The sequence below is a fragment of the Triturus cristatus genome, chromosome 5_1 (assembly GCF_964204655.1).
Source record: "Triturus cristatus chromosome 5_1, aTriCri1.1, whole genome shotgun sequence".
Classification (NCBI taxonomy): Eukaryota; Metazoa; Chordata; class Amphibia; order Caudata; family Salamandridae; genus Triturus; species Triturus cristatus.
The window spans coordinates 244,619,317-244,691,405 of record NC_140587.1 but is presented as its reverse complement, the minus strand read 5'-3'; the positions used below and the strand labels follow the sequence as shown (position 1 = coordinate 244,691,405).

At 46.3% G+C, this 72,089-nt stretch overlaps 1 pseudogene; it reads left to right on the top strand.

The window, feature by feature from the left end:
* The first annotated feature begins 22,489 nt into the window (after positions 1–22,489).
* On the top strand, positions 22,490–24,401 carry LOC146830687 (18S ribosomal RNA; annotated as a pseudogene).
* Positions 24,402–72,089: the final 47,688 nt, after the last annotated feature.

Sequence of the window (72,089 nt, the reverse complement as noted above, 5' to 3'; positions counted from 1 at the left end):
ACTCTGGATACCCCAACATGCCGTGGTTGCTGACGCCCCTCAGGAACCCTGTGACACCAGCCGAGCTGCGCTACAAAGAGGCACATGGCCGGAGCAGGAGGGTGATTGAGCGGACATTCGGCCTCCTGAAAAGCCGCTTTCGCTGCCTGGACAAGACCGGAGGGGTCCTCCCATATGAGCCTGCAAAGGTGTGCAAAATTATACTGGTCTGCTGCATGCTACACAACATGGCGGTGCGGAAGGAGGTGCCTCTCATCCAGGATGACGATGACGACGACCAACGTCCGGCACCTGTGGAGGATCCCGGCCTGGGCCAAGATGCCAGTGATGATGAAGATGATGGTGACGTCCGCTCACAGCTCAACAACTTCTTCACCTGAATGTGAGTTTCCAGGGTTGTTATGTGAATGTATGGGGGTAGCCTGGAGTATGATGTGCCAGCTCTGTTGCTGTCTGAGTGTGTCTGTGTGCCACTTGACTGGATGCGTGCTGTGATGTGTCCATTCAGGTGGTGTGTACTCCACAATAGGGTCGTACTGCTAACTAGTGTCTGTGTAGGTGTTTTGCAACATGTTTAGTGCATGTGTATGGCATTTCTCTCCTGTTCTTCTGTGCTTTTGACTGTATCTTGTCTGTCTTTCCCAGGGTCCTTTGCCCCCCAACACCCAGAAGCCAACACCAGTGTGGAAGTTGAGAATTCCCATTAACTGATGTACCACACATCCCTGGACTTCAATTCTCCAACACATTGGGAGCGTGTGTCCACTGTTACGTTGAATTACCGTGTAACTAGTGTGGAATAAACATTTTGCTGATGTGTAATGAACCCGTGCTACGCTTTGTTATGTGCTTTGTCTGTCTTCCCACATCTGACTGACATCTGCTTACCTGACCTGTGGACTTGTTACCACTGACTGTGCTTGGTGTTGTGTCTGTGCATGCCAATGTGTTTCAGGTCAACATCATTGTGTGTGATGAGTAACATGGCCATGGTGAGTATGTTTTGTGTTGCCATAGTGGTGTGTCTCCCTCGCATGTGTCACATCCCCATGACTCACCTTACGTTGGTCACATTGTTGCAGTATTTGGCATGCACTGTGTTGTGTGGCAGATCGACATCTCCATGAACATGACAAGTTGGAATCACAACAGAGGCAAGTATGGTGTACTGGTGAGTTTATTTACAAATATGTGTGAGGGAAGTGCACAGGATGGTGGGTGCTGTACAGTGGTTTGGGAATCCAAAGTTCACATTGGAGTTGGAAGTGCTGGTAGATGAAATGTCCAGAGTAAAGTCCACAGTCGTCTGCTACATTGGCCCAACATGAACCCTCCATGTCATGTGGGCGAGTTTTGTGCGATTAGCCAAGGTGAATGGGTTGCGCACAAAGAACATTGTCCAGAACAGGTTTGGAGGCCCTGGGGGATGTGCTGGGACATCTGCCTCTCACATGTCCTTCTTCGGACTACCCCTCTTCTTCCGGGGGGGATCCTCGTGTGCAGGCCTCTGCGGTGCAGGGGACTCTCCGCCAGAGTCCTCCTCCCTCTCTGTGGCGCTGGCAGATGGTGTTGCGACAGATGATGTGGGCACACAGGGGGGTGTGGACAGGTTGGTGTTGATCTGGCAGAGGCATTGTAGTATGTCCCGATGCACCGCAGTGATGTCATCCCACTTGGCCTCTATGCGGGCATGGTGGGCGACCTGCTCGTGTTGCATGTCCTTGAGGATCCCCACTACCTGGCCAAATCCTCCGGTGCTATCCTGGTACGCATCTAAGATGCGTGCCAGTTGGGGGTCATCATGTAGTCCAGACCCCTCTGCAAGGCGTGCCCTGTGCCTCCCACCCCACCCAGCACCCCTCTCCACACGGGCAGGAACAGCGGCGGTACGCACAGGTGACACTGGGAGCCCTTGGGTGGTGTTGCTGGTGGTGTTGGCTGTAGCTTCCGGGGGGTCCTGTGTCCCTGTGCTGTGGGTGTTGATTGTCCTTGGTCTGTCCGTGTTGGCTGGGGTGCCCTGTCGGTGTCCAGATGCTGGAGGCGTGGGTACAGGGGGGGCAGATGTTGATGCTGCTGGTGCTGTATGATGGCTCACACCGGAGGGGCCAGGTTGGTCGTCGTCATCCGAAGAGGACAGTGAGAGAGTCAGAACAGAGAGCTCAGTGTCCACCAGAGTCTGGGACTGGGTATCCTCGTCATTTGGTGCGGGGTGCCCAGCACGACCTGTGTTTGGAAGAGACACACAATGTGATTTATGTTTCTACATGCATCGTTGGTTCACAAACATGACTTTTCAAACAGATGCCTGCCTGTATACTTCTTTTTCCCAGCTTGTTACAGACAGAGTTTGATATTGTTGTTGGCCATTTCCCAGCATGGCCTTTTGCTCCCCACAACAGAGCCCAGTGTCAGACATCTTGTCAGTCCCTTCCCACTCCCTGTGAGGCGAGTATGTTTCAGTTTGATCTTGCTGGGCCATGTGGGTGGGTGTAGGTTGTCTGTGACTGTGACTCCCATCATACTCTTGGTTACACCCCCCTTCCCAGCATGCCCATGCTTCCTCCCTCTTGACTCTGCTTTCCTGTGAGGGGGTGTGATAGCAATGGCAAGATGGCTGACTGTGAAGTCCTTGTGTTTGTTGGTACCCAGTTCCCAGCATGGCCTTGTGCTCCCCACAACAGAGCCCAGTGTCAGACATCTTGTCAGTCCCTTCCCACTCCCTGTGAGGCGAGTATGTTTCAGTTTGATCTCGCTGGGCCATGTGGGTGGGTGTAGGTTGTCTGTGACTGCGACTCCCATCATACTCTTTGCTACACCCCCCTTCCCAGCATGCTCACACTTCCTCCCTCTTGACTCTGCTTCCCTGTGAGGGGGTGTGACATCAATGGCAAGATGGCTGACTGTGAAATCCTGGTGTTTGTTTGGCTACAAGTCCCAAGTGAGCCCCTGTGCTTCACACGGCAGCACCCAGTACGGGGTATCTTTTGCTGATATTTCAACGAGGGCGTGTCAAAGCATTGTACCCGCTGACTTGTGCGGAGTTTGTGTTTGGGGGTTGTCTCCCCATGCTGAGTAGTATGGTCAGGGTTGTCAGTCCTCCTTCCCATCATGAAACGTGCTTCCATTGTAGGGCGTGCAAGTTGTCTTTCAGGATGTCAGTCAGTGGTGTCCTGCTTCTGATTTGCACACAAGCCCTAGCCGGGCCTTATGCTCCCCACAGCAGGACCCAGTGTCAGCCATCTTGTCAGTCATTTTCCACTCCCTGTGATGTGGGCATGTTTCTGAGAGGTCTTGATGGGCCAATCAGGAGGGTGTGCATTATCTGTGACTACATGCCCCATCATGCTTTTGGCTACACTCACTTCACCTGCATCCCCACTATTCCTTCCCGACAGTCATCTGCACTGTGAGGTGGTGTGTTTGTTGTGGCAAACTGTCTGGCAGGGTGTATTTGGCTTAGTGCCACTGGCTTGCTCTATTTGTTTGTAGATTGGTGCATGTAATGACACAGTCCCCAGTCACTATGAGATGGCAGGTATTGAGTTTGTGTGACTGGCATACACATCTTGGGTTGATTATCTATTGGTTAGTGTAGCTTTGCTTGCGGTGCATGGTTTCACTGTCCCCTTGCCACACAATCTTGGGTATATTGTTTGTGTACTCACCAGGCTCTGGGATGTGTGTTAGGCCATGGACGCTCTCTGGTGGTAGGATGTCCCACACCTTCTCCTCCCAGGTCCTGAAGTAAACTGGTTTGGCAGGAGGGCCACCGCCGGTGCGCTGACTCAAGGCGTGATCTTTCTCGATGAGTTCCTTGACCATCCTGCGCATGTCATACCACCAGTTCTGGATATCATCCTTTGTGCGCAACATTGGTGCTTGTGCGTTCACCTTGTCCACAATCCTCACCCACATCTTGGTTTTCTGTGAGATGGGGGTCCTTTGAACCAATGTACCAAACAAATGTGGCTCTACTCTGATGATCTCGTCTGCCAGCACTTCTAACCAGTAGCGGTCTGTGGAGGGAGTTTGGTGGGGCAGAGAGGCGTTGTGGGGGAGGGGCAGAGTGGGGAAATATAAACATCGAAATTCGTTTCATTTATTTAAATGTGTACTTACCTCCGTTCATCCATATTCCGGTGTTTACATTTCCCCACCCTGCCCCTCCCCCACCCCGCCTCACTGCCCCATCGAACTCCCTCCACTGACCGCTACTGCTTCTAACTCACTATCTGTGAACTTTGGATTCTTCTTTGGAGGCATGGTGATGGGTGGTGGTGGTGGGGGATGTGTGTGTGAGGGTGCAAGTGATGTTGGGTTGGTGTTGGTTTTGCTATGTGTATGTGTGTGTGCTTTTGTATGAGGTGCTGATGGTGTTTGAGTTGGGTGAGTTGTGAGTGTGTCTGTGGTTGCTGAGTACTGGTGTTTGCTGCTGGCTGTGTCTCCTGTTTGCAAGGGATGATGGTAGTGATTGTAGTCCTTTAAATAGATGGAGTTGTGGGTGTATCTTTGTCCCATTTTTATTTGTTTGGTATTTATTGGCTTAGTCATTGCTTGTTTGGTCCTTTTTTGTCTTTTTTCCTTTGTGTTTTGTAGGCATGAAGGAGAAGTTCATGTGACGGAAACGGACGCTGCTGTTGTCTCGTGCGGGCTTCTCCGCCTCGTTCACGCTGCCTGTCTTCTGTGCTTGGTACGCGCCGTTTGCGGCGGTTTCTATTGCTTGTGTGCCGGGTTGTCTGTGCATGTCGGTCGTGCGGCTTGGTCTCCGTGCGAGTCGGTCTGGTTTTACACACATTGCATCATACTGTGCTAATCGTATATCGCGGGTACGGGTCGGTCGGGTTGATTCCGGGTTCATGTCGGTCGGTGAACATCGCTTTGGTTTTCTGCCTGGATCACTATTTTCCCTCCTGCTCGGTCGTACGGCTTGTATTCCATACGTGTCGGTTGTAATTCACTCGCATTGCATCGTACTGCACGGGTCGTACAGCGCTGGTCCATGTCGGTTGGTATTTGGTACGGGTCCATGTCGGTCGGTTCGTTTTGCGGCTGGAATCGGCCCCAGAGTGTATAAAAGATAATTGCCTGAAAGGTGCAAACGAGTCCAGGGCCAATATATTTAAAAAAGAGTGCAATTCACTTAGTTTGTATCGGATACGGTGGTCCAGCTCCCCAATTTGCAGCAGGAAGTTATAATTTGAGAAGCGTCTGTTTCTCGGACAAGAACCTTGCAACCTAGAGATCAAATGCTTCTCTGGCTGATGTTAAAGCCACATCTTTTTGAAAAAGCATGGATTTCAGTTTGCTCAGAGATTCAAAGCCTATTTTGGAAACATTTATTGAAGGTCATAGTGTTTTTTTGTGTTTTTTTTACGGAGTTTTATATAGCGCGAACTTGACCCGAAGGTATTTGGTATCAGAGCGCTTTACACAAGCACCAGTTGCATTACATGAGGACACATTCATTTTTGTTAGGCACGGGGAGATTAAGTGATTTTCCCAGAAACACAGGATGTTGCATGTCTTTCCTGTGACTCAAACCCGTTTCCCGAGATTAGAGGTCAACTGCCCTTGCCGTTAGGCCAATTCCTCTCCCCTGTTGCCTCCCTAACTGTGCGTAGAGCATTCTTACAGTCGTAACTGCTAAGAAAAACTTCTGTTTCTCCATTCCTGCATCTAAACATGAATGGTAACTCCCAATGCACATAGCCTTCCCCTACCACTTCATATCTGCCTACTTGGTGGCATTGTAGACAATATTGGAATTGGAAAGTCCTGACCGGTAAATTGATGTAACCATGGATTATCCATTCTGTGGATTGTGTGTCAGCCACGGTGAAAGGTATTTGGTCTAACTGTTTAATGTGCAACATGGTATATTTCTCCTCTCTTCGTGTCATTAATATCTGTCATCAGTCAGCTCGTATGCAGAAAACAGATTCATTTTGTTGATATAACACCACAGCACGTGGCCAGAACTTAACGTTTGCACTGTCCAGCCTAATAATACAATGGACCGTAGTTGTGATTGTCCATGTTGTAAAATAGACATATCTTGCTGTATTATGTAAATTGCAGAATATACTATTTTGGCCAGTGAATATATCCTGGGTGTTAATGTGGTCATACCGTTGTCAACCACAGGCAAAGTCTTTTCTAAATTAACCCTATCAATCTTGCGCAGTCGCAGCACATGGGACTACGACCCACACTTATACGCATATGTGGCTCCTAATATCTAATGTAATATTGGAGAACACCACTCCCACATTCCACTTGAGAAGGGACATCAGCAAACTGACAGCAGCCAGATGGCAGCACAAAATCTGACCTCCTTTGCTAATCCACTAGCAATAGTTGGTGATATCTTTCCTGCTTTCTCCTACTATTATCTATCTAGTTATTCTGCATTGTTGATGACTTCCTTTGTATCTGTTTCTCCTTCGGACTCTAAAGAAACTCAACCTCCTAAATTATTTCCTTTCTGACAGATAAAATGGTAAACAACCAAAATATAGAATCCAAAATATAGACAGGACAGAATATCGACTCTAAAATATAGATAGCACAGAATAAGGAATTACCAAAATATAGATAGGACAGAATATCGAAATTGGGGTATGAAATATCGATTTCCATAATATCGAATTTAAAAATATAGATTTCCATAATATCGAATATTTTGTTAGTGTTATGGATGGTAGTATATGTGTTAAAATTATATATTATTTTTGTAATGTATGCTTAATTTTTTTAAAGTTATGAATGTTATGTAATTTAATTTTTGCATAATTTAATTCCGTAGCGGGTTGTGGGTTTATAGGGGAATAGGGTGGGAAGTAATTTAATTATAGTAAATTAAATATTAATTTTTATTTATATGTATTGATAATTAATTGATTGATAATTAATTATTAATTGGTAATTATTTTTTATTCATTGGTGATTCATTTTTATTCATTGGTAATTAATTTTTATTAATTGATTAATTGATAATTATGTTGATTGTATTTTTTATTATTAGGAGCGGGTGGTGGGTTTATAGGGAATTGGGTGGGAAGTAAATTAATTGTAATAAAGTTAATATTAATTTTAATTTATATGTATTGATAATTAATTGATAATTAATTATTAATTGGTAATTAATTTGTATTAATTGGTAATTCATTTTTTTCAATGATAATTACTTTTTATTAATTGGTAATTATTTGTAATTAACTTTTTTATTGGTATTGATAATTAATTTAATCTTATTTTAATTTTAAATCATTACTTTCCCTACTGTTGCACTCTCAGGAGTGGGAATAGTAATTTTTACCCTCCCGCTATCCAACGCTTTCCCTACTGTTGCACTCACTAGAGTGGGAATAGTAATTTTTACCCCTAAGCCATCCAACGTTTTCCCTACTGTTGCACTCACTGGAGTGGGAATAGTAATTTTTACCCCTACGCTATCCAACGCTTTCCCTACTGTTGCACCCACTGGAGTGGGAATAGTAATTTTTACCTAACCGCTATCCAACGCTTTCCCCACTGTTGCACTCTCCGGAGTGGGAATAGTAATTTTTACCCTCCCGCTATCCAACGCTTTGCCTACTGTTGCACTCACTGGAGTGGCAATAGTAATTTTTACCCTCCCACTATCCAACGCTTTCCCTACTGTTGCACTCTTTGGAGTGGGAATAGTAATTTTTACCCCTACGCTATCCATTGTTTTCCCTACTGTTGCACTCTCTGGAGTGGGAATAGTAATTTTTACCCTCCCGCTATCCAATGCTTTCCCTACTGTTGCACTCTTTGGAGTGGAAATAGTAATTTTTACGCTCTCACTATCCAACAAAATCTCTACTTTTTTTTACATTACATTTATTATTTTTACATGTTAAGCTTTTTATATTATTTTAAGTATGTTTTATTTAATTGTTTTTAATATTTAATTACTTTTATATTATTTTTAATACATTTAAAAAATGTGATATTTTTGCTAACTATATTTTAACATTTTATATTTTGGAATCAATATTTTAGTACCTGTTTGTAGATAGGGATTCTATATTCTGTACTTCTATATTTTGGAGTCGATATTTTGGGCATTCTATATTATGTCCCTCGATATTCAGTCACTGAACCCTAATTCCGAACACAGTGTTATCAATGTGTGGTTCCGAGGTAAACATTTTTACCCTGACCTCTATGTTGGAGTTACACCCATTCTGGTCCAATGATTGGTGTGCCACAGAACTGGGGTCGAACCCTATACCAAGGTAGTCAGGAATTTATGGGCCCGATTCAGTGGGAGAACTCCCCACATTTCAATTTCAAATTTCAAATAATCTTTATTCGGATATTAAAAAATAACCATAAAAGATACATATTATACAGTAGGGCCTTTAACTAATACAAGTTATTTCATACATTAATAAATAATTCATGATAAAACAGACATATTAAAAACTAACCATCGATATCATCATTAAACGGAAAACCTAGACAGTAATACTCAGTTCATTTCTGGATTTTGGTTCTTTCGTATCTACTCCTTACTACATGGGCGGCCTGATTAATCCTCTGCCCTGGTCTTTCTCAATTTAACTGCCAAACGCAAGAAATGTACCATACTAAATAGTGTAAAAGAGTCAGAGGCGAGCTTGAGAAATAAAAGGGCCACTTTGGCCTGTCCTATATTTGCACGTTTGAGGATTGTTTTTAGAAACAATGATCGTGGATAAGCAAAGAAGGGACAAATTAAGACAAAGTGAAGAGTGTCTTGCGGAGATCTAAGTTCGCAGCCGCAACACCCTTTTAAACTCACGTCATGTACAAAGCCCGCTGGGACGGACAGGATATGGTGCAGCAAATCCAATCTAAATCTGGACATTAAAAATCTATCATGTCTGTTATACATATTGGCAAGATAGTATTCCATGCCCGGATTAACTTTAATGAGCTGGTAAGACTTTACTGTGCTTTTAAGCCCTTCTGTTGCCTCTCTAGTCCTCATCAGATGCTGCCTACATTCTTTCTTTATAATACCCTTGTCTCTACTGGCCAACGTGCTTGGTTCATTAAAGAAATTTTCATGACCCAGACTGGTCAGTACGTCCCTTACATATTTTAGTCATGGTATTCGAGGCCACTTATCCCCATTCATACAATCCTCTAAAATCGATCTACTCAAGCTTGCCTCTGGATTGGTCCACATTTTTATCCAACAGATGATTGGGTTAAGGGCGGCCTTATCAGTAAGATAATCTATACCCATCTCCTTGTGTGTAATAAACGAGGAGATGCATGTTGGCACTTGCAAAAGCCTTTTTAAGAATTTGTCTTCTTCTCGTTGGATGTTCCCTGTATCTGAAAAACCCCAGACCTCACTCCCATATAGAATCTTTGGGCAACATACCGAGTTATATAATTGGGCAATTTTGTGCGGGGACCAGCGACCCAGTCTCGTCGCATAATTCATAAGGGACCCCGCAGCGCTAGGATGTTGACTACATTTGAGTCTTACCAAGGGCTTAAAATTGAGATCTTGATCGAAAACGATCCCCAGATAATTGAAAGTTTTTACTTTTTCCAATATGTGGGTTCCTATGGTAAAACTGTAGTTCTTAACTGGCTTTTTTACCCACTTCCATGATGTATGATTTGGATAAGTTGGGGACTAGGTCTAAATCTGCCATGAACCTAACAAACCCATTAATAAGTGCCTGTAGACTCCTTCCTGTACGGGCCAAAAGAACTGCATCATCTGCATATAGGAGGACTGGTATGCTTCTCCTCCCTATGCAGGGGCAGTCTGCCTCTAGTGCTCCCAGCGCCTTATCTAGCCCATTTATATAAAGCGTGAACAGGAATGGCACTAGGATACAGCCTTGCCGCACCCCTCCCCGGCATTGAAAGTCTATCTGTGAGATCACCGTCATCGGTGAATCTCACCTGTGCCGTGGTATCAAGGTGGAGTGTCTGCAAGATTCGTATCAATCCTAACTCAATGCCCATCTCTGCCAGCATCTCCCACAGCTTTCTTCTGTTCACACAGTCGAAAGCTGCTGAGAGATCCATAAACGCTAGATACACAGTGCCTTCCCTGGCCAGAGTGTATATAGCCACTAGATGATAAAGATTGAGGCACTGGTCTGTGGTCGAGCGCCCATTTCGAAACCCATACTGGAGGTCGGTGATAATATTTTGTTCTTCGGCCCAATCCATAAGACGATTTAAAATGATTCTCCCCATAACTTTCGCCGTGACATCTATGAGGGATATTGGGCGATAGCATTGTGGGTCATTTCTATTTCCCTTTTTAAATATTGGGACAATGACAGCAGTAGACCATGATCTCGGCATGCCCACCTCTCTGGCTGCATTTAATACCCTGGTCAATATTGGGGCCCAGAGGTCCACTTGACTTTTAAACAAATCTGGTGGGATCCCATCTGGTCCAGGCGCTTTTCTTAGTGCCAGGCCGTCTATTCCTATTTTGACTTCTGCGACCGTAAAAGGGGTGCACTCACCCTCAGGTAATTCTGTGATTTGCGATTGCTGCACCTCATGGGTGCCCCGATTATATAGCTTTGTGAAATGCGCTACCCATGCCTCTGGCAAGATGTGAGATGCCACTTGTGGCTTATTCGGGGCTTGGAAACATGGGTCATTTATTATTTTCCAGAAGCTTGTCATGTCACGGCGCTCCGCTGCTTCTCTTAATGACTCCCAGGCCTGGGATTGAAGGCAATATTTCCACCTGTTGATGGCCTTTTTGTATTGTTTCCTGCAATCCATAATCTCACCTCTGTCCCTTGGGACTATTTTAAGTGCCTGCTTCAGATTTCTGAGGGCCTTGGAGCATTCTTTATCAAACCATCTCGGGCAGGGATCGGACTGCTTCTTCAGCTTAAAAGGCTGTCAATATGTTGGGCAGTACCCTCGAATGCTGTAATCAGGTCGCTCCCCTCTATAGTGCTGTCCAAGCATTTCCATGTGTGACTATCAATATCCACAAGGAGCGCTCTGTGTAATGCTAGCCCATCGATCTTGCTCCATTTGATTCTCCTGCCCTGGTCCATTGCCTTATATTGTCCCCCGTGATCCTTTTGTCTGTTTTAGTGCGCAGGTCTAAAATCCCTATTGTTAATTCTAAAGGGTTGTGGTCGCTAAATGCACTCGGGACTATCGAGAAATAACTAACCCTACCAATTAGGGCATGAGAAACAAAGATGTAGTCGATGATGGAATCACAGCCCCGTCCCTTAAACGAGGGGGTCATTATGTCTGGTGATCCATCCTCAACTAGATCCATCGTATGTGTTAAGGCCGATTTGCCCAAGATTGTGCCTAGTGCCATGCCTTCTCTGGAATGCTCTACATGCCATCCCTTTGTAGAAGGACAAGCGTCCCATATACCTCCTTCCCATTTCAGGTAGGGGCATGGGTGGGTGTTAAAATCCCCCATCAGAATTAACTAGGTGCTTGAGTCCCCCATATAGTTTAGCCCAGTTAGTCTTTCATCTAGCTCCGCCAAATTTGACATTGATTGTCTTACATTATAAAAATGTATTAAAATTACCTTGAGGCCCTTTGCAATGTATCTTATACCCTGGTGACAATCAGAGTCCCACCCCAGGTCTTGCCAACTTCCTTGCAGCGTCAATGCCGCATACATAATAAGGCCACCCTTAGCTCGACCCCTGGACGATTTACGGGCGGGAACAGAAAACAACTTATATCCCTCCAGAAACAATCCACTACAATCCGTTTCCCAGGTTTCCTGCAGGCAAATGACTTTGTACTCTTTAACAAAGGCCTGCCATTCGTGATTGGTAACTTTGATTGCGAGTCCCGCAATATTCCAAGATAACAGCCTCATCTCCGAGGTTGTTTGATCCCGACCACTAATTATTCCCCTGGTCCTCCTTTGTAAAGGATTTCTCTCCTGGGAAATTACTTTTGTACGTATATCTTCCACCACCCTTACCTGCCCTTTCGGTGTACCAGCTTTTAGATCCTGGGCGTTTTTTCCTGTTTTAATTACAGTTCCCAGAATCCCTTGAGTGTCTCGTGGTCGCTCACCCTCCGTACTCGCCAGACTCCTCAGTCAATCTTGTTCATCCAGAGCGGAAAAATTAGAGAGGGTTGCAAATCTATTTGAGGCCAAGCGCGAATTATCAGTTCTGGTTTTCTTAACTATTGTTGGCCATTGCACTATCTGCCCAGGGTCGAGGGCACTATCCCTATAAAAGTAGTATAGTGGGAGCATCCTTATACATGACCCTCTCTCACTCTCCCCGTGACGGTTGTCTAGGAGTTCTTTTACTTGCTCTGGATGTCTAAAATTTACAATAATACAGTCGCCTGCAAATTTTTTCTCTCCACCCCCGATCCAGGCTACCCCCCTGGCCATAAGAATTTGATCATGCTGGAGTCTCTTTACTGGTATATTGTTGTTAATCCAGTGCGCAGCCTTATTAATCAAGGTACTGGCCGATTCCTCACTGCCCCTATTCACTCCTGGAACTCCTACCAGCACCACAGAATAGGGACAGGAGGCCGTGGGTAGGTCTAATGTCTGGAGTCCTGGGGTGCCCTGGATACAGTCCATGCGGTCTGTCCTAAAGGACCTCCTGCGCTCCCTATGAACCAAACCTGTATCTCTGGTCTCATGTCAGATGCCTGAGTTGTGCTGGTGTTTGATAGGAAACAAGGGAACCCCAATATACGAACCTGGGGTGGTACAATGTGAAGAGAGACACAATGGTTCTAAATGGCCTAAAAGGTCCAGGATAGGAAAACCTTTAAAAGGTAAACGTTTAAATAAAGGTTTTTTAAAATAAATTTTGAAAAGAGAGAGTGATAGTTAATATAGAACAGGGACAAGAAGGTCAAGGTATAACAGATATTTATTATACAATGAAATAAATTCAGATGCTCACATATTCAGTGACAGTAAGCGTGACAAAAACGGTGAAAGTGAACTTTAAAAGAAAACATCGCATTGACAACAGGAATTGAACCACTTTCTTTTAGACTTAATATGAGGGGTTCATGTTGTGAGCGGTCTAAGTTGTGCTGGAGCTCCCTACTCGGATCCATATCACTAGGGTTGTCTGTTTTTGGGGGTGTTTTTCTACACTCACTCTGTTCTTTCTCTATATTATTTGTTGCCTTGTTTCTGTGGTCAATCTCTATGGTGCCCTCCTCTCTCTCCTGGGGTGGAACTCTTGTGGGTTGGACCCTATTTTTGGCCACAAAGCTATTTATTATCCCTTCCATATTAGAGATTTTCGCCATTACTGGCCCTAGCAATTGGTGGAGGAGTTGTTCCATTTTCTAATATAATTTCTTGAGTCCCATTCGACCCTTTTTCGTGGCAACATTTAGGACAGGCTATATTATCAGAGTTCTTACTAATGCCTTTAGCGGGCTTGACCATCCCCTTCCGACTAGGTTTACTGGTACGAGTAGGGCATTGTGAGCGGTGTCCCCCTGCAAACTAAGATCAGAAATTAGGGGTGTGTCAGAGGTGTCTGCCTGAGTGTAATGGGCCGAGGAAGGTTCAGTTGAATCTGCCCGTCTACCAGGCGTTAGGCAAGAGGCTATGTTACCCAGAGAAGATCGTTTCTTTGCTAATTGGGAGTCCAGGGAAAGTCTGTGCTCGGCCAGTTGAATCTCATGTACTAAGAGCGATTCGGCTCTTGTGATGAAGGCATCAAGAGTCCCTTTAACCCCTCCCTCCGCCCTCGACTTGGCGATCTTGTTTTTAACCATGTTTAGGTGACACGCTACCTGTTATACCTATTCAGGCCTCTCTGTTTTTAATAATTGTGATTTTAATCAAACACAGACCCAATGCACTAACTATAGAACAGTTGAGCCGTCTATACTCAGTGTCCGGCGTTTACAAATGAACTACCTGGGCAACGTTATCAAGGCCGGGTCAACGAGGCATACAACACAACATTCAATGTCCTGGGTTGTAGCGTCCAGTATGTGGCCTCTAGTTTTCCCAATAGCACCGTGCAAATTAGCGGTAAATGTCTCGATACCCAACAGATAAGCAGGTGCAAGGTCATAAATTAAAGGGACAATGCCCGGCCCGGCCTCCTTTGGCCCCGGACGGCCACAGACGGCCCGCCCTCTGCCCAGGCTCAGCCCGGCGCTGCCCGCGCGCGGACCCGCGACGCGGAGGATAGGCTGGATTATATAGCGCCTCCAGGTGCGGGTGGTGGGTGGGAACTTCCTCCCCTGAGAGCAGGTGTAGCTGGGAGATGTAGTCCCCCTCCTGACCGCGGCCGCGAGGGTGCCAAACGCGGCGGCGGGAGGGAGACACAGGCAAAGGAAAGCCGGCAGCAGGAGTCCACACAAGGCAGGGAACACACACGAACCACCAACCTCGCCACAGGTAGGTGAGAGACCCCCGCTCCACCGAGGGTAGGCTGGATTATATAGCACCTCCAGGTGCGGGTGGTGGGTGGGAACTTCCTCCCCTGAGAGCAGGTGTAGCTGGGAGATGTAGTCCCCCTCCTGACCGCGGCCACGAGGGTGCCAAACGCGGCTGCGGGAGGGAGACACAGGCAAAGGAAAGCCGGCAGCAGGAGTCCGCACAAGGCAGGGAACACACACGAACCTCCAACCTCGCCACAGGTAGGTGAGAGACCCCCGCTTCACCGAGGGTAGGCTGGATTATATAGCGCGTCCAGGTGCGGGTGGTGGGTGGGAACTTCCTCCCCTGAGAGCAGGTGTAGCTGGGAGATGTAGTCCCCCTCCTGACCGCGGCCGCGAGGGTGCCAAACACGGCGGCGGGAGGGAGACACAGGCAAAGGAAAGTCGGCAGCAGGAGTCCGCACAAGGCAGGGAACACACACGAACCTCCAACCTCGCCACAGGTAGGTGAGAGACCCCCGCTCCACCGAGGATAGGCTGGATTATATAGCGCCTCCAGGTGCGGGTGGTGGGTGGGAACTTCCTCCCCTGAGAGCAGGTATAGCTGGGAGATGTAGTCCCCCTCCTGACCGCGGCTGCGAGGGTGCCAAACGCGGCGGCGGGAGGGAGACACAGGCAAAGGAAAGCCGGCAGCAGGAGTTCGCACAAGGCAGGGAACACACCCAAACCTCCAACCTCGCCACAGGTAGGTGAGAGACCCCCCACATATAAGCATAGGCAAAACTTACACTTTATATTATTTTTTGTAGTTCTGCAAAAAGTTCTAAAGTTGCAGTTTGTGAATAAGGAGCTTGGTGGTCAGGCCCCAGTTTCTTTGTCGGTATACACACCCTTAGATGAAGGATTCAAAGACAGCAGACCCCACAGTCCAATGAATATATTAATGTGAGTTGGGATCCGCATCTGTCTCCCTAGCAGTACAGTACCTAGTACATGAAAAAGTACACGTTAATGGCCATTCTTTCATGGTGTGTCAATTTGAGTTAAACTAGAATAGAAATGTATTTTACTCACATTAGCAGAGCCCCATGAACTGCCTTGCTCCCCCTGTGGTTCTGTACTGTGCTTCTGTATTAGCTGTGTCTTCCTTTATATTGGATCACACTTTGTGAACGTCCCTCAGCCAAGGTCACTTCAAAGCTTTTGATAGTTTAGCAATTATTCTGGTTACCGAGATGCACATTGTCACCTGCCCGAATCTTGTTTCTTTTTCAAGTGGCTCTATAAAGAGAAAGGCTGCTTGTACGGGAAATGACTTTCTTCTGTTTGCTTATTCTCTTTGAAATTCACATTTGCAGCGGCCCACGGCCTGCATTTCTTTACTTTAAGTATCTCCCTTCCAGCGGTGACAGGCTAATCCCAGAGAAGGGCCTGAAAGCACACACACAGTCCACATGTTTCAGGCAGATAGGGCCTCCTGTCACTCAAGCAGCAGCCACTCTATAAGCGGTAAATAACTGATGGGATTGGGGATATTTTTAATGGCATTATCCGAGATAGGATAATGCCAAGAGTGACCCAGAAGCAAAGAGCACAGTAATCACACATAAGGGTAACATGGCCTTTCTTATTCTCAACAAGGAGAAAGGAAAATAGTGCTTTACATAAGGTGTTATTAAGAAGACAGAGCTTACTGCTTTGCAGGGAAGGATGCTAGGAGGTCAAACTATATAGTGCTATCAATATGGGCTACTGCAAACACATTTTCATAACAGGAATAAATGCATTACTTCATCCTGCAAATTTTAAGTGCTCCTGATTTTTATGTGCTTATAGCTGAATTGGGTCATCAAACCATGGAAAAACGACCCCTCTAAGGATGATCAAGCAACAACCATAGCCAGGCTGTCACCAAACCAGAGAAGGATGTGACAAAGAAAAAAAAATCAGGAAACCAGACTCCTCTGTATAGGCCCCCACGAAAAGGAACAACATCCCAGTAAACAGACATAAGAACAGTCTTGTCAGAAATTGTGTTATTAGTTGAAAAGTGATGAAAGCCCCACTCATATAACATACACAGTCCTTGTCAGGGTGAACCACCTAAAGATTCTGAATTAACCTCTGCTTAACGCTCTGGTAGCTTCACACAAAAGCAGGCTTAACTTAGAGGCAATTTGTAAATTAATTTTGCAGCACACAAACAGGACCACAAGAAAAATGCCAACCCAATGTATAACAACAGAGTACATTTTAATAAATAAAATGACACCAAAACGTTTACATTCAGTCAGTACAACTGGAGTTATGGATTGTTAACATTTTAGGGAAATCTAGTACCTAAAAGTTCAAAGCACCATCAGTATCTGTTCGCGCAAGACTGGGTCAAAGTCAGAAGTAAAAGTGTAGGTCAGATACGAATGTATGATGTTACAATGCCAACATTTACAATGCATGTCTTTACAACGCAGTTTTTACATCGCAACATCCATTACAACGCATGTTTTTACAATGCGTGCTATCACAACGCATTTTTAGAAACTACATTTACAACGCATTCCATTACAATGCATACCATTACAACGCATACCATTACATCGCATATTACTTTTAGGGTAACAGCAGGGTAAGTGTTGGATAGTGTAGGGATAACATTTACTATTCCCACTCCAGTGAGTTCAACAGTAGGGTAAGTGTTGGATAGTGTAGGGGTAACATTTACTATTCCCACTCCAGTGAGTTCAACAGTAGGGTAAGTGTTGGATAGTGTAGGGGTAAAAATGTCTATTCCCACTCCAGTGAGTGCAACAGTAGGGTGAGTGTTGGATAGTGTAGGGGTAAAAATTACTATTCCCCATTACTTACCTTATAATGCATTGCAATGGCATGTGTTGTAGTGACATGGGTCGTAATGAGATGCGTTGTAGTGACATGCGATGTAATGGCGCGTTGTAATGTCATGCGATGTCAAGGATGTTGCGTTGTAATGACTGCATTGTAAAGGTAGTGTGTAGTAATGACTGCATTGTAAAGGTTGCTTCCCGTCAGATACAAGAGGTAGATTGGGCCCGATCTTGGTTTACCTTTGGACTTAGAAAATTAATTCTTGAAAAAGATCTTGGGAAGGTAGATTCTCAGCTGGGCAAGGCCATGGAGCTGCTAGATGAGATCTTGGCGAAGTCAAGGACGAAGGCAGGAAAAGGTCTGAGGGAGGTGATCTAGAATTCTAGGCTGAGGAGGTTGTCGTCTTCAATGGGGTACTGGTCATCGTCAAGCCCAGTGAAGATTTCTACCTTTTGGTTTTTCTGGAGGTCAGATTCACCCAGTGGGACACGGCTGCAGGCTGTAGTTTAAGAGGGCTCCACAAGGCCGGAATACTGTTGCCCGCTGAAGAGGCTTTGCTGCTGTGGAAAATAATGTAGCGGGAGCTGTAGCAAAGTCAGTCCCACAGGAGATGCACCTTTGATGATTTGGCTTGCAGTTAAGTCACACTCATCGGTTATCAGAGCAGATTATGCAGAAATGTTTTGTAAGTCCCAAGTTATGGGTTTTGGTCACAGAAGGCCACTTTAACACCACACCAGGGGCCCAGAAACTGAGAGTGCACCACTTGGGGGCTAGGACCCACTCCAGTAGAGACCAGCAACAGCAAGCAGGTACATTGCAGTGTCTCTGGACCTTGCTGTCCCTGCAGCTCACAAAGGATGCCAGCCAGGTAGCCCTTGGAGTCACTCTGGTGGTCCTGGGTTCAAGGAGCAGGTCCAGTCTTTCTTCCTCAGGCAGCAGGGCAGAAGCAGGGCAGTCATTCCATCTGCAGGACAGCTGGGCATTTCTTCCAGCACCAGGACAGCAGGGCAGAGGTTCTTCTGAGACTTCTACAGGTCCAGAAGTGATCTGAAGAGTGTTTCTGGGTTGCCAATATTTGTACATGCTGCCAGCCTGTGTGTGTGGGAGGAAACCATGTACTATCCCCACATCTGATTCTGGAAAGTTCTTCCTTTGCCTTGTGAAGATCCAAGCTGTCTAAAGTGGGAAAAGGCTGGTGGCAGGTTCCTTTGTGTGTGATGGAGGCAAAGCCCTTTGTAGTGTAAGTGGAGCAGGGTATACCTCTGCCCCCAGCCGTTGTGGTAAAATGGCCCATCCTGCCCACAACTAGTCCCCTTTGTGTCACTGTCTTGTGGAATACACAAACCCCAAAAGCAGAGTAATTCGCAGTCCTGTGACCCAGGATACTAGCAGAAGGCACAAATGGCTGGGACAAGAAAATGGCAACTTTCTAAAAGTGACATTTTCAGTATTGTGACTTGAAGTCCTATTTTTCCATTAAAGAGGTGTAAGAGCTCTGCAGATAATATATAGGCAGTCGTAAAGATACTACTCGTAAAAATTGCTTTGTGATTTGCAAAAAATTGTAAACATACACTAAAGTGTAAGTTTACCTTTGTGAATCAGGGCCTAAATCTTGGCACCTTCGAAAATGCACTTTTTTAAAGGTGCCAAGATTTACTGCTTAACCTCCATGGTAAGGGGCTCTAGGTAGGTTGTGTACGACATATGCAACATGTGTGTACATCTGCTGGCTAAGTGAGAAAATCTGTTGTTTGACTTGACTCTCATCCGTGACTAACCAGTCATGTTTGTTGTTAGGACCTAAATTGCTTGAGGGCTAGAGCACAGTGATGCTAAGGCCTTTTTTTTTATCTATATGGGAATTCATCTTTCCTTTTGAATAAAGTACATATATTGTAGGGTTTTACAGTGTACACTGAGTGCCTGATTATGTATTTAGGCAGCTTTAGGTGCAAGGATAGCCACCGGCCTCAGTTAATATTTCCTGCTGGTATCCATACCTAATACCCCCTATTCCAAATTATTCTCCCCTTTATAGGAAACAACCAGCTTACCCAGAATTGCTGGGTTCTTTTCTGTGTGCGAGTTTCCATTTGGGGAACAAATCAGATCCCATTAACAATTATGCTTCTCTGAGAATCCCAATATTGAACTTTAATCTTGATCTGTCTAAGTCAGTGGACAGTCACATGTGTCTTTGTGTTTTTCTTTGCAGATGCCATTAGGTTGTAGGACTTTGGCAGGCACATGAAGACCTGAAGCATGACTGTGCACTTCTCTTCTAAGGTGGTCCTGTGAAACTCACCAGAAAGAAAAACATATGCGCAATCAGGTACTATTTTAGATATGCCATACTTTTCCCTGGTGGCCAGTTCAAGAAGGAAGCAACACAAATATGTTACTGTGCTGTACATTACTGCATGACTTTATATCTTGGGTATGTTTCTTTTTTCCTACTGTATCGTATCTGCACAGCCTATAGGGTTTACACAGTTTTGATATCACTAGTCACAGTCTCTTTCAAAGATTATGTTCTACAGAGCGATGTTCTTCTCAGTCCCAAGTACCATCTGGTTCTATTTGAAGATCAAGGGGCTCAGCAATGAAGAAGAGTTTAAAATTAGAGACTTGTTTTATGATTCTTAAAGCTCTAAGGAATATTTTATATTTTCTTCCAGTTTCCAGCATGAAAGAAGTGATCAACGCCATGATAACTCCCATCCTTGATCATGGTAACACTCTCTATTTAGGACTGTCAAAAGTTTAAATCTAGTGCCCTCAAACAGTAGAGAATATTGCTGTACAAAACTTTGGAATACCTTGGCATCAATTGGTTCAGCCTCTCCTTTGCGACTTGTGTTGGCTCCAGTTCAAAAGAGAATACCGGTTAAAGCTGTGAATTCACTTATTAATAGGGCTGTGCCAAATTAGAATTAGGGGTGGGACCTGGTGTGGAAGATCCCAGCCTAGGGCTCCGTTCCCTAGTCTGCCCTTTCACAAAGTGCCCAGGATGAGATCTGGCAGGCCCGGAAAGGTCTCCACTGCCTGCCCGGGTTAAGAAGATCTGACGGAGGCCTAAGTCAGAGATCCAGCTGGCCTAGGCGTGGAAGCAAACACAAGGAGATGATGGACAGAGTGCTAAAACATTTCAGACACTCACCCCCAGTCACAGATCTGGGTTGAATCCATCATCAGAGGGGGAAGCCCTTGGCTCTGGGCTCCATTCACTGGCCTACCATGTCCAAAGTGCCCAGCCTGGGAAGGCCTCCCCTGCCTGGGCTAAGAAGCTCTGAGTGGGTCTGTGGTAGTGTTCCTGGAGGCCCGGGGGTGTAAGGCCCTGGGCACCGCTCCTGGCCCGCCATGGCAAACACCCTGGGACATATTCCCGTCAGGCTGGGAAGGTTTCCTTGCCTGCTCGGGTGAGGAATGTCTGAAAGGCCCAAGTCAAAAGTCCTACAAGCCCGGGGGTGGATGCAGGGGCTTAGCACAGGCCCCCGCAGCCTCTGTGGTGCAGAGGGGCCCCAAGCTCCAGGGGGCCCCCTCGGCACTGCACTCTGGCCAGAGTGCTCCTGATTAAGGCTGAAGGGGGCCCCTCTTCGTACCATGCAGGGAGGCCCCCTCAATTTTCGTTACGCCAGTGGGTGGACGTCCCCACCTGTGGCCTCTGTTTCCCAACCCCCCATGTCTCAAAGCAGAGGAAGGACTCCCCTGCTTGTCTGGGTTAAATGGCTGGGCCAAGAGTCAGAGGTCTGGCAGGCCCAGGGGGTTAAAGCCCCCAGGCCCTGGGTTGCATTCTCCAGCCCACTTGTTCCCAAAGTGCCTGTGACAAGGTCCCACTAGACTGAAATGGTCCCCTCTAGCTGTCCAGGTTAAGAGGATCTGACCAGACCCTTGGTCACAGCTCTGGTAGGCCCTGGGGTGGAAGCCCCTGCCCTGTGCTCCATTCTCTGTGTTGGAAAGTTCTTGGAACAGGGTCCACTAAGCCTCAGGATGGCCTTCCCTGCTTTGCAAGTGTGAAAAGGTGCATCAGAGCTCTGGATCAGAGCTCCTTGAGGCCCTCCTTCCAGTTACTAGCTTGAGTCACAGCTCAGGCTCTGAAAACCCAGGCCTCTGAATCCTTGTCCCCTCTAAGTGTGAGCAGACTTTATTTTCATAATACGTGGTACGACCATATGACTGTACTTCAAGCCCGGCATCTGATTGCTCCGAGCCCCCGGCATCTGATCACGGCCCATGTGTTCCTATGGTGCACCTGGAGGGCCGAGCTACCCCTGGAAGTCCTCATAAAGGCTCATTTGACTATTCAAATTCAGCCAGGGCTCCAGGAGGTCTGGTGCATTTTCTCAGACAGCCTCCTCGATAACCTAGTGTGCACAGATTACAAGAAAGGGGGTAACCTGCCTCTGGATTAGTGGGACCAGAGTACTTGAAGCCCCCTCCTGCTCTGGTCATTCTAAAACATGTGCTGCCAGGGGTCTGGTTCCACTGCTGCCTTTCAGCCCTGTCTGATGGGCCTTTCCTCCTTGGCTGACTTCCTGCGGAACATACAGGGATGCACAGCTGACATCCCTATGTAGGGTGGCCTGTTCGAGGACGGTAGAGCAAGCACCGTACTTTGATTGACTGGGCATGTTTGTTCTGATTAGGAATTAACTGCTTGGGCAGCCTCAGCTATTGTTTTAAGCAAAGGGCTTCCACTTAGCCAGACACTGTCTGGCTCAAAGGCTTGCCTTTTGTGGAGGTCCTCCCCTCCCACCAGAGCAAAGTCCAAGCAGCCTGCCAGCTTGCGTCTCGCAGTGGTACAACCAAAGTGAAAGGGGTTGGCTGTGACTAGTCCCAGATTCTGCCTGGCAATCCATGCCCTGTGGGCCACACTGTTGCCTTCCTTCACTCAGTGCATTTCTGCAGCAGATCACCACAACAGTTCTGTGAGGCATCCCCACAGCCCGGGATGGCACTCCTGTATTTACTTAGGTGTCGCGGTCCGTCTTTCCCTTTTGTCATCACAGAGCATGCTTGGCCACTGGTGCCTGCGTGTTCACCCTGTATCCCCAAAGCCCTGCCGACCATGACCCAGGGGCTTCAACCACGGGCCTACCAGAGCTCTGACCCTGGGGCTGGTCCGAGCTTCCTAACCCAGACAAGCAGGGGAGTCTTTACCAGGCCGGCGGGACCCTGTCTGGGGCACTTTAGGACATGACAGGCTTCCAAGGGTTACAAAGGTTGGTCTGTGTCTCCTCCTCCAGTCCATCAGGTGCACTTACTAGCTGGTAGCAAGTGCTTATCTCAAAGATGAGGACATGCATGTGTAAATATACACGGCCAGTAGAGTAAAATGCAAATCAGTTATGGTTGCTTTGATTGCTCCATTGTCATTTGGATAACTGTAGTAATTCTAGAGATAATACATGCCTACGAGTGTTGAACTCCCAGGATGTGTGCATTTATCAGACAAACACAACTTTGGTACTTTTGTGATTCTAAATAACATCAGGCCGGTCACTCGTCCCCGTGACAGCGACAGTACATTTGCATATCTGCCCTATCAGCTTTCAGTAGTATTATCTGTGCCTACCATGATGACCATAGGTGATGGGGAATCGGCATTCAATTCTGGAGAGGGGCCCTAAGAAAAGGGTGCACCATCCAAGGAAGGCAGCAGGTGCACAAATTACCCACCCCAACTCAGGGAGGTAGTAACAAAAAATAACAATACAAGACCTTTTCGAGGTCCTGTAGCTGGAATGAGTGCAATTTATATTTTTTAACAAGGATCAATGGCTGGGCGTGTCTGGTGCCAGGAGCCATGGTAATTCCAGCTACAATAATGTATATTAAAGTTGCTGCAGTTAAAAAGCTTAAAGTGGAATCTTGGGAGGGAGCTGTTGCTCCATCATGAGATGAGCTACAGCCTCTCCCAGCCACTGTCTCTTTGCGCTGCTGTGAAGCTCTTGGCTGGATGTACGAAGCATTTACATGGAGTGGTCAAATAAGGCCAGTTGGCTGAATACTTCAGCTAGGAATAATGGGATAGAATTTTGATTCTATTTTGTTGGTTTTTAGAACTGGGCACATGATTATAAAGGACGGCCAAAGAGATTTGTATTGTGCCCGTGCCAGACAAACCAGAGAAAGCATTTGCCAAGATTGTTTTCATTAATCAAGAATGAAAGTCGAAGGTTTGAAGATGATCAGACACCATAATGCTTCATACCATAAAAGATTCTGACTAGCAGTTCAGCTGCTTTATTCCCATAACATTGTATATTTGTAAAGTACATGTTCACCCCCACAGGGGCATCTTGGCATTGAATAACAGATATTTATTGTTACCCAACTCATTTTCTCAAGCTCAGAAAGGCTGAGTGGACCTACTGGGAATTGAACCTGGAACCATGAGGTCGAACACAGACCTCTGTGGTGTTTGCATTAGTCCACTAAACCACCAGACCCGGAGCATCTGCTGGGAAGCAAAATCTTTGGGTTCCTGGAAGAGTATGGTTGCAAACCTGAAACTTAAAGGAATTGACAGAAGGGCACCACTAGAAGTGAAACCTGTTCCTTAATTTAACTCAATACAGGAAACCACATCCAGCCCGGACCTGGAAAGGATGGACAGATTGAGAATTCTTTCTCCATTTGTGTGGGTGTTGGTGCATGGCCATTCTTAATTGGTAGAGTGATCTCTCTGGCTAATTTTGATAATAAACTCAACTCCTCCATGTCAACTAGGTAGGCGACCACAAACTGTCATAGTTAAATATCTTAGATGGATAAGTTGCATTCAGCCACACAAGATCAAGCAAGAACAGGTCTGTGATACTCTTAGATGTCCGGAATTATACATGCGTTACATTGAACAGATCAGTGTGTGTCTACCCTTCGCCAACAGCTGCTGGTAACCAGTTGAACTCCATTTGTGAAAGGGATTTATATTATTTCCCATGAACAAGGAATGCCCTGTAAGTGCTCGTTATAATCTTGCTTTGATTAAGTCCCTGCTCTTTGTACAGTCCACCCATCACTACTACTGATTGGATAGTTTAGTGAGGTACTCGGATCAGCCAGAATGTTGTCAGCAATGGCCCTGGCGGAGCACATTGAAGACGATCAAACTTTACTATTTAGAGGAAGTAAAAGTCTTAACAAGGTTTCCATAGGTGTCATTAACAACAGAGCAGGCCGAGCGACTGAGAGTGCCAGCCTGAACTCTTAGCCACCTTCCAGACAGTACCCAAGGTACAGGACCCAACCCTTCCCCTGTGTGCCCTGGCCAGTGGAGCAGTTCATGGCTGCCATGAGTTTGGTTGTGGACTGTCCTTGAGGCGGGCTCCTACACCAGGGAGGACCCAACCGACAAGTGAGACACCAAGGTGGACGACCAGGCCATCTGGGAGGGACATGATGCAATTGCAGAAAGCCCTACTGAGACAAAACCCAAGCTCACCAAGCACAATCCCATGGGAAACCAAATCATAGTGCCTACCAAAGGCTGGGAAGCCCCCCCAAAGGCCCAGGTGCCTGGACCATCCTGTGCCTGATTCCGGCCTGCCTGGATTTTGAATGACCAAGGAGCAGCCCACCTCAGACAGGGGAACCGCGGCTCTCCTCAGCGAAGGGGCAATACCCCTCTCAAAGCCAGTGCAGACTCCTTTGAGAGGTCCTCGATTGCCCTTAGTGGACTACATGTTCATAGAGCAACTAGTGCTAAATTATTTGTAGATGACCTGATTCTGGGTCAGTGTTTTGTAAGTAGCTGAGCAACTACCTCTCAGCGAACCATTGAAAATCATCCTCTGAGCAAAGCTTTTGTCTCTGTCCATGGGCACCTGTGTCCACCTGGGGTTTCTCTCATGCCAAGTTGGTAGGAGGGACTGGGTGTGGGCCCCTGGGAAGCAGCCTTCACCAAGTGCAGTAAAGTGTAGTTGGACAGGGGCTCCCACTCCTGCCGGATAGGGACACGATCCCTCACAGGTCAACAGGATGACCAGATGGCCAGAGCGTGAACCAGCAGAGTCACCTGGGGTCAAGAAGCTGGTGGCTAGATCTAGGAAGGAGTCTCCTGAGAGCTAACTTTATCATTGACTGCTGCCTGGGCACTCTGGTGGCCAGGCTGAAACTAGCCATCTGGTCGCTGGGCTGGCCATCCATATGACCAGTCGATGTGTGGATGTCCAGAGGACTGGTCGGTGGCTGGCCGATCAGATGGCTGGTGTGCCGACCTGCACAGCTAACTCTGACTGTTGTCTCATGCCCTGGTTCTGTCAGCCCCCACATAGTGGGGGCTAAATATTCATGTAAAAATCGCTTCCCAGGCACCATGAGCACCCTTACCTGATGGACTGAGGTGACAATTCCTTCCCAGAGCCTGGTGGCTGCAGACTGGGAAGGACTCTTGTATAACTCCGAGCTATGGAGTTGAGATGGAACACCCATGAAGTCTAAACCACCAGGCAGATCCCTGAACAAGCTGGCATCAGACTGAGAAGGAGTCTTGGGCTCATGCAGGCTAACCAGTTCCTATTATCGCCAATGAGAGGTAGGCCAAGCCATGGCTTTCACAGAAGAGGCCTGGTCCTCACAGATCAGGGCTCATGGAACCAAGAGGACTCTGAGGCTCTTGCGGACTCATCAGCTCCTGCAATCCCTTGTAAGAAGCAGGCAAAGCCATGGCTTTTGTCTGGAAGGCGTGCTTCCTGCAGGCTGGTGATGCCAGCCAGAAGAGCCAACCTGGGGTGGGTTGGTATCCCACCTGCAAGGGTTTGCCAGGTTAAAAGAGGTCCACCCGCTTGCTTGTCGGCTTTGTGTTGGCAGGAACCTCCCCAGAGACATTTCATTCTCAAGGCCAATCCACCCAGACAAGTATGAGTGTTCCAGCTCAGTGAACCACTTAACCAGGTAATTTAAATTGTACCCAAGTTTACTTATAAAGCAGTGGCGCGAGAGGGACCCTCCGATTTACAAAAGTTAGTATAGTTGTATAGAGCCTTTGGACGCTATGCTTCTCACTATCTTCAAAATATGTCAGGTGAGAAGTAGTGGGTGTTTCACTTTTCTTGAAGCCAACTCTTGAGATTACATTTGGCTCCATCCCTTCCTATTTTTGATTCATTAAGCTGCATTAATTAAATCATGAAATTTTCTACATTATTCTTGGAAATCGGGTTACTTGTTGAGGGTGGTGAAACCGTACTCAAACAGCAGTCACCATTCCTGTCAGGGGGAAGTCACAATATAAACCCCAAATTAACCTGTTCTTTTCTTTCAGTAGCTTGGCACAAAGTAGTCAGGCTTTACTTCCAGGCAACAATATGTATGTATCCAACACTTCAAACAGTAATAATACCAATTTAGAAAAATAGAGTTACATTTAATAAATTATTTGAAACCAAAATGAGAAAAATCCATTCAATAGAAGTGGATATGTGCAATTTTAAAGATTTGAGTGAAAATAGCACCTAAATGCACAATGCCCCAACTGTGGTTATCTGGTCATGCCCGACGAGGGCAAAGTCACAAGTTCAGGCTGACCGCGATAGAGCCGAACCGGCTACAGGGACCAAGTTAGGCCCTCTGAACAAAATTGCCATTAATCCTGGTTGTGGAGTGATGCTAAGACCTGCGTTGAGGATGGGCCTTGCAGCAGAGGCAATGCAAGGTCCTGGTGTGGAGATGCGTCATGCAACAGCTGTTCCGAGGAGGCGTGGTGGCGATGTTAGGTCCATGCTCTGAGATGCACCACGCAGCAATGCAATGTCTAGCCATGAGTCATGCTGCATCGGTTCTGCTGGTGCCATTGTTGGGCTGGCTGGGTACCTTTAGGCCCACTTCCAAGAGTGCAGAACTAGGGAGGTACTCACAGCTGGCAGAGGGTAGGTGCTGAGTTCAAAGATGTTGTAGCTTGTTCTGTCCCTGAGGCTCTGATCAAGGGGCCAACCAACTGGCTGGTCCTGGGTTCAAGATGCAGGTCCAGTCCTTCACCCAGGCAGCAGGGCAGTAGGGCAACAGAGTAGCAGTCCTTCTTGCAGAGCAACACAGCAGTCCTTCTGAGTCTACCACAGGTCTAGAGCTGTACTAAATAATTGGGTCTGAGAGTCCAATATTTATACCTGGTGCCCACATTAAAGTAGGAGAAGCTTCTGAAAGTTTCCACCCCCAGAGGTGCTTGGAATTTCTTGCCTTCCTGCCTTGGCCCCAGATTGTCTGGGGCCAAAATAGACAAGTGGCTCTGTGTTAGTTAGTTAGTTAGTTAGTTAGTTAGTCTTTATTTCAGTTCTTTAGAACATAAAAGCTTATGAAAACATTGTACAAACAATTAATAGTATTGTCAAGTAAGATTTTAGTTTGATAAAATAATTAGGATCTTAAAAAAACTTTTTTTTACAAGTAGAAAAGATTAATTAAAACTGATTAAAGCGAAAGGACCCCATGTATTGTTCTTCACTGCTTTGAGCAGGTAAGTAACAGAGAAGAGAGCTAGATCTAAAAAAGATAAATATAGCAGGTAACACATTTTCTTTACAAAGTACAGTGCTGCATTTATCAAAACATATCGATCCAAGGGCCATCGTGGCAAACATGTAAGAAAAATAGTCAATAGTAAAAGGAAGTATATATCCAATTAAAACAACACACCCTGTTTTTTCCTATACAGCTACACTGTACAGAGGTATCGACTGACTCCAAATATCACTGCCTGGCTAGTGTACAATCTCAAGATACGATAAGCCACCCAATATGCCCTCACAACCCAGAGAGTACACAGTGTTTAATCCATCTCTGCCTAGGTTTGGCATATGAAGGAAACAATTCTTTAAATAGCAACATGCATTAAAATTACTTGCAATAAGAGATTCTGCTCAATATGGTTTAATCATATTAAACACACATAGAAATGTTCAAAATCCAGCAAGCATCTGGAAAGTATATGCAAAAGTGCCCCAAATAGGAAAAAAGGTGAAGGGGAAAATTGTGTGCAAAAGTGAAGGTTCTGTGGGAAAGTAAAGGTAGTGACAATATATACATCCACAATATTATATACAGAGAAGCCTGTCAAGCCTGACATATGACTAAAATACTAATATTCAGCCATTGTGTTAAGTTTGGCACAGTGAAAAAGCACTGTTGTCCACACTGGCAATAGTAAAGAAAAAGTTGATGTTTCGACCCCAGGGAAATTGTAGGTTGACCTTGATCCTTACAGTGGGGTCTTCCTCAGGACTGAAGGGGGGCACCTAGGAATTAACAGAAAATAACCCTTAAAAACTTGAAAAGGATGAATTAAGATGCTGTGGTGGTCAAAATGATCATAGTGGGCCTGTGGGCCCCTGTAGCAGAGAGGAGATGGATGGCAATCTGAAATAGAGGCTTACGTGCCATCTGTAGTGTATAAACAAGCAAATAGCAAACTTGGCACTACTTGACAATGGCGTATGCAAATCACATTATAGAGTGAAATACAGAGACTTACTTCTATTGTGCTTAATTAGATAAGTCAAATTTATCCAAAAAACAGGCCAAGATTAATTGAGGGACGCTCCCTAACTTTGCGGACAGAACCGGGGTTGAGAGCCAGGGGCCGAGTCTTCAATCCCCAGACTCCCCTGCTACGTTGTTGGTGTCACTGTCTCACCCGCCCGGAGGCTCGTAAATCAACTTGGGTGCTCCCGCTAGGCGGGACGCTCCCTGAATATGCGGATAGAACCGGGGTTGAGAGCCGGGGGCCGAGACTTCAATCCCCAGGCTCCTCTGCTACGTTGTTGGCATCACTTTCTCACGTGCCCGGAGGTGCTTAAATCAACTTGGGTGCTCCTGATGCACGGGACGCTCCCTGACTTTGCGGACAGAACTGGGGTTGAGAGCCGGGGGCCGAGACTTCAAACCCCAGGCTGCCCTGCTACGTTGTTGGCGTCACTTTCTGAAGCGCCCGGATGCGCTTAAATCAACTTAGGTGCTCCCGCTGCATGGAACGTGCACATGCCACATCGAGCCACGCCCTTCGGAACCCGGAGGAGGCTGGGCTGGGCCTATTCCCTTTCATCTGCACTCCTGTTAAGGTACAACTTATCCCTTACTATCCAGGCTTATTACTATGTCGAAAGGAAAGGGTTGTTAAGAGAAGTCCGGAGGGAGGGTCAGAGCAACATTGGACTCCTTCATAGTAAGAGTGGCAAGCGTCCTCTCTCACGAGATAGAACTGACCAAAATACGTCTTTCTCTGGACTATACCTCACTAAGATTGAATCTATCCCCGACACCACCTCCAGAGTCTGTCATCCTACCACTTACCATGTTTCCAATTCCTGTAACCCCAACAGTCCTGGTATTGGATAAGAGTGGCTGTCTTCCCATAAACCACATTACAGAATCTGCCCCAGGAAGGGGCCTAGACCGCTCCCCCCAGATTGTCTCCCCATTGAACTATTCTTCACCTCAGAGGCCGGGCTGGAGATTATTGGAAAAATAAAAGAGGCACTGGCCCCTATTCTTGACAAACTGACCCAAATCAAGTTCCGCTTGGCGGAGTTGGAATCACAGAATCGAACTTTACTTGCCAGAATGCCTGCCATCCACCCCCCCCCACCCATTAACATCCATAATTAAAAAACCATCAAGAGAAACTCAGGACACTCTTCTAGTGGTAAATTCGAAGCAACTACTAGCACCGTGTTTACCACCTGGAGGCCTTGCCAGTCATCTAATGCAAGACCCCAACACTCCTCAAAATGCCAATCCAATTGGGGCTGCGCAAGCCTTTTAGGCCCGAAGCCATTAATGCCTCCCAGCCATTATTATCCCAGAAGGGTCAAATGAGAGTTGCACATAAGTCAAGAAGCCTAGATCAAAATGTCGGAGTGCAACAGATCTTCCGGCATCACATCCTTCATCTTCCACCTGCCGCTGCCTCATTGGTCCTGGTTCTGGCTAACGTCCCTCTCCTCCGTGAAAATCAGAGTGAAACTACTGGACAGTAAATGGACAAATGTTTGCACTGGTTACTTCACAATGTTAACGTGACCGATCGGGGAAGGAAGGTGTTGGTTCATGAATTGATTATGGCCAGGAGAGTTGGTTGGGTGGGGGGACAAAGCAAACATTATGATGGAGATTGGGTGGTAATTAATTTTAATAACTCGCACGCAAGTGCCTCCCTCCTGGCAAATTTACATATTCCTGCATTAAGGAACACCCAGATAATACCCTTAGCATTGGAATATTTTTATGCTGGCCAGGATGATCCCAGGGGGAGGGCTCAAATGGTCAAAACTAGGAATTCATTAACTGACTGGAATGGGGGTCCCAACATAAAACCTGGGATTAGCCTACAATATAGATTTGCTACCCTGTCTAACATGGAGGATTGTGATTGACTAACCCTGTCACCATCCCAATTATCCATCAAATCTCCCATCACGGCCATAGCAGAAAACACCTTACGGCCATCTCTACTTAATCCAACACCTTTTGAAGTGGGCCCTGTCGATGTAACTCTGGCGCAAGGAACACAGGGACATGGGCATACCCCCCCCCACAACCCCTGAATATAACCCAGGGCTCCAGATCAAACATGGTATTGTGGAATGTGTCAGGTGTAGCCTTTAAATTAATGAACCAACATTGGCTGAGTGAGTGGCAAGATATTGAGTTAGTCCTATTCCAGGAAACCTGGGCAATAGACCCCCCTTCTTCACGGGGTTTCGTTCCTCCCACTCCCCAGCTGTGCCTGCAGCGTCAGGAAGGGCAAAGGGGGGGCTTACTTAAGCTAATCTCAAATACCTCACCGCTCCAAGTCAAACAAGTTGGCTCGCTACACACCCACTTCCAGATACTAGAGTTGGACATTAGGAAACAGAATATTTGTACACTTGTCAACTTCTGTAACAATTAATTTGGGAGAAACTCTAGGGCTGTGGTGGATGCCTTAGCAGTGGAGATTGACAAATTGTATAAAGGGAAAAAAGGGGTTAACGTGAATCTCATATGGGCGTGAGATTTTAATACCCATCTATGTAAACTTATTGGGACTAGAGTCTGTGTTGTATAAACCACTGACGGTAATCCCCTGATGCATTTCTCGCACAATGGGTATTGAGAGGCCTTAAACAACTTATTATCTCAGTGGAATTTGTTCATATTAAGCGAGTCTAATGAAAAAGGGTAAGGGTCAACCTTTGGAAGAGGCACTCAGGAAACTACTATCGATTTTGTCTTAATGTCTGGACATCTACTTCAGACGTTAGACCTTGAGAGCATTAGGTTCTCACCCCATAGTGACCACGCCATCCTATTGACTCAGCTAAACATCCTTCCTACACCCAAAGAACATAATCTGGATTTTGTGGATGTGTACCTGTCCAGAAAAAATTAATGGGAGAAACCCTAACCCCCGCAGACATGGTCACCATATTCACTGCCCTTCTGGCAAAAACAAAAATAGCAATTACGCGGGTAAAGTCATCAAACTTTGAAGCAAAAAAGGGGTGGTTCGACTTAGCCTGCACTAAAGTAGAAAAAACTTGCAAACGCCTTAAAAAACCTCCCCAGGGATTACCCTAAGATCCGTTCACAACGCTTAGACTATAAAATAGCCAGGACAGTGACAGAGAATGATTTAAAAACACAGGCGTGGAATGATCTTGAACAAGCAGCCAACTCTGGCAGCAGTAAAGCTTTCTGGGAAGTTGTAAAGGCTCCTTATTTTAAAGATTCTAATGACCCCGTACTAGATGTTCACGTAGACGAAGAGTCTTGGGTGAGACATTTCAAAGAGATCTTTAGGTTAACCCCTCCTGCATCCACACAAACACCCTCCCAACCTAACACTCCACAGGAAAGATTAGTCTTCACAACCCCCGAGCTCCGAAGGACACTAAAATCCTGTATCCCCGGTAAGGCACCTGGGCCGGACAGCGTTCCGATTGACCTCTTCCAAATTGATTGCGATATGTGTGTCCCCTTAGACACACTTTTAACAGCATCGTGTTAGCAGGCTCACCGCCTTCGTGGAACCAGAGCGTAATAATCCCAATATATAAAAAAGGGGATAGGCCCTTACCAAAGAATTATCGCCCTATATCCCTCCTCGATACTACTGCCAAACTAATGGGGAGGGTCCTACTGGCCATACTGGAGGAGTGGGCAGAATCACACAATATAATCATGAAGGCACAATATTGGTTCCGGAGAGGCTTGGGGACAGTCGACCAGTGTCTAAACCTCTCCCTAACCGTAGGGAAGTACTCGAAGGCCAGAACGGGGAAACTATATATGGCCTTCATGGACCTAACATCAGCCTTTGATTGTGTGTCACATTCTAGGTTATGGTCCATGATGGAGGACATGGGTATAGACCAGCTGATCATTGGGTTCATCCACCAGCTGAATGCCAATGCTACTGCCTGTGTTAGGTATGGTAGAAAGGGGGAGTGCACACGTCACTTTAAAATTGAAAAGGGAGTTAGACAGGGGTGTGTGCTCGCCCTGTTCCTTTTCTCAATCTATACGAATGGAGTCGAGTCCTCCCTGTCTGCTCTCTCTTTGGACGTACACAAATTTGATCAAACCCCCCCTCCCGATTTTGGCATATGCCGATGATGCGGTGTTGATGGCAAGAACGGGCATGGCCCTACAAAAACAAATTAAAGGTTACGCCATCTTTATGGCTTCCCTTGACTTAAAAGTAAATTAAACTAAATCTTTCATAATTGTGGCCGGAGAGACCAGAGGAGAGAAGCTCCCGCACTTCCAGATGGCCGGCAGTGAATAGGAGTGCTCTTTGATAAGGATCATTCTTGGTCCAAACTAGTTAAAACAAGAGCCCAGGGTATGCAAAGGAACCTAAACGCATTTAAAAGATTTGCAAAAAGGTTGGGTGGAAGCTCACTGGAAGTAACAAAAAATATTTACCAAGCCAAAATAAAATCAGCACCAACATATGGAGCAGCCGTGTGGGGGATGGCTAATGCAAATTATATTCACACAATTCAATTCACTAGGTATTGGCACAAAAACTTTTTAGTAAATATAGTCACAATTGTGTTTATTAAAAACAAGACATTTTTCCATACATTATATCATAAAAATCATTAGATTGATAAAAATAATCGACCTAAGAAAGTCAATATAAGGGTATTATGTGCTATGTAAACAACAGTCTATTCTAACATGATTAAAAACATAAATCTATCACAATCATATAAACAAATATAAGCAGTATATTCTTGCACGAGAGTATACAATAGACAATTGTAATTTGTCATTCGTGGCCACAATTCTCAAAAACCCAATTTTTCACATATACACCTTACTGCGTTACTCTCAATATGTATCTACGGCGATATGAAGGAAATGAATTTGTGGCTGTTAACAGAAGCGTCAACGCGTTTCGAAGGTATATTTCACATAGAACCTTCTTTATCAAGACAGTAATGTTCCTCCTCTCGTTCTTTTAAAAAAAAATCTAGAAAATGTAAATACATTAATTATGCTGCCTTGTTTTGACAGCATCTTCATAGCAACCATCCATATAATCTTCAAGCACTTAAAAATCTTTAACTATATTAAACATTTTTATATTTTTTATGCCAATATCGTGAACCGACATATACCACGATCCATTCCTAAAGTGTATCCAAATCAATCAATCAATCAATCAAGGCATTTGTATAGCGCGCTACTCACCCGGAGGGTCTCAAGGCGCTTGGGGAGGGGGGGTCCGCTACTGCTCGAACAGCCTGGTCTTGAGTTGCTTCCTGAAGGCGAGGTGGTCTTGGGTCAGGCGGAGGTGGGTGGGCAGGGAGTTCCACGTCTTGGCAGCCAGGTAGGAGAAGGATCTTCCTCCCGTTGTGGCTCTTCGGATGCGGGGAACGGCGGCGAGGGCGTGACTGGTCGATCGGAGCTGGCGTGTGAGAGTGTAGAAGTTGAGGCGGTCGTTGACGTATCTTGGGCCTTGGTTGTGGAGGGCTTTGTAAGCGTGGGTGAGGAGTCGGAACGTGATTCTCTTGTTGACGGGGAGCCAGTGCAGGTTTCTTAGGTGCGCGGAGATGTGGCTGTGTCGGGGGATGTCCAGGATGAGTCGAGCTGAGGTGTTCTGAATCCGCTGGAGTCTTTTCTGGAGTTTTGCAGTGGTTCCGGCGTAGAGGGAGTTGCCGTAGTCCAATCGGCTTGTGACGAGGGCCTGGGTGACCGTCTTTCTGGTTTCGGTGGGGATCCACCGGAAGATCTTCTGTAGCATGCGTAGGATGTTGAAGCATGACGAGGAGACGGCGTTGACTTGTCTGGTCATGGAGAGGGAGGAGTCCAGGATAAAGCCCAGGTTGCGTGCGTGGTCCGTTGGTTTGGGTGCGTTGCCCAGGGCAGGGGGCCACCAGGAGTCATCCCAGGCAGAGGGCGACGATCCCAGGATGAGGACTTCCGTCTTATCTGAGTTCAGTTTCAGGCGGCTGTTCATCATCCACTCGGCTACGTCTTTCATCCCTTCGTGTAGGTTGGCCCTGGCGGTGGCGGGGTCGTTGGTGAGGGAGAGGATCAGCTGGGTGTCGTCGGCGTAGGAGATGATGTTGAGGTTGTGTTGGCATGCGATGGCTGCGAGGGGGCTCATGTAGACGTTGAAGAGGGTGGGGCTGAGCGATGATCCCTGTGGTACGCCGCAGATGACTTCGGTGGCCTCGGATCTGAACGGGGGGAGGCGGACTCTCTGTGTCCTTCCGGCGAGGAAGGAGATGATCCACTCCAGTGCCTTCTCTTGCATTCCGACGTTGCTGAGGCGCTGCACTAGGGTGCGGTGGCAGACAGTGTCAAACGCCGCGGAGAGGTCCAGGAGGAAGAGGGACGCTGTTTCCCCGTTGTCGAGCAGGGCTCTGATGTCGTCAGTGGCTGTGAGGAGGGCGGTCTCGGTGCTGTGGTTGGCTCGGAAACCGGACTGCGAGAGGTCGAGGGAGCCATTCATCTCGAGGAAGGCGGCCAGCTCTCTGTTGACGGTCTTCTCGATGACTTTAGCAGGAAACGGGAGGAGCGAGATGGGGCGGTAGTTTTTGAGGTCGGTGGGGTCGGCTGAAGGTTTCTTCAGGAGGGCGCTGAGTTCGGTGTGCTTCCAGCTCTCCGGGAAGGTTGCGGTGTCGAGGGAGGCATTGATGATGTCTCGTAGATGGGGAGCGATGACGGAGTCGGCCTTGTTGAAGACGTGGTGGGGGCAGGGGTCGGTTGGAGATCCGGAGTGGATGGAGTTCATCGTGCGTATGGTTTCTTCGGTGTTGATCGGGGTCCAGGCGCGGAGGGTGGTGGTGGGGGGCGCTGGTGCGATCGTAGGGTGCGTCGGCTGTGTGCTGAAGCTGTTGTGTATGTATCCAAACATACCGCAATTTTTCAAACCCTAATATCTCATATTTTTCTACTAAATCTGACTTACTTGAGACAAATCTGGCTACTTTTCCTTCTCGACTCTACTGGTTTGGTCAAACGTATAATCTTCCTGGTCTGGCTATTTTCTTTTTCCTTCTGTTACTGAGTCTGAAATATATATAAAAAGACAGAACAGAAATTTCTATCCCACTGTTGTACCTCCAATATATTCAAATGAAGCGTCCTACTCCTAGAGAGTACTTTTTTATCAATAAAGTTTTTGACTCCTTGTTCTTATTTTTTCATTAAGCGAGCTTCTGATTTTGCTCTGAATTAAGCACTACTGCACACGTTTTGTCCCAATGTTAAAGTGCCTATGGGAAAATAATCAAATTAATTATAATAACGATTTTAATTTCGCAATTGCAAGATATTATTATCATTATTTGTCAATGCATCTCATTTTCAGTTTTTTTCCTTTTTTTAATATATACCTTTTAAAGTAGTCTTCCTTATTTATTTGCAGACACGCCGTGTGAGGATGTTCTAACCTTCCTTCTATTTGTGTCTTGATGTTATGAATTTCTAAAAGGGAAATCAAACCGACATTAATGATGATTCATACCCTTTAGTCTCAAACTAAATCTAGGTATGCTGTAGTTACTTTCCTTTTCATCTCATATATACTCCTTTATAAAGTGGCGTCCATATGAGACATTTTATTAAAAGAGGATAAAATGTTTTGCGTTATTCTTTCGATCGCGACAAAAAAACTCCTATTTGCCCCCATTCTCGCTAATGCATCTTATGTCGTTATTTTCATAACAGCATAACATTCCTGTTGGCCCCTCTTCCTCATGTTCCTTATTATGATAGAACTTCGTATATTTAAATCTAGATGTATCCCAATGTTACTACCAGCCATTAGTCCTATCTATTCAGGGACCTCTAGTTATTCTCCTAAATTTAATAAAACTGTTTGTGAGGACCAAATGTACCCTCCTTATCTGATCTTACCTTGTATGCTTCCAAACTTTATCGCGGCGTGTTCTGTATGTCCGTCTAAATCTCATTTGTTCATCTGTCCCTCGCTTCCAGTTGCGTGGTTTTTAAATATTTTAGTTCCGGCGTGTTGCCGTCACGTAATTGACGTGTCTATCTAATTCTTCTATACTTGCGACGTGACTTCTACGTCAAAATGGCGTGTTTTATTTGTTTTTACTTTTCTTTCTAGCTATCCTAATGGGAGAACTTTATTGTTCCCCGAGGTACGCTGACACCTTTCTTTAAGGGAAAGTTAACGCGCTGTTCCCCGAGGTACGCTAATGCGTTTCCTTAAAGTTAAATTAACGCATTTATTATATCCTCTTCCTTCTACAAAGATAGGTAATTCCATTTATTCAATTTTTATCATTAAATTAAACCGGAACCGCATCTTTCTCCTCTAATTTTTCATAATCCAATTTTTCTAACTAAACATGACCAAAATAAGAAAAAATTTTATAAGGTTATTTTTTCCATGGTTCTTATTTGTTTATTTTGAGACTGATCGTTCTTAAATCTATTTCCTTAGAACCTCAATCATACTCTTTCAATATACCTTCCAGGTCTCATTGCTATTATGATATTCACCTTCCATATATGAATATTCATATAACAGAATTTAACAGATAATGGACCTCCTGTCTTCTCGAGAATTGAGGCCCTTTGTTACAGTATTAAATTTACATATAAACCATTGTTCTCTGAGTTTCCGTTTTTTACTCATATCTCCACCCCTCATGTTTCTAGATATTTTCTCTAAAATGAACCACTGTAGATCGTTACAGCTATGACCTTGATTGAAAAAGTGCTCAGTAAGGGGTGCATTTTCTTTTCTTGTTCTTATTGCTGATTTATGTTCTTGTATTCTTAACCTCAGTTCTCTACTTGTCTCCCCCACATAACCTAAGTCACATGAGGAGATTATGAGGTAGACCACATTTTTGCTGCGACAGTTACTCAGATCCCTACATTTGATCTCCTGGTCGTTGAATATAATACTTTTACCAACAATACAATGTTCATAGATCGAGCATGTACCACATTTGTGGTTACCAATCACCCGCGTCCCAAAGATTGTATTCAGTTCTGCTCTATGACAATTCCTATAGGTTCTGACTAGACTATTTCTGATATTTTTATTCTTCCTATAGGCAAACAATGGCTTTTCCAATTTCTGTTCCTGTCCATCATTGAAAATTTTCCAGTTTTTATTCAATATGTTTTTTATCTGGTTACTCCTTTCACTAAACTGACTTATGAATACAATTTTCTCCATTTCTTGATCCCTATTTTTAACTCTATTTCGATCTAGCATGTATTCCCTGTCATAATATTTTGCTCTTTAGTAGGACTGATTTATTAATTTCCTCGGGTAACCTCTGTTTTTCAATTTCAATTTTAAAATCTCTGAGTGTTTGTTAAAATCACATATTGATGAACAATTCCTGCGCAATCGCAAGAATTGTCCAAACGGAATGTTATCCCTTTGTGATTTGGGATGAAAACTCTCATAGTGTAGCAGAGTATTCTTATCAGTTGGTTTACTGTATAATTCTACCTCTAGGTGACCATCCTTCTCTTTAATACAGATATCTAAGAAATTCACCCTATCTTTGCTGAATTCAGAGGTGAATTTGAGGTTAGGGTCTCCCAGGTTTAACCAGCTTATGAACTCTTCTAGTTCTGTTTGGCATCCTTCCCATATAAAGATAATGTGGTCAATGAAGCGGCACCATGAACTCACGTTCTCAAAAAAAGGTGCCGCTTCATTGAAGACATGCATCTCCTCAAATGCCCCCACATAGAGACATGCCAGACTGGGAGCACATGTGGCTCACATACTGGTACCTTTCACCTGTTGGAATAAATCTTCCTCAAATAAAAAAAGGTTGTTTTTCAAAACCATGGTCACACACTGTATAATGAAATAAACATTTCCGCCATGAAGATCTGCTCTTTCTAAAAGTGATCTTACTACTTTTATAGTATCGTCTTGTGGGATATTTGTATAAAGGGCCTCAATATCAACGGTGACCTAAAAATGGGGTCACCCTATTAAAGGCCCTTCCTTCAAACACTGATATTGCATGAGCTGAATCTTTTAGATATGATTTTTGTTGTTGTACAAGAGGTTTAATAAAACAATCCGAAAACTTACTCAAAGGTTCTAAAAGGGAACCAATACTACTAACGATTTGTCTCATTGGGGGATTTATTAGGTCTTTATGGTCTTTGGTAGTCCACATATGGCCGGTGTGATAGGGGAGGTGGTATGTAAGAATTTATATTCATATTCACATATCCAACCTTCTATTTTTGCTATGTTCAACATGTTGTCAATGTCCCTCTTCAAATTCCCGATTTTAGTTGTGGGGGACTTTTTTGTAATATTCTGGAATCATAAATAAGCCTAACATCCTCCTCCTATAGTCATTTGTGTCGAACACCACGACTCCTCCCCCTTTATCGGCGGGTTTGATCGTGATGTCCGTGTCCTCTTGTAACGACTTTAGTGCATCCCTTTCTAATTTGGATAGATTATTATTGTCATGTTTTCTATTTTTAGGATTATCTAGAACTTCTTTTAATTCTATTTCCATTACTCTTTCAAAAATCTCAATATTTTTATCTACCAAATTAAGTGAAGGAGTAAATGTGGATTTTGGTTTAAGACCCGATGTGTTCTCAGTGGGTCTGTAGTCTCTATTTTCAAAAAATCTTTTTAAGCGAATCTTTCTAAACAAAGCTTTCATGTCTTTCTCAAATTCAAACTTATTTAATGTTGCACTAGGGGCAAAACTAAATCCCTTCTCTAAAATTCTAATTTCACTATCCGTAAGATTTCTACCCGAAAGATTGATTATTGGGAATTTATCTATCTCCAATATCTTTGGTTCCACGTCTTTAAGTAGTCCTGCTGTGGATAATTCCTGCCTTGATCTTGTTGCAAAAAGGTCCTCCCTTGGTCCTCGCTCTGTACATTCCGGTAGTTCCCTCAACCTCTCCTTTGTCTCTGCCCTAAAATAGATTCCTGTTCCCGGGGTCCTATTTCTCTACCTTGCTGTTCCTTATGGTAGTCATCTTCTCCACTACTCTCTCCTGATGTTTCTGAGAAAGTGACCCTTTGGTTTCTTCCTCTGAAGTACACTGGTCTTTGAGGGCATGGTCTTTCCCATCTTGGATTTTTCTGATTATAATACTCTTTACCAAGGTAGGGGTACACCTGTTCAATATTGTATCTCTCTATATCCTTTTTTAATGTATTGCTTTTCTTATTAATCAAGTATTCTCTATATCCATTTACTTCTTGTTCTAATTCTTCAATCTTCTTCCTCGCTTCTTCAAGACCCGTATTAGCCTTTATTTGGGATTCTAGTTCCTCAATTTCTTTTCTTTCTATAATCAGCACTTCTTGTGCTATTTTAATAATTAATATAATCCAATCGCGAGAACAGCGATTAGCAATATGCGTCCATGTTTCCAAGAAGTTTCTATTTTCAATAAATAAACCAGGTTCATTTCTGACCTGGAGACCAATCGGAATAACCCCTGATTTTAAATATTCAACAAGGAACTCGGCATGAAGCTCTGTCCTAATGATTTTTTTCTTTAAGTTGAAAAGTTTTGGGAGTTGGTCACTGTTCATTGTACTAGTATTCATATTACCATTTAAGCGTGGATTTTGCTTAATTAGTTTGTTAAATTGATCCTCTGAGAATCCAAAGGTTTTAAATGTTTCCATTTTGCGTGTCTTTTATATATAAAGAAATACACACTTGACTATCTGGTTCAAACAACGTACCAACCTCTCCAACCAACCGGTTGTGCAGAAGAATATATATAAAAAAAGGAGAGGGACCCTTTGGTAACCCAAAGGACTAGGGTTCAAATATGAACAATTTTAGCAGTATTGTCCTCTGGGAGAAATTATGTCTATGCGGATAGCTCTATGTTGATGATTCCACTCGCACACTATTGAACATATTTTCATCCAATCACATCCACACAATTCAATTCACTAGGTATTGGCACAAAAACTTTTTAGTAAATATAGTCACAATTGTGTTTATTAAAAACAAGACATTTTTCCATACATTATATCATAAAAATCATTAAATTGATAAAAATAATCGACCTAAGAAAGTCAATATAAGGGTATTATGTGCTATGTAAACAACAGTCTATTCTAACATGATTAAAAACATAAATCTATCACAATCATATAAACAAATATAAACAGTATATTCTTGCACGAGAGTATACAATAGACAATTGTAATTTGTCATTCGTGGTCACAATTCTCAAAAACCCAATTTTTTACATATACACCTTACTGCGTTACTCTCAATATGCATCTACGGCGATATGAAGGAAATGAATTTGTGGCTGTTAACAGAAGCGTTGACGCGTTTCGAAGGTATATTTCACATAGAACCTTCTTTATCAAGACAGTAATGTTCCTCCTCTCGTTCTTTTTTAAAAAAATCTAGAAAATGTAAATACATTCATTATGCTACATTGTTTTGACAGCATCTTCATAGCAACCATCCATATAATCTTCAAGCACTTAAAAATCTTTAACTATATTAAACATTTTTATATTTTTTATGCCAATATCGTGAACCGACATATACCACGATCCATTCCTACAGTGTATCCAAACATACCGCAATTTTTCAAACCCTAATATCTCATATTTTTCTACTAAATCTGACTTACTTGAGACAAATCTTTCTACTTTTCCTTCTCGACTCTACTGGTTCTGTCAACCGTATAATCTTCCTGGTCTGGCTATTTTCTTTTTCCTTCTGTTACTGAGTCTGAAATATATATAAAAAGACAGAACAGAAATTTCTATTCTACTGTTGTACCTCCAATATATTCAAATGAAGCGTCCTACTCCTAGAGAGTACTTTTTTATCAATAAAGTTTTTGACTCACTTGTTCTTATTTTTTCATTAAGCGAGCTTCTGATTTTGCTCTTTTAATAAACACAATTGTGACTATATTTACTAAAAAGTTTTTGTGCCAATACCTTGTGAATTGAAATGTGTGGATGTGATTGGATGAAAATATGCTCGATAGTGTGCGAGTGGAATCATCAACATAGAGCTATCCGCATAGACATAATTTCTCCCAGAGGACAATACTGCTAAAATTGTTCATATTTGAACCCTAGTCCTTTGGGTTACCAAAGGGTCCCTCTCCTTTGTTTATATATATGCAAATTATATTCTACATCTTGAAGTATGGCTTCCCTTTTTGAGCGACACTATAAGAATGGCCCCGGTCCTCTTGTGGCTATCAATTTGGCAAAGAGCTACGGTCGACTTGACACAAACCATTATAAGAGAATGCTGCAACCTAGATCATTGCAAAAGAATTGGGTGGCTAAATCATGTAGAAACTGTATTGAAGGCTATAGGAATCGAAAAACTCTTTCCGGACCCTGATTCCCAAAGAGCAGAATACGCCCGCAGGGTAAAAATCGGATCCATCACTCTACTATTGCGTATGACTTGGTCCTATTAATACCAGGAGATGGCTTCCATTACTTAGCATGGATAAACAATGCGCAGCACAGATTTATTCTACTGTGCTTCAGAATAATTATGATCCTGTTACTCCTGGGATATCCAAAAAAAAGTATAGGCTAGCAGATCTCGATCGCTGCCCCTGTAACAACCTTGTGGCCCAGACAGATCTGCATATCCTACTTTTTTGTCAAAAATATGCAGAGGAAAGGAAATTGTTTATACTGCCAATTCTGAGGCATCATAATTTTAGGCAATGTCGGTTCTCAATGTATTTCTTAAAAGCCCTACGTGACTCATTCGTCTGTTTCTGTGTCGCCTCATATTTATGGCCTGCCTTAGGAAGAGGAAAAGGGTGGTCATAGTTTCTAGCAGCACCCTGTAATCATATTATGAACTGTTCTTTTTATATAACTGATTTTAAAGGTTTTAACTGGTCCACAGCAAAATTTGTTTAATAATGTTTTAACTAATGTATATATGAATATTTATTGACCTGGACATTTTTTATATGTATGTTTGTGCTTTTCTGGTCTATTTACAATGATCAAATACAGCCGTGTGATTGATTGATTGATTGATTGATTGATTGATTGAATTCAAAGGTTCCGTGTTTCTAGAAAAATAAATGAACAAAAGGTTCACCACCATCCTAACAATGAGCCAGTGTTAAACTAACGAGTGCCCTCGAAATAAAAACAGGGGAACTGTAGCTTAAAAAACATATTACCTCAAGATTCCTTAAATGCTATGTCAAAACGACGTGCACGCACTATGCCCACGTTGGCAGTCGCTGACTTCTGCCAACGCGTAGTGGCGATGAGGTCACGGGCCGGCTGATGCAGCCTGGTCCCATGTATGGGGAAAAAAGAGCAAGGAAAGGCCTCGTCTAATCAAGACATGCTCATTAGAATTGATGCGGCAAGGGACAACTGCTGATATTAAGAAAATGTGTTCACTTTGAAATTATTTAGTTCAACAGCTAAAAAGACCGGATCATTTATAGTATCGCAATAAGGTCCCCAGAGTGAAAAAGGAGCGTCATGTGAATGCACAATAACACCATACATTGAAACGTAGTTGGTTAGTTTGCACGTATAGGTGCCGATTCCGATCCTGTAAAACCCGGGTACGAATGGTCGTACGGAGCGTATTCTCCGTATGACTCGTACCCGGGAAATGCACCTTACAAACCAGCATGTACGATTCGTACAGAAATACCATTTCTGTACGAATCGTAAAAAACTACGTGCGACGAAAAAATACCCACAATTCCGATCCGGGACATCGCGTACGTGACGTCCGGACGGAGTCAGGCAGCGTTCTACGGACCAGCAAGTACGATTCGTGCAGCCAAAAACTCCCGGGAAATTGAGGACGGCGCGAAGAAGGAGCAGCGGTACGCGACGGACAGCCATGGACCCCATCCTACGTGTCATCCCGGCCCTCCTAGCCTACGACCTGGTGCACCGAAACCGCCGCGCATGCCGCAGAAGGTCAGCACAACACCCAGGGGCAAAGGAGGGGCGAGGGGCAGGAAACATAACCTCTACCTAATTTTTAAAATACCATATACTGGCCACACATTACCTCCAGGGTCTGGTCACTTCGGGTGGCGTGTCCACCAATCCCCCCGTACGCGTACCCATCACCACTACAATGGTGGTACGGGCCGTAACCACGCCCTCAGAGCGTGGGTACGGCCCGTACCACCATTGTAGTGGTGATGTAGGTGTACGCGCCGTACCCATGCACTCAGAGCGTGGGTACGGCCCGTACCACGCGTACCCGTACATCACCACTACAATAGTGGTACGGGCCGTACCCATGCCCTCAGGGTGTGTGTACGGCCCGTACCACGCGTACCCCTACATCACCACTACAATGGTGGTACGGGCCATACCCACGCCCTCAGAGCGTGGGTACGGCCCGTACCACCATTATAGTGGTGATGTAGGAGTACGCGCCGTACCCCCGCCCTCAGGGCGTGCGTACAGCCCGTACCACGCATACCCCTACATCACCACTACAATGGTGGTACGGGCCGTACCCACGCCCTCAGAGCATGGGTACGGCCCGTATCACCATTGTAGTGGTGATGTAGGAGTACGTGCCGTACCCACACCCTCAGAGCGTAGGTACGGCCCGTACCACCATTGTAGTGGTGATGTAGGAGTACGCGCCATACCCACGCCCTCAGAGCGTGGGTACGGCCCGTACCACTATTGTAGTGGTGATGTATGGGTACGCGTGGTACGGGCCGTACCCATGCTCTGAGTGCGTGGGTACGGCGCGTACTCCAACATCACCACTACAATGGTGGTACAGCCCATAACCACGCCCTCAGAGCGTGGGTACAGCCCGTACCACCATTGGAAGGTGATGTAGGGGTATGCGTGGTTCGGGCCGTACCCACGCTCTGAGGGCATGGGTACAGTGCGTACACCTACATCACCACTACAATGGTGGTACGGGCCGTACCCACGCCCTCAGAGCGGGGTACGGACCGCATCACCCGTACCTCTTGGGCACCAGTACATTAGTGATACAAGGCGTACACACACCACTAATGTTGGCTTAGGGCCTGGTGCAGGATATAACCAGTATATTGGGGTGTGTACATGGGCAGGACAGCAGTGTACAGCACCAAGGGTGTGGGTGGGTGGGTGTCTGCCAAGGAGTCCCAGCAGTGGACATAGAAATGTGAGGGGTGGGTGCCTATCACTCCCAGCAGTGCCCAGACATATGAGGGGTGGGTGCCTATCCCTCCCAGCAGTGCCCAGACATATGAGGGGTGGGTGCATATCCCTCACAGCAGTGCCCAGACATATGAGGGGTGGGTGCATATCCCTCCCAGCAGTGCCCAGACATATGAGGGGTGGGTGCAGAGGACTACCAGCAGTGCCCAGACATGTGAGGTGTGGGTGCCTATCACTCCCAGCAGTGGACAGAGACATGTGAGGGGTGGGTGCCCATCAGTCCCAGCAGTGGACAGAGACATGTGAGGGGTGGGTGCAGAGGACTCCCAGCAGTGGACAGAGACATGTGAGGGGTGGGTGCAGAGGACTCCCAGCAGTGGACAGAGACATGTGAGGGGTGGGTGCCTATCACTCCCAGCAGTGGACAGAGACATGTGAGGGGTGGGTGCAGAGGAATACCAGCAGTGGACAGAGACATGTGAGAGGTGGGTGCCTATCACTCCCAGCGGTGGACAGAGACATGTGAGGGGTGGGTGCAGAGGAATACCAGCAGTGGACAGAGTCATGGGGGTGTGTACATCATGATCAGATGAGCACAACTCCATGGGTGTATGTACGCATCCCTAATGTTCGACTATGTTGATAGTGCCATAACAACACATCACTGACAGCAGTGTCCCACTACCATGAGGATGGATGTCCTTCCCCCACTGCATGACACAACACATGTGGGTGTGAGGACAAATGACACATGCATACCCACCCCTGGCGGATGCAGCAGAATACACAAACAGAGATCATGCCACAAGACTGTATACTCATGTCAATGGCCACTACACTAGGAGAGCCAAAGAGAACACACACTGTCACGCACATACTAGGACTGATAGCAATGTACAGGTGCTGGGACAGGCACCAAGATGTTGCCTCTCATGGAAGGAATAGGGTGGACTTCCCACAGATACAATGCCCACAATTGTCAGTCAGGTGCTCAAATACCCTGCAGAACAAGTACCAAATGTGTGCTAGGCTGGGATAACACACATGCATAGTGCAGAAAATGCTGAATGTCGCCATTAAGGCATGACAACATACTCAATACACAAGTACAGTGACTAGCAAGGATGGCACAGACGATGCAGCCGGAGACATTGCTGAGCAGGCATGGCCATAGTTGAAGGGATCCGTCACCAACAAAAGAAATACCTGACTGTAACATGAGCTACCGTCCCGGCACTATGCATATCTCCCACTCATGCACATCATGTCTGAGGCCACAACATCGGTCATGCATGCTGCAAGTCTGTTCATTTGAAAAGTCACACTCCTATGTTGAGACTCAGCATCATTGCCAACTAATATGGACCCCCAAATGACTGAACAGGACAGGGCACATGCAAGGTAACAACACATGTCTCAGACCCCCTCCCCCCCTGATGCAGAAAGCAATGTGCACTTGGATTAACTGGCAGCCTAGATGACCATGTGCAATAGTGATTACACACAAACCAGGGAACACATGTCATTTAGGGGAAGGGAGGAGGAACAGCACCGTTTGACTTTGGGGAACAGGATATGCTCTGCACAAATTAACCCTCGCTGTGTATCCAGGCAACTGAGCACTTCCAAAAGCTGGTGACACACAACAAACACACATGTACCTACCCCCTTCCTGCTGCTGCAACTCCTGTAACTGCCTATCCAAGTCAGGGAAGACCACCGCCAGGACACGCTTCATCTGTTGGGTCAGTCGTCGGCCCTCGCCGTGCTTGTGTGGAGGTGAGTCTTTCAGCTGCCACTGGGCGATCCTCCGGGTCCAGCACCGGATGTCCTGCCAGCGTTTCCTCACCTGGGCGAGGCGCCAACTGCGACCCTCCACAGATCTCACGGCCCTGACGGCCCGCTTCCATATCTCCCCCTTGGCATAGGCAGTTACCTGTGAGGATGACAAAGTGAGACAACATCACTACACCTGCTCCATGTCACAGAGACACACATTTGAACATCTTTCATATGTTGAACAGGGCATAGTATGCTGGCAGCAAATAGCACCTTTGTCATAGGGACATTAGCCTCTGTGGAAGCCCCAATGCACTACATGGCATTGAAAGTACACAGGTGGCATGAGGGGTGCAACACACTCCATGATCATGGCACACGCTGGGCATCACATGCAACACCATGTTGATAGACAGCACCTCCAAGCAGTCACATGCCCCAGGCCACTGACGCAACCTCAGCAGAGTACACAGACACACACAGGCACAGATCAATCACCTGCCATTGGCAACAGCGGATACAAACCTCACTCTGCACATGTGCCGCTTGCCTGTGGGGTGTCACAGGTGTGGTGCTAGCTCAGCAAGTCAGACACTCTGCACGGCTTACTTCTCACATCAGATGGGTGGAGCTGTTGCCTCCTCCATGCAGCTGGGGTGTAACACTCCACATAGACACTCACCCACATGACAAGGAACATTCACACACATCAATGTCCAGTGGGCGTACACATCATTTGGACACTCTCACCACAGCTCCACTCAACTCACACACATCTGTGGGTACAGTCACCTGTCACACCGGGGGGGGGCAGGGAATCACCTCTGGACAATAGGACAAAAATTGGCATAAGGATTGGGCAGGCTAATTGTGCCATGCACTATTCAGTGAATGTCACAGTAAGCACAATGCAAGTGACGAGTGCACACAGGAACTACATCATGCTCTGCATGGGAGACATAAGCCATTCCCCCCCCCTGGGACCCACGTTAAACAACATTGCATGTCTGTCACACCTGGACACAATGCCAGAAGTGACACTCACAAAAGGTGCACAGTCAAAGCTAGTGGAGTCAGCACTCACCTGCTCCCCTGGTCTTCCATACAGGCTGGGGTACTGTGGAAGGATGACATCAAGCAATGCCTCATTCTCCTCATGGGTGAAATGCTGGGCCCTCTCCACAGACCCTGACATGGTGCCAGAGGCAGCACAAGCAGCAGCAGTGGTGTCGAATGAAAGGTAGTGCAGGCAAGTGCCCTCTCATGGGTTCTGGCTGACTTATATCTGCCTTGCTGGGCTGTTTCATTTACAGGAGTACAGAGTGATTGGGCAGTCTCATTTGCATCCTACATTTCCTCCAATCCCCTTAAACATACCCCAGTGAGGGCCTTTGCATGGTTCAAAATTTGAGCATGATGTGAAGTCAACAACCACTTTGCAGCATTGTATTTAGTTGCCAACTGCCTATTCCAGGCCACATGATTGAAAATTTGAACTTGAAAATCGGTATCCATGACAACCAGCATGCATTTAGGCCCTAATACTTGTCCCTCATGTGTCCCTATGTAATTTAGCTATCCACATACAGGTACGTGTACGACCAGTGTGTACATGTACGTGGACTACCAGTGTGTACACGTACGTGGACTACCAGTGTGTACACGTACGTGTATGACCAGTGTGTACACGTAGGTGTACCCACTGGTCGTACACGTACGTGTACACACTGGTAGTCCACATACGTGTACACACTGGTCGTACACGTACGTGTACGACCAGTGTGTACACGTACGACCAGTGTGTACACATACGTGTACACACTGGTAGTCCACGTACGTGTACACACTGCTCGTACACGTACGTGTACGACCAGTGTGTACACATCCAGTGTGTACACGTACGTGTGCAACCAGTGTGTACAGACTACCAGTGTGTACACGTACGTGTACGACCAGTATGTACATGTACGTGTACGACTAGTGTGTACACGTAGGTGTACACACTGGTCATACACATACATGTACACACTTGTAGTCCACGTACATGTACACACTGGTCGCACACGTACGTGTACGAGCAGTGTGTACACGTACGTGTACGAGCAGTGTGTACACGTACATGTACACACTGGTAGTCCATGTACGTGTACACACTGCTCGTACACGTACGTGTACACACTGCTCGTACACGTACGTGAACGACCAGTGTGGACACGTAGGTGTACACACTGGTCGTACACGTACGTGTACACACTGGTCGTACACGTACGTGTACGACCGTAGTCCACGTACGTGCACACACTGGTAGTCCACATACGTGTACACACTGGACGTACACGTACGTGTACACACTGGTAGTACACGTACGTGTGTACAGTCCGTACACACACCCGTACTCCGGCGGGAACACAAATGTGATGATACGGACCGTTCACACGCCCTCAGAGAATGTGTACGGTGCGTTTCACAGCTTACACAGGTGATAGGAGGCGCACACGAATGGAATGGAGGTGTCAAACTCGTGCACGGCTGTACATCAAGTCATAGTCATTGCAGTCCTACATGTGCAGGGCCTAGGTGTGTCAGGCAGTGATGTGGCACATGTCTCCTCATATTTTAGCACAATAGATGTGTGATGACCTGTGTACACATGTCATGTGTGATGGGGCAGTATGTGGCACACTTCCCTTCCCACTTTGCACATGTGTACATGTAGTACAAACGTGTCAAGCACTGCATCACTGGTATGGCACAGTCACCAACACCCGCAAATGTTCCCTGATGCCAGGGACAGGGACACTAACACCTGACATCTAAGTACCAGCATGCCCCGATGTGACTATGTCCTGTGTGTGTCATGTGTTCCCATGAGCTTGCTGTTGTTGTTCCGTCAACTGCATCTGCTGTTTCTGCATCCAACATGTGTCTGTGTGTAGATGGGCATGGCACACATATACGCACACCATGCCACATGTGGATTCACACGTTATGTGTGTCTGGATGCTTCAAAGATGATTTTATGACATGAGGACATCATCGACTATATTATAATTTCCTGTAACAGCGCACACTCATTTTCCCCACCGTGGATAACGGAACAACCCACTAGCGACCATAACAGCATCTCCGTGTACTTATTGTGTTGGGGACCTAAACATATTCCTAATATACCCCAAAGTACAGCTATTATCCCTACCAGACCAAATGGTGTCCGGATAAAATGGGCTGGTGTGAACACAGCCGAAATTATGCTTGATGTTGTCACCCAATGTTGGAATGAAATTGAAGTCTGTTTAGGGGACGAGGTTGATTCCGTATTAATGTTAGAGAATTTTAATAAGATAAACAACACAGTGGAGAAGCTTTTGACAAAACCAGTCCGCAATAATAAAAATCCCATGGCTGGCTGGTTTGATACTAGACGCACAATGGCCTTGAATAATCTCAAACAAGCTCTGAAATGTAACCCCAGAAATTCAGATTTAATCAAGACCATGCGTGCTGAATATGTCATAGCCCTAAAAAACAGGAAAATGGAACTCCAAGAAAAAGCCTGGGAAGATTTAAGTTTGGCAGCTGATATAAAAAATAGTAAACTGTTCTGGGAAACCGTCAATAGCACCTTTTTGAAGGACGACCATATCCCCAAAATTAATTCTCATATCAACTGTAATGACTGGATAACTCATTTTTCTAATATTTTTAACCCAGCCAACACAGTTATATCATCTACTTATTTTAACCAGGCCTCAGATGAATGGCCTATTATTCCTTTATCAATTAGTTTAGAAGAGGTCATTGACGGTATATTCAGTAGTAAAGGGGGTAAGGCACCAGGACCCGATGGGGTTCCTATCGATTTTTATAAAAATGAACCAGCTTTATGGTCACCTTTTTTTACAAGAGTTTTTAACACTGCCATTGAGACTCAACTTCCTTTATCATGGGGACAATCCATTATAATTCCCATACACAAGAAGAGAGTTAAAACCGACGTTAGCAATTATCGTCCAATATCTCTGCTCGATTCGTCTATTAAGATCATGAGTAGGGTTATGTTATCAAGATTAGAAGCATGAGTCCAGGAGAAGGAAGTACTTACTCCAGTACAATATGGATTTAGAAAGGGAGTTGGCACACTAGAGCAGTGTGTCAATTTAGACCTTTTGATTGGAAAATATACCTTAGCCAGGGAAGGGAATCTTTATTTATGTTTCGCTGACCTTAGTAGCGCCTTCGACCTGGTAGACCATTCAATTTTGTGGCCATTATTGCTAGATATGGGCGCACCCACGGAGATAATCTATCTGCTGGCGAGATTATATAGTACCCTGTCTAGCAAGGTGCGGTATGGACCCCTAGGTGAATACACTCCCTTCTTCAAAGTTAAAAGAGGCATCCGCCAGGGCTGAGTGCTGGCCCCATTGCTTTTTTCCCTGTTTATTAACGAAGCAGACGCAGCCCTGAAGTTGTTTGAGTCGGATGCTCCCAGGGTTGATGGCTTGCCCGTCCCAATTTTATTATATGCGGATGACGCGTTTTACTATCCCGTACCCCCATTGGTTTACAACGTCTCATGGATAATTTTACCACTTTTATTGCTAAAAGGAAACTTTTAATTAAGAAATCTAAAACTTTTGTAATGGCATGTGGCAGGAACCCTATAACATCTAGCACTTATTATATTGAAGGCTCTAAGGTCCAGACAGTTAAAACCTTCAGTTACTTAGGCATTACATTCGCAGGAAATCGGTCATGGGGCCAGGAACAGGAAAATGCTTGCACTAAGATGTCGAGAAACATCAACGGCATCTTTAGATTCGCTGCCAAACTAGGTAACCGACGCATCAGAGATATGCTGGTTATTTATGAGATACGATGTCTTTCCGCAGCTCTGTACGAGGCAGGTGTCTGGGGCCACTGTCAAGGAAACAAATTACAACAAGTTGAAAATTCCTTTTTAAAACGTTTAGTGTGTGCTCCATCATCTGCCTCTACTGAATTGATCCATAGGGAGGTGGGCATTAAATATATTTCAGACTTGGCTTTGATTCGCCCCCTCCTTTTATGGAAATCCATCTGGTCAAAAGAAGAGACACTGTTTACGCAATCTATAATACGGGATTGTCTCAGCATGGATAACTGTCTGAAAATACCCTGGCTTGATTATAATATCCATTGGTTTAAACTTTTATTCAATTGTGATATTTGATCGGACCCAATGTGTTCAGTTTCCATTGACAAAATTGAGATAAAAACGGTTATGATGGCTAACAAGTCAGAGGCAAGATCTCTAGCCATCAAGTCTCAATCTACTTTCGTCTTGTACTTACAAATGGATCTTAAAAAGGGTTTCCAAAGCTATCTGTCATTTGTGACCAGAGCATCACATCGTTTTGTGTTGACACGATTAAGACTAGGTACCATACACCATCTTGTCAACTTTCCTGTTACAAAACGGAGCTCTGATCATCCATGCCCATGTGATGGAGTATCACAACAAAGCTGTTCCCACATGCTACTTTTTTGTCACTTTTATACCCATTTTAGGAAACTTTATTTAAAACCTTTATTTTTATATTATAATATCCGATTTTTTTAAAATGCCATGTAGCTGCTTTTTAGATTAGATGATCCGCAACTGTGTTTTTACCTAGCTACTTTTCTGATGAAAGCTATCAGTGCTAGGAAATCTTTGATTACTTGATAATTGTCTGTATGTTATCCTTGGTATATTGCATCTGCACTTTAAATTAGGCTTGTTTACGCCTAAGTAATATGATATGAGATTTTGGTGAACCATGCATTTGCACTTTTGTTCTTTGTATCTTTGCACTCGATATTTTACATTCCTACATGTTATCCCCACTGTTTTTAGATCTTATTGTTTTCTTCCAATCAGATTGTATTATGGATTTATTGCTTATATGGTTGATTTATCTGACCTAATAAAAGCTTACAAATTGAAAATTGAATTGACATGAGGACATATCTGCGCCGTATCCATGTGTGTGTTTTCGTTATTCACATGTTCCCCTTCATCGCTATGTGTATGATCTGTGCGTTTCCAATGACATGTGACCTGTGCGTCTAGATTGCCACCAGCAGTCTGTATGAGATGACATCCTTCAAATGCAGATATGTGGATGTATGTCACTCCTGTGATGTCTCTGGCTGTTCAATTACACTGGCCCACAGCTAGTTTCGGGCCATGTCATGTAGAACTTGACTATCAACGGGTGTAGCTGGCTTGTCGTTGGAGTATCACCTGGCTGGCATACGTGTCCTGGATGTATAGCACAGACCTGTCTCTGTATTTAGCAGATGTGTAGTAGCAGTTGAGCATGTGCTCAGTTCATTGACATTGATGTTGTTATGTACTCACTCTTCGTTATTCCTTCCAATTTTCTGCAGGGCACCGCCTCTCCCCCGACCAATGCCAGACTTGGGTGCCATGAGGGAATGTGACTGCATAAGACGTTACCGCTTCTCGCAACAGTTGATTGAGAACTTGACCGCAAAGCTTGAACAACACCTCCAACCACGACACAGGTATCCTACTGCGCTGACCCCCAAGATGAAGGTGATGGCAGCCCTACATTTTTTTGCCACCGGTACGTTTCAATTCACCATAGCTGATGTGGGTGGCATGTCACAGACCATGTTCAGCCGTGTCCTGCATGATGTTTTAGAAGCCATGTTGGAGCACCTGGATGAATTCACCCATTTTCCAACTCGTGAGCAGTTGACAGGTGTCAAGGGTGAGTTCTATGCCCTGGGAGGGATGCCCCATGTCATTGGGTCTATTGATGGGACACATGTGGCTTTGGTACCACCACAGGCACAGGAGGTCGCCTATCGCAACCGTAAACATTACCACTCTATTAATGCCCTTGTGGTGTGTCTTGCTAACATGCTGATTTCCCATGTCTGTGCATGGTTTCCAGGGTCAGCACACGATGCCTACATCATGAGGCGTAGCAGGGTGCCAGAAATTATGCTGGGGCTGCACAACAAACGAGCTTGTCTTGTTGGTGGGTATACTCTGTTTGTCCTTTGTTATGTGCTATTTTTGTATCTTACGGCATCTCCTGAGCCACTTCTTTACATGATGTTTCCATGTAGGTGACTCTGTCTATCCCAACATGCCATGGCTGATGACGCCCCTCCACAACCCCAGAACAGCTGCAGATCACCGTTACAACAACGCACATGGGCAGACCAGGCGAGTGATTGAGAGGACGTTTGGCCTCCTGAAGAGCAGATTCCGGTGCCTTCACAAGACAGGCGGGTCCCTCCCATATGCACCGGTGAAGGCCTGCAAGATCTTCCTCGTGTGCTGCATGCTGCCGAACATGGCAGTGTAGAAGGCTGTGCCACTCATCCCGGATGAGCAGGAACATCCACCCGTGGAGGATGAAGGGCTTGGTCACGAGGTAAGTGACGATGAGGAGGAGGACGACATCCGGAGTCAGCTCATACGCAACTTCTTCTCATAATGGTGAGTCCATGGGTCTGAGTGTGCACGCCTGGAGCCTTGTGTGGCATGTGTTGCAATGTGTGTGTCCAGCTGACTGTATGCTAAGTGACTTAGATGTGTGTTCAAATGTGTCACTCGAGTGATGATGTCCTTTCACACATTTTAGCTTAGACACTCAATTTTAATATAATATGGTGACACACTTATTCCTGTAGAGTAAATGACCATGCTTGCGGATGACAATCTCTTCCCTGACTTCTTGTGTGTCTGCCATCCCCAGGTAGTTTCGCATGCTGTCTGCTCGTGTCATCGTTGGCCTCCCGCTATTCCTCATGAGTATTGCAACGTGTGCTGAATCAGCGTCCCATGCACGGACATGGGGAAAAGTCTATTTGGTTAAGGATTGCTGCACGGCATTTTGGTGTTGGTAGGTGTTTGTAATGTGTGGGCACTGCTCCTGTGCATGTTGTGTTACTATACATACATGTTGACTCACCATGGGGCACATGACATGTTGCATGACTCCCATGTATTGATAGTCACCCTTCGTAGCAGTCATCTGTGATGGGACAGTGGATTCTGATTAAGGCATCAATGTGGGTACAACTTCCCTCTGAAACATACGGGATGCTATGGGTGGACATAGTGTGGGACATCCCCATGAGAGGATAAATGGGGAGTTGCAGACCCTCCATGTACAGCAGGGGGGGTTTGGCTCACACCCTTCACTTGTGTGCCAGTTCAATGGATTTACAGCATCTGTGTTGTGAAGGGGGTGTCCAGTGTAGGCCCCACATATTCTGCAAAATGACCTGTGAGTCTGTTCATATTGATGCATTTCCCTAGGTGTGAACCTGAGTAATAAAGGTGTACCTCACCCTCCAAGGTGCCTCATCTCTGTCAATGCTGGTCTCTTGCCACTTTGCATGTGGCATCTCTGGCATAGTTGTCAAAGATTGGGCATATGAGTCTATGTGTAGTTTAGCAACATGCATGCAGTTCTTCATGGATTTGAATATCCATTGTGCATGATGTCCATGGTTGTGTATGTATTTGGGCATGTTGGTTGCCACAACAGACCGTCAACACCTGCTGAGGGTGTGTATCCTGTGCGCAGCTCGTCCTTCAGTTTAATGATCCGGTGTCTGTCATCTTTGGGGATTGTGCATCCATTGTCTCTGGGTGTGCCATGGCAAACCGGACACTCCTCCTTTACATACGCCTGTTGCAGTAGTCCTTTCTGACATCCTTGTCTTTGTATGCAACTAGTGGCATAGTTTCCAGGTCATGCCGCCTGCTGCTGCAGCCCCTGCAGCGAGGGCACAGAGAGTTTACAGATTCGGCAACACACACACCTCAAAGATGCTCCTCCCTTCCTCCCATTCATTTGGCTGGCATCAGCTTGTCTGTGCCACTGTTGCGCCCACGCGGTGCAAAAGGCTGGACCGTCAGCGCATGCAACGTGCACATTGCACGAACCTCATGTCCTTGCATGACCCACATCACACTACAGTCTGATGTTGCAGCCACCCTCCAAGCATTGTCCATCCAAGGAGCTACCGCATGATGATTGTGCAACTCCAACTGCCTAGACAGCGCTTCCCCGCCTTCCAGGCCCTGTCACACCAACCAGGTTATGTCCCTCCTACTCCCCACCAGCTCCGTACACCAGCAAGGCCATGGGAGTGGGACTCAAGCCTTCAGCATGTAATATAGTGGCATAATCTGGCACATGGCCCAGGTATCATCTCTCAGCGTGTCAATCCTCAATGTGTCCAGGTCCCCCTCACCGGCATCACATGCACACAGCACCTCTTCATCAGCTCATATGCCATTGACAGCCAGGTGCTCCTCACCCTCACCAAAGACGCAGCCATTGGCAGTTCCAACATTCAAGAAGGCATGAGATCCATTGATGGATGGCTGAACATCAGCCACCTGAGGCTGAACTTGTACAGGACTGAGGTAATCATCTGAGGATTGTCCCCTTACAGGTGGGTCAACTGCTTGTGTGCCACCCGCAAGAGCCCTGCACATGCACCCAGTGGCCACGCACACAAGATGGTGTGCATCATGGATTTGTCACTCACATTTGCCATGCTAATCACCAGCATCTGTTCCTCAGGGTGCAACACCCTCTGCATGATGCACATGATCCACAGATAGATCCACTCCATGGAAAGACAGACCATGCCCCAGGAGCACGACACCAGCCGTGTCAACTACTGCCCCGCCCTCTACGGAGCAAGTACATCCTAACACCCGGGAAACCAGTCCACATCCAGGCTGCATGTGCACACCTCAGATTCAACATCCTGTGCCCCAGCCACATCACCGTCCACCAGAGATAGCTGCAATGTATCACTGTGTGCTGCAGGATGACCTTCAGACTCCTCACCCACACTCAGGAGGCAGGCCACAACCCCAGACCCCACACCAACCTTGGCCGTCTGTCACCTGAGACCCTTTTGTGCCAACTCCGTGCATCCAACCTTGCCCTGGCCACCATTCTTCACATCCACTATACTCCAGCATGCTGGACATAGTTCTCCCACCTGGCAAGACATACCTGCTACTCCCTCCCCGGCAACATCCACATGAGCCATGACCTCTACGCCTTCAGGATACTCTTCCCAATTGGTCTGTCCGCACAGTAATGTATGCCCCCCCTCAGCATCTTGAGCCCATCACGGGTGAGTATTGTGCTCCATGTCTGTATAGTATGATACATTGTGACCCATGTGTGTCCTGTCCCAGACTCAGATTCCAGGGTATGGATGGCTGGAGTTAGTTCAACACTCATGCATAGTTTGACATTTTCCCACACGTAGGTTGTGTACTCATGCAAAATGAATGCAACATGTAATTGCAGAAAAAGATTTATTCTCGGTGGGGGGCCTGTTTGGTGTGGACAAATAGGTGCTATACATTGTGCATGGAATCCAAAGTTCACAGGGGGAGATGGCATCCTTGTCAGTTGGAGTCATCAGAGTCCAGACCACAGTGTTGGTCATCATTGGTCAGACTGTGACCAGCAAGTCCATGTGGCAGAAAATGTCATTGGATGAGGTGCTGCTGTTGCGCCAGAGGGCCAGGTGCCAGGCCAGGTGACCTGGGAGATGTGGATGGTCCGCTGCCTCTCACGGTCTTTTCCGTGGATGACCCACCTTCCTTGCGGGACCCTCAGATGCAGGCCTTGACGATGCTTGGGACATTCCGTCGGACGAATCCTCCTCCTCCTCCCTCCCTGTGGCTGGTGCTGGTCTTCGCCTGGTGGCACAGGGAGGGTTGCCCATGTTGTCGGCGATCCGACGGAGTGAACGGCTTATGTCCGTTTGCACCGCCAGGAGCTCAGCCAGTCTTGCCTCCATCCGTCCTTGGTGTTGTTGTTGACTGGTGTGTTGCTCGGCCTGCTGGTTCTTAATCTCATTGAGGGTCCCCACTACCTGGCTGATGCCCCTGGTGTCACGCCGGTATGTCGCCAAGATGTGGCGTATGTGTGACATACCGGTTCCCTCAGCTGGCTGGTCAGGTTCGTGCCTCCGCCTGCCTCCACTCCCACCACCCCTGCCCACATGAGCCTGGCCTGCCGTTGTGGGCAAATCGGGTCTATCGGACCCTGAGGGATGGCATTTGCAGGGTTGTCTGCCTCCTTCTGGGTGGCCGGAGAACCTTGTCCCTCCAGGTCAGACTGGCTCAGTAGTTCTGTGCGGGCAGGGCTCCTGGGTGTCTCCTGGGATGTGGCAAGAATGGGGGTGGTGGTTGGCACACATGTACCTGACGCAGGTGCTGCAGGGGCTGGGGCACCAGAGGGTCCAGGTTGGTTGGGGTCATCCACAGAGTGCTGAGAGTCGTCGCTGCCGGTGGGATCATCTTCCTGCCTAGCCTGGGCCTGTGATTGTTCCCCCCCAGTGTTGGGGGGAGATCCATGACATTGCCCTGTGTGTGAGAGAGAGACAATGTTAATGCTGTTTCATGCTGTTGATGCGACATCCATGTTTCATGCATGTTCTGGTTGCCACAGTTACTCCAGGTAGTTGTATGTGCCTAGCATTCACATCAATGTTCACTTGTGGATGGGTATGTTGCAGGGGACAGATTGAAAGGTTATCCAGGGTCTTTGACATGTCGCATTTGGCCTTGGATGCTTTTTTGGCTGAGGCTTGATCTTGTTGTGTTACATGTCCATTGTGAGAGTGTGTGACTCCCTTGGCTGCCCCGGAGGTGTGTGCTTGTGTGAGGGGTGAGTGATCATCACTCAGGCCGACGCTGTTCAACATCCACATGGCCCCCCTCACACAAGTGGCCCGCCACCACAACCTCTAAGACATCTCCTACGCCGACGACACCCAGCTCATCCTCTCCCTCACCAAGGACCCTCACACCGCCAAGACAAACATCCACGAGGGTCTGAGGGCCATAGACGACTGGATGCGGAGTGGCCATCTGAAACAGAGCTCGGACAAGATGGAGGTCCTCATCCTGGGACCCACACCCTCAGCCTGGGACGACTCCTGGTGGCCAATCGCTCTGGGGACATCACCGACACCCACCAAACACGCACGCAACCTAGGATTGATCCTTGCATCCTCCCTCTCCATGTCCAAGCAGGTCAACGGTGTCTCCTCCTCCTGCTACAACACCCTAAGCACGCTCCGCCGGATCTACTGGTGGATCCCGACTTAAACAAGTAGAACAGTGACACAGGCCCTCGTCAGCAGCTGACTGGACTACGCCACTGCACTCGCAGGACTCCCTCCATTTGATTCAATTTAGCAGAGAGGAATTATTAGACCTGAATAACTCCACATGCAGGCCCCATGATTGGGTTGTAACCCAGAGGGTCTCTGGGATGACATCATGCCCCAAATGCGCTGTCCAGCCGTGGAACGATGTTTGGGAGGATGGACGGCAGCCTCCCGCCAACAGGCTGGAGGACGGAGAATATTTGACTGAGAGCATGGTAGTCCCTCTACCTGTGACGAAGCATCATTCTCCGCAGTCGCTCAGTTGTGTTTTGGTAAATGTTCGGTCACTCCATAAGCACAGCTACCAAATTCACGATTTGATAGAAAGTGGCATATATGACCTAGTGTTTCTAACTGAAACATGGACAGACGAAACGTCCGGGCCGGACTGGAACATTGCCCTACCGAATGGGTATGCTGTCTCTTCCCAGGATAGACGGGATAAGAAAGGGGGAGGAATAGCGGTTGTACATGCATCACATTTTAAAATTCGGGTGGAAACCTACCTAAATCTTGCCGCCGAAGCTATGTATTTTACCATTTACGTGGCTAACATGTACAACTTCCATGGCATTCTAGTCTATCGGCCCCCAGGCCCTAAGTCCTCTTTTCCGGCTATGCTTATGCATTTTCTAGAGTCCCGGATGGACCATCACCCTTTTATGGTCCTGGGCGATTTTAATTATCATTTAGAATGCACGAACCAGCCAGAGGTGGACACACTACTCGAGAGCCTAGCAGCGCTGGACTTTAACCAAGTAGTAGCCAGCCCCACGCATAGTGGGGGACATACATTAGATGGCATCTTCATTAATAATATTGCTCTGACGGAGGTCAACATCATGGCACTTCCCTGGTCCGACCACAAGGCAGTGAATTTCACTGTCATGACTGGGATACCAGTTATCCCTTCAGGCCATAGAGAAGCGAAACGCCTGATCCGACCATGGTCCCAGGTTACTGCGAAGGAACTACTCCCCATACTGGCCGCGTCACGCCCTGTCTACACCAATGATACCTCCGTGGCGTCTAAGCGCTTTAACGATTGGCTGGAAGCTGCAATAGATAGGGTAGTCCCTCAGAAGCTGCTTGGATCCAGGAGAACTAAACCAAGCTCATCTTGGTATAGCATTGAGCTCAAGACCTTGAAGGCAACTTGCAGAAGGGCGGAGCGGTCCTGGAGAAAGGATTACAGTGCGGAGGGAAAAGCACAGTATAATGCCTCCCTCGCAGCCTATAAGCAGGCAATAGTGGCAGCCAAGAGCGCCTATTTCTCGGCCAAAATTATGGATGCTGGCAACTCGGCCAAGGAGCTGTTTAGGACCATAACAGTTCTGGCTAAACCGCCGCAAGAAAATAATCATTGTCCGGATCAAGAAACTTGCCAAAAGCTGGCAGCATATTTCCAAGAAAAAGTCCAGCTCATCTACGATGAGTTTAGTGGTAGGCCTTCCAGCACGGGGGGGAAAGGGCCAGCGCCAGAAGCAGATTCCTGGAACAACACGGGTCTCAGGGAGTTTACCCCAATCACGGCGGACGAAACTAGGAGGTTGATTATTTCAACGAATTCCGGATCTCCCTTAGATCCCTGCCCTCCATCAGTTTTTCACCTGGCCGTTGATGTAATAGCAGAAGAGCTGACCCAGGTAATTAATACAGCACTGCAATCTGGATGCTATCCCTCTTGCTGGAAGAGGGCTATAATTAAACCTTTATTAAAAAAAGTCACGCTAGACCCTCTGGTCTTAAAAAATTATCGACCAATTGCCGCCCTGCCTATGGGGGCCAAGATTCTGGAGAAAGAGTTGAACCGTGCCCTTACGACACACTTGGCGGCCCACAACTTACTGGACTCTTCTCAGCATGGCTTTCGTGCCCAGCACTCCACAGAGTCTGCACTCCTAATGGCAACTGAAAAGGTGCGGGCTATGGTAGACGGGGGAGGTCGTGCAGTCTTGGTGATGTTAGATCTCTCGGCTGCCTTCGACACCGTCAATCATAAGGTGTTGCTTCGAAGGCTTCAGGAGTTTGGCGTACAGGGGAGGGCATTGGCCCTACTAGCCTCCTTTTTGGAGGGTAGAGACCATAGCCTGTCCTGGGATGGTCTACAGTCGGACCCTTTCCACCTACCATGCGGGGTGCCACAGGGCTCCTCTTTATCACCAACACTCTTTAACATCTATGTTGCCCCTCTGGCCAAGCTCATCAAGGCACATGGCTTTGCTATAATCTCCTACGCTGATGACTCACAGCTTATAGTCTCTGCTGGGCAAGAATCAAATGACTCAGCTACTAAGTTTCATAGCTGTATGTCAGAAATTATGGAATGGATGCGAGAGAATTTCCTCAAAATCAACACAGAGAAAACCGAGATAATTGAATTTGGCACGGGAAAGCCCGCATGGAATAGCTCCTGGTGGCCGGCCGAGGCAGGCGAATGTCCTCTCCCTGTACGCAAGGAAAGAAATCTGGGAGTGGTGTTCGATGACAAGCTCAATTTCTCGGCACATGTCAGCAATCTCGCCTCTTCCTGCTCGTATCTAATTAGGATACTGCGGAAGATTTTCCCTTTCATCAACCCTGACCTCCGCAAGAATGTGGTGGTGGCCTTAGTGCTGTCCAAAATGGACTACTGCAATGCACTTCTCTTGGGGCTGAATAAGTCCCTGCTGAAGAGACTGCAGGTTCTGCAGAATGCAGCAGCCAGACTTCTGCTGGATGTACCTAGAGACCAGTCTGTTGCTGAGGGAATTAAGGCATTGCACTGGCTCCCTGTCCAACAGCGGATAGAGTTCAAGGCGCTATGCCTAGTTCATAAGGCAGTGTTTGGGGGGGAAGCTAAGGAAGTGGAGAAGCTCTTTACTCCTTACCGCCCGGGTCGGACACTTAGATCTTCCACCCAAAGTCTGCTTAAACTTAACCGTGTGAAAAAAGCTAGATGGGGAGGTAGAGCATTTTCGTATCAGGCGGTTAGCCGATGGAATGATCTCCCAGGCTTTGTTAAACGTACCGACAGTCATCAAGTTTTTAGAAAATTGATAAAAACATGTCTTTTTGAGGTCGCCCACTCTTAGTGGAGTAATCTCTTTCTATGGACCAGCGCCAAGACGCCTCGGCATTTGTTTGCGCTTTACAAGTGACTATCCTATCCTATCCTATCCTATCCTATCCACACACCAACGACGGCTACAACGCTTCTGAGACACCTCGGCACAACTGATCATCAACGCCCCCCGCCACAGCCACATCACCCTCCTCCTGAGAGACCTGCACTGGCTCCACATCGACAAGAGGATCACCTGTAGGCTCCTCAGCCACGCAAACAAGGCACTCCACACCGCCGGACAAGCCTACCTGCACATCAGCCTCAGCTTCTACACCCCCACCCGCCAGCTCCGCTCCGGCATCCTCACCCTCGCAGCTGTCCCCCACATCCAACGTACGCCCGCCTGCAGCAGATCCTTCTCCTACCTCACCGCTAGGAGCTTGAACACCCTCCCAACCCACCTACGACTGACCCAAGACCTTCTTGCCTTCTGATGACTCCTCAAGACCTGTCTCTTCGAGCAGTATTGGAACCCCCCCTCAGCGCCTTGAGACCCTCACAGGTAAGTAGCGCGCCTTACAAGTACCCAGATCGATTGTTGATTGATTGACGGTGCCTGCTGGTGGGTGTAGTGTGATTTGACATTTGGTCTCCCAGGTGATGTATCTGTCCCCCCATGTCGCATGCTGCCATGTCAGTGAGTGTGAGTTCCTGTCCTAGATATCTGAGCTGGTTGTGTTTGTGTTAGATTTTGCAGTTTTCACAGGAGGGCCTTGTGCTGCCTACAGCAGGGCCAAGTGTCAGCTACCTTGTAAGTACTTTGCCAGTCCCTGTGCATTGCGCATGGTGCATGTGTATGTACCTGGGCCATATGGGCTGAGGGCAATGGTGTCTGTTTCTGAGTTGTACAATATGTTTAGTGATCCCCACCCTCCCAGCATCCCGGACATCCTGTCTTGGGTTTGTGGTTTGTGTAGGCTGGGACATGGCATGGCCTTGCTTTATGAATGGGGCATACTCATGTTAGTGGCCTGAGCGTTGTTTAGAGTATGGTTGTGTCAGGTGAGAGCTTGGGGTAGGTGAGTGCATTTGTTGTAGTTGGGGTGTGGATGCCATTCCCCCCATGTTACGTGAGTTGTTTGTGTACTCACCAGGCTCTCGGACTCCTTCGACTCCGTGTACTCCCACCGGCGGAAGCAGGGCCATCACCTTCTCCTCCCAGGGATGGTAATGTACCGGTCTGCGGGGCAGCCAACCTCCTGTGATGTTACTCTGGGCGTATTCCTCGTTCATTTTGCGCTTGACTGCCCTGCGCAGATCGTACCACCTGGCTTGACATTCATTCCTGGTCCTTCTGATGGGCGCAACAGCATTCACCCGATCGACGATCCTCTGCCACAGGCTAGTTTTTTGGGATATGCTGGTCTGTCTGACCAATGTTCCAAACAGCTGTGGCTCGACTCTGATGATTTTGTTGACAAGGATGTCCAGCTCCTTCGTTGTGAACTTTGGATTCTTGTCTGTGGGCATGGTGTAGGGTGTGGGTGTGGATGGTTGTGGGTGTGTGGGTGTGAATGTGTAGGTGTGTGTGTATATGTAGAGGGGGTCTGTGTGAAGGAGGTTGTGTGAAGCTGTGTGAGTTAAGGTGTATGGGTACAGTTGTTTGTGTGTGATGTCTGTCAGCAGTGGGTCTGTTGCAAAGGCTCATGGTTTGTGTTTGTGGGCCCTTTTTATTGGTCCATTTGTGGGTGTGGCTGTGTTTGAACTTTTGGTGGGTGTGTTATAAGAGGTGTTTGTGATTTTGGGCCTCTGTTTGACTGTTTGGATGTGCCAGGTCAGTCTTTTAGTTGTTTTTTATCCTGAAGACGTGTTTTGTGGTGTTGTGCGAGTCGAATTGACGGTCCTTGTGCTCTTTTACAGTGTCCTGGTTCAGTACGAGTCTTTTTCGCGTAGGTAAGGTGCATCCATGGCTATGTAGTTGTACAGTGTTCACATGTGCAATGGTGTTGTACGAATCGTACATATGCGATGCTGGGGTACGGTGTTGGGGTACGGTGCATCCAAGTACGGGGCTGGGGTGGGGGGTATGGCGCTTACATATGCGTGTGCTGGGGTGGGGGGGTACGGCGCGACCATACGCGGGTGCTGGGGTATGGCGCATACATGGGGGGATGCTGGGGTACGGTGTTGGGGTACAGTGCGTCCGAGTACAGGGCTGGGGTGGGGGGTATGGCGCTTACATACGCGTGTGCTGGGGTGGGGGGGTACGGCGCAACCATACGCGGGTGCTGGGGTACGGCGCGTACCTGCGCGGGTGCTGGGGTGGGGGGTACGGCGCGTACATGCGCAGGTGCTGGGGTGGGGGGGTAAGGTGCGTACATACGCGGGTGCTGGGGTGAGGGGTACGGCGCGTACATGCGCGGGTGCTCGGGTGGGGTGGTACGGCGCGTACATATGCGGGTGCTGAGGTGGGGGGTCCGGCGCATACATACGCGGGTGCTGGGGTATGGCGCGTACAGGTGCGGGTACTGAGGTGGGGGGGCGGCGCGTACATACGCGGGTGCTGGGGTACGGCGCGTATATGCGCGGGTGGGGTTGGGCGTCCGTACAACTCGTACCCTGGGCCCAAGTGTACCGGGGTAGTGGTCGTACAAAGTTTGCTCCGTATGGGACGTTTTCCATATGCTTGGGTATTCGGAACGCCGGTACGGATCGGACTTGTGCGCTCGGACTTCAGTTTTACGACTCGTACGTAAATCTGTCCGAGGACGTCTCATAGACTTTTCCCGAGGCAATTCGTATGTAATTTAACGGTACGAATCGTACTTCGCCGTTTGTACGGGATTTGTCCGACTCGTACGTAAAAAAATACGGATACGAGTCGTACGGGAAATATTTTTAACGGATCGGAATCGGCACCATAATGTACAAGGCACAACAATGCATATAAGGAATCATCTGTAATATTGAAATGCGGTCTCCAGAGTGAACTGGAGCATCATAGAAATGCACAATATCACATTACATTTAAACATAGTCAGTTTGTTAGTACATATAATACCAAAGGCAGAACAATACTTGATTGCAGCTTTAGAAAAACATACATGTCAAAGAGAATAACAGACAAAATGGGCAGTTATTTTCAAAAGAGAAGAAGGCTCGATACATATTCTGTTGCGCAACAATAACATTTTTCATGACACATAATTGACAATGTGGCTAAATAAGAGGGGCATTGCTGTAACACAGTAACAAGATGAAACTAATTCTTGCATGTTGGAACACATTAATGAGAGACCTCCATAGGGAATTACGCAGTGGTAACTGGGTGATGGTCATACAGAGATAAGGTGGTACTGGATACTAAGTGAAAAGTGGCATAACTCTTACTCTGTAGTTAAGCAAGATAAATGTGATTTGCATTCGCAATTGTCAAGTAGTGCCAAGTTTGCTATTTGCTTGTTTATACACTACTGATGGCACGTAAACCTCTATTTTAGATTGCCAACCGTCCCCTCTCTGCTACAGGAGCCCACCGGCCCACTATGGTTATTTTGGCCACCACAGTCATTGGTGGTTTCACTGTAATTTATTTTCACTTAATTTTCGTATGCCATCAGCATCTTAATTCGTACTTTTCAATTTTCTAAGGGATATTTTCCGTTAATTACTAGGTGACCCCCTTCAGTCCTGAGGAAGATCCCTCTGTAAGGATCACGGTCAATTTACAATTTCCCTGGGGTCGAAACATCGACTTTCTATTTTCTATTGCCAGTGAGGACAACAGTGCTTTTTCACTGCACTAAATTTAACACAATGGCTGAATATTCATTTTTAAGCCATATGTCAGGCTGGATAGGCTTCTCTGTATATAATATTGTGGATGTATATATTGTCACTACCTTTCCTTTCCCACAGAACCTTCACTTTTGCACACAGTTTTCCCCTTCCCCTTTTTTCCTATTTGGGGCACTTTTGCATATACTTTCCAGATGCTTGCTGGATTTTGAACATTTCTATGTGTGTTCAATATGATTAAACAATATTAAGCAGAATCTCTTATTGGAAGTAATTTTAATGCATGCTGCTATATAAAGAATGTTTTCCTTCAATTGTGCTCCACTGGGACCATTTTCTTTTGTACTGACATTTACCCAGGTCCCAGTGACGCGTCTGGGTCATACCCATTATTTGTAACTAGTTTTGGCATAAGCAGGACAGAAAAAGAGAACATGTTTAACATTCGCAATGGCGTATTTGCAAATATCACAGGTAGGAGAAGTAGATTGATGACACTTCCATTTGCGTGAAAAATATTTACGTAAAGCGTTCCCTGTCTGAACTTAAGGTACAATTTGCGCGCCATTGGTGGTTGAATCTGATCAATGTATGCTTCCTTTGCGGGGAGAACTTAACAAGCCAAGAAAGCTTCTACCAACCCCACTGAACTTGCTTTTTGATGATGATCATGTATTCTCTTATCCCAGAAAGCCGTTTTAACTCTACTCTTTGTATCTGCCCCCATTGATGAAGAGTATGACATGTTTAGCCAAGGGAGAAGGTTGGCGTTTCTGTGGCATATGATGTCCTCCAAAACAAACCTATAATGGTAAAGTCCAGGAATCGACCACAGCCTCACCCAGTTGAGTAGCAGTTTTAATTTTGCTGAGTCACACAATCTTTTTAATCCTGTTTCATAAAAAAGTTGGGATGGTGAGTGTGCTCTGTGGGAGGCTAAATAGAGATCTCAAGAAGTTGTTTTCCTTAGTAATCTGACCTTTGATGTTGGAAGGACCCCAGACTTCAGCACCATATAGAGCAGCAGTCTGTGCAGTTGCCCTATACACCTCAATAGCTGGGGATGCTGACTTAGGGGTGGTTGTCCTGTATTTCTTAATGATAGCAGAGGCAGAGTGTAAAAAAGACAGCTACGCTCTTTTCGTCTGGGCTTTCAATGACCCGCTCTTATTGATGCTAATCCCCAGGTAGTGAAATGTACCTACTACTGGTAGGGACACCCCATTCAGCTGAAAGTTCCCTCTATTAAATTTGTGTGGGTTAAATACCATGGTCTTCAATTTACAGGTGTTGACATCCAGTCCCCAGATGAGACAAAACTCCTGAAATGTATTGAAAATATTTTGGAGCCCAGAAGAAGTGTGAGAGAGCAGAAGAGTATTGTCTGCAAATAAGAGTGCTGGGGAGGAGCAACCAGAAAGTTTGGGGGAGTCATTTATACACTCTCCTAAAAAGGAAACCACACCATTAATGTTTAATAAGAAAAGAGTGGGAACGAATACACACACCTGCCTTCCTCCATGCTGCACTGGAATGAGATAAGTCAGATCACCACCCGGACCTCATCTCACCTGCGCTGTGGTGTTACTATGGAGTTAATTCTTTGTCTGAATTTATAATGTATTCCCAAGTGCTCTCCAAATTACTGACATGAATTTGTGTTCTCCAGAGCTACAGAGCCCAGGGGCACAGTGGTCGATTAAGGAGGAAAGGATGACCAACAACAAGTGCTTTTTTATTGAACCTACATGAGACACTTTCCAATTGTATTGGCATATCCATGAATGATTACTTTGTATCTGGTCCCTTCTTACAATGGCTTTGCACTACCCATAGTGACACCCCCTACTCACTTTATTCCTCTCTACCTACATCTGACCTTGTAAATCACCATCTGTCACTCCGTATACTCGTCTAGCACAATACCGGATCTCCCACAACAGACAGTCCAATTCTGTACTCCATTCCAGTGTGAGTCTGTGCCCCATTAAGCAGTCTGCCACCATCATACTGCATGGAGGACCAGACAATTTAACAATACTTGCTTTCCTACTCCTCTTGACTATTCTTCTCTACCCTCCCATATAATATTCTTCTGAATTCCTTCCGGCCTACAGCAGACTCATTGGCTTCATTCTTTCTGCAGTGTCAGATCTTGACCAACAATAGTTTGTTAATTCTATTAGCCACTCTACATTTGTCCATGTCTGAACTACATTAATTATTCTAGTATATTGATTCTCTAAAGAGCTTCATGCCATACTTCTGCTGTTTCTAACCAGTTCACTTAGGCGCTTTTTAGTATTGTTACATTTTTTCATGACAAAAACTTCAGTTCCTTTGAATTGTTGGAGGGACAGTGAGTCTTGCAAGTATTCAAACTCAAGACTGCAGATTATTAGATGTGTGAGCTATCCTGGTGGCCTGCAACCTTTCTGCCAATTTAGTCCTATTCCAGATGTATATAAATTTCTCAGTCTACTGCTGTCTTTTATATCATTTTATGATTTTACCACTTTATAGCTCTCCTATCAATCTCCAAAAATGCCTGTTTTATATAGTAGAGAAGAACCATTGCGTTCTCTACACTGCCTATTGCCCTTTTATGTCCAACTTCTTTTATCTTTCACTTGTCAGAGCGCGTTTCAGAGGGCCCGAGGCAAGCAGGGATTACTAGACCCAGCCATGACAGTTGTGGACTTTTAATCCTGATGTCCAGGGGCCCGATGTTCTATGGACCTTGATCAACTGACCCAAGTACTAGCCCTTCAGTACTTGACTCTCTGTGGCAGCATGGGTCGAGCAGTCCAAGGCTGTTCAGGGAAAGTAGTCGTAAGGCATACACAGGCACAATCAAAATATACACAATAATCTCAATAATTGATTGTCTAGTCAATTACATGGTTTCTCTTGGGTGCTGTGGTGCTAGAGGCACTCTTGTGGTCTGCCACCCTGTGATGACCTTTGAAAACCATTATTTTATTTGACTTTGGTGTGTTATTTTATCCTAGCCTGAATGTACAATGTCCTGCATATGCCTGTTTCTCCTAAAAGTTTCTTTCTTGTAGTCTCCCAGTTGGAGCTATCACAGAGTAGGACAGACTTGCCAAGAACAGAAGGTGTGGGATATGCATTGGAAAGCATGAGAGGGAGAGAGAGGTGTGGAATGTACTTTTTGGTCTCGAAGGGCAGTGTTGTGAGCAGTGGTTACATTGAGAGATGAAGTATGTGATGTTATAGGACATTGAGAGATGAAGTATGTGAATCTATAAGCAGTGTGTACACAAATGTGCATGAATTGCCAGATTAACACCGTCGCCTAAACTAGCTTCAACTGCCTGCGCATTCTCCGAAAGACCTTCGAATGGATCCCCCCGACTGCAGAAGGACCATCACCCACGCGCTCATAACCAGCAACTGGACTATGACAATGCCCTCTACACCGGAATCAGCAGAACTCTTCTACACAAATTCCAAACTGGCCAGAACGCCGCAGCCAGACTCATCCTCGGAACACCGTGCAACGACCACATGACCCAACACCTACAAGACCTCCACTGGCTCCCTGTCAAGCAGAGGGTCACCTTCAGACTCCTCACCCACGCCTACAAATCCCTCAACAACATCGGACCCAAATACCTCAATGAAAGAGTTTCTTTCCACGTACCCAAGAGGAACCTCCGATCCGCCGACCTCAACCTGGCAGAGGTCCTGCGCATCCGCAGAAACAGAACGGGCGGGAGAGCCTTCACCTACATTGCAGCGAAATCCTGGAATGAACTCCCTGTGAACATCAAACGCTCCCTGACCCTGTACACGTTCAGGAAGGACCTCAAGACCTGACCCTTCGACTGATACGGAGCCGCTCCCCCCTAGCGCCTTGAGACCCTCACGGGTGAGTAGCATGCTTTACAAACCCCCTGATTGATTGATTGATTGTTGTACATTGATGAGTACATTGATGAGAATTATGACTATTGGCTTTGACATGACGTCATGTCATCCTGAATTCTGGCTTTGCCTTGCTTCAGCTTTTCCTGCATGCACAGCAGCCCTTGCAAGTTGTTTGGGTTAATCACGTTCAAGGATTGTTTTTGTGAGAGATTATTTAATGTAGCTGGAAGGCTTTGTGAGCTATGTCAAGTTAAAGGCAGGAACATGCAAGATTGGAGAAGGGGACTTAGAGAACTCCTTCCTGCCATGGGAATGCTTGCTTAGAAGCTGGCCAGTTCTGGTAAGATTCCTCTGGCACTGTGGGAGGTCTCTCTCAAACCTTCTAGTGTGTTTTGAGATTATAACCCTGAGGGTTGGTGACTTAGTAACCGGGAGATGGGAATCCGAACGGGAACGGAGGTGTCCACTTCGGCGGGACCCTAGTTGCTGAGGTTCTTAACCACGGCTGTTTAATTCCCCCAGTTAGGAGTAGGCTAAGATGCAGGGTTTGCACCAGGTGAAGAATTGAGTTTTGACTAGTGGTTCCAGTGGCTGTGGTCACTTGAGGTGCTTGAGCTTTGATTATTGCCATTGTGATGTTTAGCCAGTGGCTTTGATCATTTGAGGTGTTTTCTTTGTGATGTGTGAGTGAGTTGAGGTGCACATCCAAAGTAATTATTTGATGTATATATATCTTTCTGATCTCTTGCAGGAATTCCACTATATTTGCTTGAGTCCTATCTCATATTATTTGCTGCTTGTTTATTCATGGTATCACTCATGTATTTAACTGTTGCATTCACCAAGTGTGCTATTATTGCTTGCAGTTGTGCATTTGGCATCTGGGAAAGCCTTTATGTTAGAGAGCATTGTGTAAAATAAAACCCCAAGCCTTATTCTAAGAGAGAGAGTCCTTCCATTTTGTAAAATAAAACCCTTTTCTAAAGGTGTTGTTTGTATTGTGTTATGTCTCCTGCTTTGCCCTGTGAGTTTGAGCTACCGTGTGGAATATTCTGTATTATCTGAGGGGCGAAGACAGGTTTGTGGAAGGAGACTCTTTCATTGAGTTATTTGGGTTCAGTGTTCTGGAGGGATTTGTAGGCATGGGTGAGGAACTTGAAAGTTATTCTCTTCTCGAAGGGTGCCAGTGGAGGTCTCGCAGGTGTTGGGTGATGTGTTCATTCCATGGGATGCCGAGAACGAGTCTGGCTGTGGTGTTCTGGATGGCCTGGAGTTTGCTTAGCAGGGATTTGTTGATTTCAGCGTAGAGGGCGTTTCCGTAGTCCAGTCTGCTTGTTATGAGTGTGTGGGTGACAGTCTCTGGATTCGGGGGGATCCATTTGAAGGTCTTGCGAACAATGCGTAGGGTGTTGAAGCAGGTGGAGATGACGGCGTTGATCTGGTGGGTCATGGTGAGGGAGGAGTTGACTATGATGCTGAGGTTCTGAGAGTGGTCAGTGCGGTTGGAGGGGGTTGCTGAGGGCAGTGAGCCACCAGGTGTTGTCCCAAGCTGAGGGGGCGGGACTGAGGCCGAGGACTTCTGTCTTCTCCGAGTTCAGACAGCTGCTGCTCATCCAGGATGCGACATATTTCATTCCTTCCTGGAAGCTGATTACACCAAATAATATCTCTTAAAGTTGGTACACTAACGTCATCCTCAACAGTATCCTTGAGTCCCTCTTACCCTTCTAGTGAGGCTCATAATTCCCCATTCGATAACGGAGGTTATGTGGTTCAGTCTAGTCACCAATCAACAAAGTCTGAGTTTGATGTTATGAGTCAACTTGCCCAGTGCTATGTGCTTAGTTTGTGTAAATACTGGAGGACTGCAACTTCACATGGTCTTTTCCCGATTTCGTGTCGGGCCACTACAGTCTCCGGACGACCCCATTAGTGTTGGGCGTCTTCTCAGTAGCTCCCTTGGCTGTCAGTAAATGTTACCATGGTGTCATCAGCAATGTCCTAAAGGTATCAATTATTGATACATTTAATTATAATATAATACTGAGAAAAAAAATGTTGAAAAATAAACTTTTGTGTTTAATTTGATATCACAACCTATATTATGCAAAATCAAAAATACATAGAAAGGGACTTGTGGAGATTAACAGTACATTTTACAATATTGTAAATGCTCTAAGAAGTCGACCCAGAGGTGGAGCAGAAGTGGTCAATAGGAATTGGGATTATACATTCAACCATAGTTTATGCTCTATAATAGGCCCTCAGAAACATGATGGAGCAGTCCATAAGACTGGTCTTCACAAAACCAGCCACTGTGTGTGCTCTCAGGAGTCCACGCAGGACTGGCAGAAGAGTGACCCACAGTATTGAGCACTACAAAACAAGACATGGTACAATTTGTGAGAAGCCAACTCAAAAGAGGCAGGACACAACACATACAAATGAGCATTATGCAACCAAGCATGGCTTTTGGTTTATCTTGTCTATTCAGAG